The sequence below is a fragment of the Mytilus galloprovincialis genome, chromosome 1 (genome assembly GCF_965363235.1).
Source record: "Mytilus galloprovincialis chromosome 1, xbMytGall1.hap1.1, whole genome shotgun sequence".
Classification (NCBI taxonomy): domain Eukaryota; kingdom Metazoa; phylum Mollusca; class Bivalvia; order Mytilida; family Mytilidae; genus Mytilus; species Mytilus galloprovincialis.
This window is the reverse complement of record NC_134838.1, coordinates 70,894,187-70,950,456: the sequence shown is the minus strand read 5'-3', so window position 1 is coordinate 70,950,456 and position 56,270 is coordinate 70,894,187. Positions and strand designations below refer to the sequence as shown.

At 32.9% G+C, this 56,270-nt stretch overlaps 2 protein-coding genes across 4 annotated transcripts; one reads left to right on the top strand and one right to left on the bottom strand.

The window, feature by feature from the left end:
• Positions 1-765: 765 nt before the first annotated feature.
• Positions 766-33,521, bottom strand: LOC143082895 (origin recognition complex subunit 5-like). 3 transcript variants are annotated; one of them, XM_076258909.1, is made up of 15 exons: positions 33,431-33,521; positions 32,184-32,342; positions 25,145-25,237; positions 21,959-22,153; positions 21,329-21,403; positions 20,016-20,127; positions 19,056-19,186; positions 15,720-15,768; positions 14,669-14,759; positions 14,050-14,108; positions 10,762-10,874; positions 7,138-7,188; positions 3,472-3,582; positions 3,118-3,230; positions 766-898 (listed from the first exon to the last, which is right to left on the bottom strand). In XM_076258909.1, exons 2-15 carry the CDS (start codon positions 32,274-32,276, stop codon positions 853-855), a joined length of 1,332 nt encoding a protein of 443 aa, XP_076115024.1. In that variant the 5' UTR covers positions 32,277-32,342; positions 33,431-33,521; the 3' UTR covers positions 766-852. The 3 variants fall into 3 exon arrangements, with proteins under 3 accessions (XP_076115024.1, XP_076115015.1, XP_076115007.1); XM_076258900.1 differs by having other exon boundaries at positions 32,184-32,293; XM_076258892.1 differs by lacking the exon at positions 33,431-33,521 and adding an exon at positions 33,220-33,237 and having other exon boundaries at positions 32,184-32,293.
• A 6,342-nt stretch (positions 33,522-39,863) lies between these two features.
• Positions 39,864-50,099, top strand: LOC143082891 (LHFPL tetraspan subfamily member 3 protein-like). Its single transcript, XM_076258879.1, has 3 exons — positions 39,864-40,417; positions 41,995-42,237; positions 49,826-50,099. Exons 1-3 carry the CDS (start codon positions 40,003-40,005, stop codon positions 49,981-49,983), a joined length of 816 nt encoding a protein of 271 aa, XP_076114994.1. The 5' UTR covers positions 39,864-40,002; the 3' UTR covers positions 49,984-50,099.
• Positions 50,100-56,270: the final 6,171 nt, after the last annotated feature.

Sequence of the window (56,270 nt, the reverse complement as noted above, 5' to 3'; positions counted from 1 at the left end):
AATTGACTATAAAGGGCAATAACTCCTAAAGGGGTCAACTGACCATTTCAGTCATGTTGACTTATTTGTAAATCTTACTTTGCTGAACATTATTGATGTTTACTGTTTATCTCTATCTATAATAATATTCAAGATAATAACCAAAAACAGCAAAATTTCCTTAAAATTACTAATTCAGGGGCAGCAACCCAACAACGGGTTATCCGTTTCATCTGAAAATTTCAGGGCAGATAGATCTTCACCTGTTTAACAATTCTACCCCTGTCAGATTTGCTCTAAATGCTTTGGTTTTTGAGTTATAAGCCAAAAACTGCATTTTACCCCTATGTTCTATTTTTAGCCATGGCGGCCATCTTGGATGGTTGGCCAGGTCACCGGACACATTTTTTAAACTAGATACCCCAATGATGATTGTGGCCAAGTTTGGTTTAATTTGGCCCAGTAGTTTCAGAGGAGAAGATTTTTGTAAAAGTTAACGACGACGACAGACGACGGACGACGACGGACGCCGGACACCAAGTGATGAGAAAAGCTCACTTGGCCTTTTAGGCCAGGTGAGCTAACAATACAGTATTGCATGACCAAAATTTTTTTTACTCATTAAAACTTTAAAATTAATAATGCATAAATTTTTAATTTATTTCACAGATTCACAATATGTCTCCATGCATATTCAATATGCAACTGTAATGTTCACTAGTAAAAAAAAAGCTTTTCTTCAAACTCTGCTTTCTCAGAAAACCATCAATTAAATACTGTTTAAATCCTCATAACTGGCAATATCAAGTAATTGATTTGAGTGCATAATAATTCTGCAGATTTGTTCTCACAGTTTCTACTTAACAGACATCTTCATACGAAGTCAAACAAGTACCTCATTACCTCAAAGTTCACTGTCCTGTAAAAGAAATATTTGAAACTACTCAATTTGATAATTTTAATTACTGGCATTTTGATGATAAATCTACATGTAAATATGATATAACAATTTTGTGTGAAAAGCTATATTAAGTATAAATATGTTAGACAAAATTAAAACATAGACATTTAGATATTTTTACATTCCCTTTTCATGAAAAAATATTTTCCTAACTACGAATATTTTTTTATTGAGCTGATCAAATATTCTGTCTAGTAGACACTCTCATAATAATTTAAAGAGAACTGAAAGAAAGAAAAAATGTGCCATCCAAAAGGACAAGAATTAAATATGATAATTTTAAAAATAACACTTCTGAAAAAAATGGTTCCCCATAACAGATTTCTTTTTTAATATTCTTACTTATCCAAGGTTCAGATGAGAGGAAACAATTAATTCAAAACCAACCTTCAAAAATTTGGAAGGGGCTAGCACGGCGTTAACAAATTGATGCAAAAGGACTGGCAAACCGATACACTTCCATTGAATTTGTTAGATGCTGGAATTTTTTTATGTTAACATTGGATATTTTCAAAAGTTTATCTTGGTTTTGTTATCTGAATTCAATGTAACAATTGATTTGCCCATCATAAAACTACTGAATTTTTGTTGTTGCCATATTACTCCTATTAACCTGTCTTGACAAATGTCAGATTCAAATCAGGTTATGACATTGTACATGGTACTGAAGAGGGGGAAATTAATTCCCTAGACTGCAACTTAATTAGGGTAATTAAAGAAACTCATATTTCCTCTTCTAATTGTGTCAAGTATATACTTAATATCTGATGTAATTGGCAATCCTTTTAAGTGTTTAATAAAGTTAAATCATCACGATACACTTCAAACTCAAGAGATATTTCATTAGCTAATCTTAAGACATCAACAAATATTGCAGCCATGTGATGTTTCAAAATGATTTTCAAAGTGGATTATTATTTATTGTGCAAATTGAGTTTTTTTAAATATTCTATAACACATGAAATTAATCAAAGATGGGACGCAAATTATAGAATTCAAATCTACTGTACACATTTTTTTAATCAATCTTTTCCTTATCTATATAATTTCATAATATCATTGAGGTAACTAATATTGAACAATAGAAATTTTATTTAGTGGGACACTAAGGGAACAAAGTAAGCACACTGAACTAATATTTACATGTGAAAAGGGGAAATTATTTTGCAATTCAAAGGTGTTTTTAAGATAATATTTGGTTATTGCTTTCATTACGAAAATAATATTCAAGTATTTCTAAATTTATCATGTTCAACTTTATTAAACAATCTCAATAAAATACAAATCTTTTGTCTAGGTTTAGCAGACAAGAATCTAATAACAGTCAATTCTACTTTCTGTGCTGATAATTATTTAGTCAACCAATTAAATACTGTCTACAAATTTATTTACCAATACCAGGTGTGAATCATGACAACAAAAATCAAGGGTCCCAGAAAAGAAAGGTTTTCCTATTAATAGAAAGAGAAACGTAAATTGTCCGATCTTTGTAAGCAGAACATAGACACATTATCTGTATTTTAATCCGATTGGATTGATAAACATGTCATTTTCATCCAGTTTTAATGATTTCAGGGAGTTCGCTTTTCATTTTCAAAATAATTAACTTTTCAAAACACTAGTTTATATTGATAGGGGATTAATAAAGAAATCAGGAGAGAAAAAAAATGTATAGGTCAATCTGCTTGTTTTCGAGATATTAACCAATGAAATTTTGGCGGGAAAATATTCTCTCTTGACTCTTCATAGCTTTATCATTGACAAGTTAAAGTTCTCATAAACTATTAAAAAAAAAAATTTTATAAGGCTTTTACAGATGGCTTATCATTATAAATATAAAAGATTTATAAAAAGAAAATTGGGGGTCAATAGGCAAATATTTTTAAGGCATTCAAAACCAGAGGATTCCGAAAAATCTGACAAAAAATCCAAAATATGACAAGTGAGCATCCTTAAACAAGGGTTGAAGAACAAATAATTTTTAACAAATAAGAGGTCTGTCGGAAATTAACTGATTACCCCCTTTGACTTATAGTTTTTTTTCTATATATCATGCTTATTATAAATGCAGCAAAAACAACATTATGCAATGATCATAGATGTTTTTCCAAGTCTATATCATGATAAATTTGGAAGAATTTGAAATAAAAGAACACAAAATTAACAAATGAACTTACCTTGAAACAGATTTTATAAAGTCTAAGGAGACAAGACATTTATATTTAGGTGAATCAATCTGGTCGTCACTGGCAACATGTCCTAATAAATTCAAACTTACTAAAGATGATATCTGTAAAAGAAGATCATTTATTCATAATACCATTCAAAATCATACAGCTCATCCTTTATCTAAATGAGAAATATTAATTAAAGAACTTTAAATAAGCAAGATGACATACCCATTAACTATGACCTTGAATTTTGACCTTGTGACATTAAAATCAATAGGGACCATCATCTTATTATATGTGACTAAATATTTAAGTTAGGTTGAAATGGCATATGCAGGAAATAATTAAATTTGTACAAACCTGCATAAATATATTAGCTGTAGGAGCTACTCTGCCTTCTACAACAGCATAAAATATAGCCATCATTCTGTCTAGGGCAAATGGTTTGGGTCCAAGCATATGATTACTGGCCTGAAAAAAATAATATTTAAATTCATTTTGTACAAGAAATGAGCTAATAAATGAACAACAAACCAAGTTATCTAAATTCTTTATAGTAACCATTGTTGAACCTAAGAGGGCAGCTGGTACAAACAAAACTGATGTACTCTTATGTATGGTGCTTTCAGACTTGTTTGACTTGGTCCATTTTAAAAGTGCCAGTTCAGACATAAATTGCCATTCTCAAATCTATCCAGGATAATAACTTCTGACCGACAAAAGTGAAATCAACAGCTAAATGAAATAAAATCTTGTTCTTTTTTTTAATAAAAAATGATTAAAAAAAATTAAATAGGAGCTGTATATTTTTTTTTTTAAATTCTTCAATAAGAAATCTAAATATTTTATTACATTGTGTATTATTTTTTTGAAAATTGAAGACAATTGAAAAAGATGAAAAAAAAAAATAAGTTAAATTTGCCAATGAAAAACATCATATAGTCTGTGTCTTTCTAGCTATTGCTGCTGTCAGAGTAAAAGTGTAAAAAAAAAATTTACATGTAAATTGTTTCATAATTTTGAATAAGCTATTTACTTGTTAATCTTAAAATAAGCTTACGTCAAATTCCATACAATTGTATGAAGTTACTAAAAAGTTGTTTATGTCAAAATATAACTTGAACCCAAGACTGTATCTAAATGTTAACTACAAAATAAATAAGACCTTAACATGTTTAATCAGTTAAATACAGAAAAATTATGAAAATATTGTTTTTTTCTTTTCCTATTTATGTCTTTAGGACATAAAAAATAAGAATGTGTCCATAGTACACGGATGTCCCATCCGCACTATCATTTTCCATGTTCAGTGGACCTTAAAAATGGAGGAAATCTCTAATTTGGCAATAAAATTAGAAAGATCATATCATAAGGAACATGTGTATTAAGTTTCAAGTTGATTGGACTTCAAAGTCATCAAAAACTACCTTGACCAAAAACTTTAACCTGAAGCGGGACAGACGGATGAACAAATGAATGGACCAACGAATGAATGGACGTGCAGTCCAGAAAACATATTGCCCATAAAAGGGACATAAAAACTTCTGTCTAGTTTTTGTTAAATTACATGAAGGCTTGGCAAAGTTATCGATGTCAGGAACTTAAACCTTTCAATGCTTATTAATGTAAAAATTGTAAAATAACCAATCAGTAAAATATGGACATTTTAAAATATTTTCTTAATTTTTCTATGGATAGTGTTTGATCATAAACAATCTTATGTCCAAGATTGATACAATTTCATAAAGGTTTGACAAAGCAATTAATGTTTAAAATAAACTTTAATGATGATGCCACTGACACCAATGCAATTAAGAATCAATATGTCTTCTATGACAAAATATTGCAGGCTCCACAAAAAAACTGACAATGTTTTAGGTCTAAACTGTAAATTTTTGACACTGGTTGTTGATAAGGGAACAAAGACAATTGACATATTCTAATTGCAATTTATCAATTTTACTTTACACTTTTTATCACCTGCTGAAAGTAGTCAGAAAACAATTCACACCTGTAATTAACACCTGAAGTAGTATATTGGTATAAAAAGAGATCAGAAATTGTATCTTCATAAATCATCCAGTTTCCACTGAATTGTAAGTACTAAGTAAAATTTATAGTTGAATTTTAAGGCAAAAAATTCAAGACAAATATCTGGATTTTTTTGTTCCTACAAATTTACCTTTTTCTAAATCAACATTAAGATTCAAAACAAAATAAAAATTCCATATTTTTTGTGTTTTCTTAATGTTCCCCTTTATTCTTAAATCTATTGCATTGGCTGTTTTTTTTTTTTTAATTTGGTTAATTTAAAAAAGAAAAAAATAGTGAATCAACTTTAGGATTCCAAAACATATTATTGGTATATATGTGTTAGTTTAAATAACAGCAATTTCAATATAAGAAAAACTTTTCATATTTTATAAATAGAATTTGTTACTAGAGAAATCTAATATTTCCAATTTTAAATTTGCTTTTAGTTTTACAGTTTGATATTTTTTTTTTTACCTCAAGTATTGATGTGTTTCAATGATATTTTTTTCTACTATTTTACGACTATTATATTTGCTACTAACTTCCAATTTTATCTATATTGTTTTCACACCTTTAAAGATGAAACATTTACTTGACCTTTAAAATAAGTCATTGATTTTCACAAATTTTGGAAACAAAATGTTACATTATCATTGTTTTTGTCAAATTTCTCAGTTTTCTTTTCTTACTTTTAAAAGGTTTTCTAGATAATGATCAAGATAAATTAAGATATTTCTAACAGTTTCTTGAACAAAAGCAAAATACACAGTGACAAAATATCTTGCTTTTCAAAGAAAATATTGACTTGACATTTGGAGATTAATATTCTTTGACACTATCAAGCTCGGAAATTTTTCATTACATTTTTTTTGTTGAAAGCATATGATTATCTCCCTTGTTTAACAACTTTAACCTTTCAATTTTACAGATATTGTCTACCAAGTCAACACAATCTTCATGATGCTGAGGTTTTGTAAGATGGTCATTGTTGTAAGAATTTCAATGACCATTTAACAGTACCCACTATCATGCTTGTAAATCACCAATAACCAGTGTCCAGTCTAAACATCTGAGTACCGTGAAATGAACTGAAAGAAACTGTGAATACCAACAACTGTGCATTTTGTCTGTCACTCCCAATAAAACTGGTTGGTGATGTTTAATTATGCATCTTTTCATTAACTCATGCTTCTAAAACTAATTTTGTAATTATAATAGGAAAATCTTCATTAAAGGGCAATAACTTTAACAAAGGGTCCACTTATAATTTTTGTAATTGAACTTATTTGTACATGTTGTAGATCTTGTGTTGCTAATATTTTTTTTCTGTTGAATGATTCTATCTATCTATTATAGTTTTTAAAATATCAAAAATAGAAATTGGTAAAAATCGTCATAAAAAAAGGTCAATAAGTCTAATAAGGAGCCATCTGATGATTTTGGTCATCTTGACTTATTTGCAGGTCATGTGTTGCAGATCATTTTTGCTTTTAAAGTTTCTTATCCATCTACAAATTTTCGAGATAAAAGGCATAATTTATTTTATGTTATAATTTATCAATTAAGGGCTGTAACTTCTATAAGAAGTTGTCTGATTCAAATGAACAATAGGTAGAGCTCAACATTTTGAAAAATGTTGCCCCCGTTAGATTTTTTTCTATGTAAGTTTTCAAAATAATAGGCAAAACTTGCATTTTACCTTTCAACTATCTTTAGCCATGTCAGCCACTTTGCTGGCAGGCAGGGTCATCTGACACGTTTTTTAAAACTTAATATACCAATGATGATTGAGGCCATGATTGGTTTAATTTGGTCCAGTAGTTCAAGATGACAATAATTTTGTAAAAGTTAACAGACAACATAGGATACGGATGACAAGTGACGAGAAAAGCTCACTTGGACCTTTGGGCCAGGTGAGCTAAAAATTAGGTTCAAATTATTTAACAAGAGATCAGCTGTCAAATGGTTTATTACAAAATTAAGTTTACTTACCCTTTCATGTTTCTTTAGAAGTTTTGACTGCCTACTCGTTTTTCCTCCATGCTGAAATTACAAATATGTAAAACTTAATAATGCTACTACCAATGTTCAGTTTATCTAGGTTAAAGATTTTTTTACATTGGTTCCAAAGCACTTAAAAAGCTAATATGTACTGTTGTGTGTGGAGAGTTGTCTCGTTGTCAATCATACCACATCTTACCAAAGCCTACAGAACAATAGACATTCAGACAGGATTTGAGCTTTGTATTTATTTATTTCCATGCAAAGATTAAGTGTAGATAAGAATCTCATATTAATGTCTTATTCAGGGCTCACACTACCTCAGAATTATAGGGAGAAGTGACTTCTCTTTTTGAAACTGATAGGGAGAAGTGGTGAGATTTGAAAGAGAAGTGCTCATTCGCGCGGTGCGCTGCAATGTTTGGATTTTACAATAGTATAAAGGGCAATATGTAAATAATGTTCTTTTTATATTGTTCAATTCATATCTAAGTAAAAAAAATACAATTAAAGTTACATTTGAAATTAAAAGTTGTTTAAGTTTTACTTAAGTTCTTGTGAAAAACTACCAACTAAATATCTAGCACTAAAAAAAAAAAAAAAAATTTTAAAAATGTAAAGAAATTATTATATATCAATTACAATTTAATTTAAAATTATCTTGTGTATGAAATTCAGTGTTTCTAATAAAAAAATATAAAACAGGGTTCTCACTAGGAATTTTTCATGGTGAGTCCTGGGACTCATCACTTTTAGAAATGGTGAGTCCCAGCAGATTTTGATGAGTCCAGGATGCATGTAATTTTTTGTGTCTCAATATGAAGAAATATGAAGAAATAAAACTAGAACGATGCGTGTTAGATTGATAATTTTTATTATATCTGATAATAAATCATGTTATTGTATCTTGATATTGTTCACTACAACATGTATTACAGGCATTTAAAAGGCACTACAGTACATACACAATAAAGCATTTATTATAAAAGCACTATAGATCATTAATAAAACACAAAGCAGATATATAAAAGCACTACATTTTAGACTAAAGAAGCACTACATAGATAAAACATACAACAGTTAATATGTACATATATTTCACAATAACAGTTACACAATACAATAATTGAAACACTTTTGTTCATTTTGAAAGTCTATCACAATATCTTTATTTTCTTCTGTTTCTTTGGTCAAGGAACTTTGTCAGTGAGGATGATGGGTTGAAGTCATCTAGTGCTGGTCCATCTTGTTGAACTCTCATCAGTTTGGATACTGTCTCTGGTTGGAGTCTTGATCTTAGTTTTGTCTTTATTCTGTTCTGGCAGGAGAAACCTCTTTCACATGCTACACTGGTTACAGGAGAAACAAGTAAAAGTTCATATAGTAAAGCAAAGTCTGGATATTCATCTGAGTAGTTGTTAAGAATTTGAGTGGCCATCTGTTGAAGGGTGAGCGATTTCTGTTGGCGAAGTAGTAGTTTCAGATCTAGGTAGTTGGATGTTGCTCTATCAACATCTATTGGTAGACTGTCCTTGAAGTGGTTTAACATTCGATTTCTTTTTATCTCTGCACCATTCACAGTAGCCTTGGTCACCCTCTGGTAGTGTGAGTTTGCGTAACCATTGGAATTCTGTCTCCCAGATAGACTGCCATTTCCTCTCTTTCTTTGGCTTAGTTGGTGTAGTGACTGACGTAGTTGTTTCTGCAGATCTTTCTATGTCTATCAATTCTTGGTGTAGTGGGTCAGTGACTCTTGGTCTTTTACTTGGTACTGATGATTCAATGTCATCAGGTTTTCTTTTAAAGAAGGACTTTAACTTTGACTGGCTCATTTTGATACTGATATGATTTTGTTGGTCAAGCCAGTATTTATAAGAAATTTCGATTGTATGAACATAGTTCATATTAATTATTATTAATTAATTTTAATTAATATAATCACTGAGTTAATAATCTCTTTGATGTTTGAATCACGATAATTATCATTATATTTAATAAAAGCAAGCAACTATAAAGTGAACTCTGTTCAACATAATGAGCTTGGGTAAATAGTGATTATATTTTAATTATGTTTTATTCGGATTTTCCAAACAATTTTTACCTTTGTTTACGATCGTGATGTTCAACATGCACAATACGAGAAAATTGTTACATCATTCGAAGACAAGTAGAATTATTCTCATCAGTATTTTTTTTTAATCTACACTGTTTTATGACATATTTTATACACCAAGAATCATTAACGAAATATTTTATTATTTGCTTTCAAGTTCACATAAATATTTTACTTTCTATGTTTCAATCGATAAGTACGTGATGTTCAACACGTGGAAGTAGTCAAGCATTTCAAATACTCGTAAAATTACAAAATCGATAAAGTTATAGGTAACTTTATCATATTTATTGATCATTTTGAATAGAATTATGAAATTTTAGTATGAAATACGTTTAATTTTTAAAAAATCGTATCAGTCAACAAAAATATTGTTCCGCGCATATCATAAAAATGTCAACTTCCGGTATAGTTTCCTGTCAAAACAAAGTCGGAATCAAGAATCTTCTATGGAAAACGATGTGTCTGGGACTCGGGGGATAAAACGAGGACGCGTCCCAGGGACTCACGTGTTTCAAAAATGACGCGTCCAGCTTGATTTCCATGCGTCCAGGACGCGTATACGCGTCTTAGCGAGAACCCTGATAAAAGTTATTAAGCTGGGCCATAATATATTGATATTAGTATGATAGTCTCAGAGTTAATCAACTTTAATCAATAGTGTAGTTTGAAACAATCCATAAAAAATATAGGGAATTATATACACCAATCAATTAGATCATGAAGATGTAACCAAAAGTCTCTTTATGCATGTGGAATGCGTAATTTTTCCCTTTGGGATCAATATTCTCCTGTCAGCTGTTCCATCCGTGCGTCTGTAGTAATTATTGTAAAAGTACGGATTTCGGTCATAGCTGCTCCGGTTCAGATCCGTAGTTTAGAAATCGGTCAATGGCGGACGAATGCAAGAAAATTTACAAAAATAAACGATGTTTGACAAGTTATTTGGAAAGGAACATGACGTTTTTAATGCAATAAATGGATTAAAAATTTACTGGAGGCAACTTTTATCACGTTTAAATGAAGTAATAAACTTATTTTGCCGCCGAAATTTAGGTTGATGTACGTTTTCGAGTAACAAGCGCCGGAACTTGCAGAAATGCACGAAGTGATAAAAAGTTGTATTTTTATCAAATAACCTGCTACACACTGCGAAGACAATGCTTCAACCTCTTTTCTAAAGATAATGAATCGTTTATGTCTGAATTTCTTTAATCATCAATAAAAAACTGATGTTTCATCAACTTGGTAAAAATTGAAAATGTCCGATGACGGAAGCAACTGAAAGCGAGTATCGTCATGGACAGGGCGACTTGTTTTCGCTTTTGGGGGTCGTGGAAAGCGAAGTGATGGTCAGGAAGGCGACTTCTTCGCCCAAGTCGCCTGGTAGCGTGAGCCCTGGTCTTATTATCTAATTACCCATGCAAAAATTCTCATATCAATGTTTTATAGACAGATTACTTTGGAAAAGAACTTTTACTTATGTCTTATATACTGATTACCTTTGCAAAGAATCTCTTGTCAGTTTTAGCTGGGTTGTATGATGCTAGATATGCTGCTATCAGTAGAAACTTGGAATAGTATGGTAACTCTACATGGGATCTTGATGACAGACCTGAAGAAAGCAGAAAATATGAAAAAGACTTAAAATGAATTAAACAGGTGACATTAAACCAAAATCTAAATTGTAAATTATGAAACTAGTGTAGAACATTCTATGTAATATATCTATACAGAATATTTATGGGTGTATGCTATATGCATAAGAATCAAATGAAATCAAGACTTGTGATAAGACAAGTCTTTGGATTTCCTTTAATTAGTACAGGAACATTTTATCAATGAAAGTATTGTTTGGTAAAATTTTGATCCATTTTCTGTTGAACAAGAGTGCACACGCTGAAATGTCTCGCCTTCTATACTAATCATTGATATTATGTTGATAGTCCTAAGTATAAAGCTAAGCTTTATTACAACTGTCACATAAACTTAACATTAACCAAGATAACTAAACAAAGACCAATGAACCTTGAAAAAGAGGTCCAGGTCAGATGAACCATGCCAGGCAGACAGGTACAGCTAACAATGCTTCTATACAACATATATAGTTGACACATTACTTATAGTTTAAGAAAAATAGACCAAAACACAAAAACTTAACACTGTGCAATGAACCGTGAAAATGAGGTCATGGTTAAATAAAACCTGCTCGACTGACATAAAGATCATAAAATATTTCCATACACCAAATATAGTTGACCTATGGCATATATAGCATTAGATAAAAAGACCAAAACTCAAAAACTTAACTTTGACCACTGAACCATGAAAATGAGGTCAAGGTCACATGACATCTGCCCGCTAGACATGTACACTTAACAATCATTCCATACAACAAATATAGTAGACCTATTGCATATGGTAAGAGAAAAACAGACCAAAACACAAAAATTTAACTATAACCACTGAACCATGAAAATGAGGTCAAGGTCAGATGACACCTGCCAGTTGGACATGTACACCTTACAGTCCTTCCATACACCGAATATACTAGCCCTATTGCTTATAGTATCTGAGATATGGACTTGACCACCAAAACTTAACCTTGTTCACTGATCCATGAAATGAGGTCGAGGTCAAGTGAAAATTGTCTGACAGACACGAGGACCTTGCAAGGTACGCACATATCAAATATAGTTATCGTATTACTTATAATAAGAGAGAATTCAACATTACAAAAAATTTGAACTTTTTTTTTCAAGTGGTCACTGAACCATGAAAATGAGGTCAAGGACATTGGACATGTGACTGACGGAAACTTCGTAACATGAAGCATCTATATACAAAGTATGAAGCATCCAGGTCTTCCACCTTTTAAAATATAAAGCTTTTAAGAAGTGAGCTAACGCCGCCGCCGTAGCCGCCGCCGCCGCCGGATCACTATCCCTATGTCGAGCTTTCTGCAACAAAAGTTGCAGGCTCGACAAAAATTGTCTTTTATAAAAAAAATTGAGAATGGAAATGGGGAATGTGCCAAAGAGACAGCAACCCGACCATAGAGCAGACAACAGCAGAAGGTCACCAACAGGTCTTCAATGCAACAAGAAACTCTCGCACCCGGAGGCGTCCTTCAGCTGGCCCCTAAACAAATATATACTGGTTCAGTGATAATGAACACCATACTAAACTCCAAATTGTACACAAGAAACTAAAAGTTAAAATAATACAAGACTCACAAAGGCCAGAGGCTCCTGACTTGGGACAGGCGCAAAAATGTGGCGGGGTTAAACATGTTTGTGAGATCTCAACCCTCCCCCTATACCTCTAGCCAATGCAGAAAAGTAAACACATAACAATACATAAATTAAAATTCAGTTCAAGAGAAGTCCGAGTCTGATGTCAGAAGATGTAACCAAAGAAAATAAACAAAATGACAATAATACATATATAACATCAGACTACTTGCAGTTAACTGACATGCCAGCTCCAGACCTCAATTAAACTGATTGAAAAATTATGTCTTCTTCATACGAATATCAGGCACAATCCTCCCCGTGAGGGGTTTAGTATCATACCATCATAACATATATGAGAAGAACATAACCCGTGTCATGCCAACAACTGGTTTATTAATAATAAATGTGTTTAGTTCCGATGCAAAGACCCTATAAGTGAATCAATATTAACGCCAAAATATGCAATCTTTAATGACCTGACAACAGTATCGTAACTATATCCCTTCTTAATAAGTCTATTTAAAGGTTTTGTTAGCTTCTGAGGTGAATACTGACATTTTTGTGCTTTAAAAGAATATTTCCATAAAATATTGGATGGGAAATACCTGAACGTATAAGAAGTCTGCATGTTGAGCTATATTTACGAATGATGTCCTTATACCGATGATAAAATTTAGTAAATGTTTTGACTAGTTTGTGATATTGAAAAACCCTGGTGTAATAATTTTTCAGTAATACATAAATTTCTCTCGTTAAAATCTAAAACATTGTTACATACACGAGCAAATTGTACAAGTTGAGATATGTAAACACCGTAAGATGGTGACAAGGGAACGTCACCATCTAAAAATGGATAATTAACGATAGGAAATGAGAAATCATCTCTTTTATCATAAATTTTAGTATTAAGCTTTCTGTTAATGATATATATATCAAGATCGAGGAAAGGGCAGTGGTCATTGTTAGTATTAGCTTTATTTAAAGTAAGTTCAACAGGATAAATTTCTTTAGTATACATACTGAAGTCATCATTATTGAGAGCTAAAATATCATCCAAATATCTAAAAGTATTATTAAATTTGTGTATCAGATGTTGTTTCGATGGGTCTTTGCTGATTTTTGTCATAAATTGTAACTCATAGCAATACAAAACAGGTCCGCAATAAGTGGTGCACAGTTAGTCCCCATTGGAACTCCGATAACCTGACGATATACAGAATCACCAAAGCGAACAAAAATGTTATCTAGTAAAAATTCAAGTGCTGATATAGTATCAAAGCATGTCCAATTGACATAGTTTTTTTGTTTATTGCTACTAAAAAATGACCTAAAAGAGTTTGAAACCCATTTAAATCTTCTTTTTTTGTAAATTTGAACCCAGAATTGGAAGGAGCTTTTCTGAAAAGGTATAAATATAAATCTTCTATGGCCAACCTTTTACAACACACTGGGCTATAGGAATATTGTTAATAAGAAAATTTTGTTGAGCAATTACTTTCATGCATGCTATGAGAAAATTTCCTTTGTTCCAGACATCTTATCCCTAAGCATTACCTTGTAATGCAGGTGGTTGTCCAGCTTCTATTGACTGCTGCATTTTCTCCCATTGTGAACTATAAAACATACAAGATGTTAGTCAAATACATAACTAGCACTCAAATTAGTACAGACATTTTGGAAAAGATTAGGAATAAATGGACGAATATAGTAGTTAGTGACCCAAAAACTGGATGTCTTTCGGGAGCATGTATTGCTCACCTACAATATTTGCAACAACTATAAATAATCTCATTACAAATGTATCTTCATTCTAAAAAATGTCTTCACAAGAATATCTGCATTTTGACATGCAATTTTTAAAGTAAACACTAACCCAAAGATTAAGATTAAATTGATCAAGTTATTTTAGTTGAAAAGACTTTAAATGACTGCTGTCATCAAATACTTCCTTAACCAACACAGAACTATCCTTCTTAGCAAACTGATAAAAAATAATCTTCTAATTTATTTTTATAGTCAAGAAAACAAAATATTTTTATAATCATGAAAACAATTTTGACCTTAATTTATATGCAGTTCCATGCATTTGAAGTAATTAAATCTTACCAAATTTAAAGACTGACCTATAAAAATTTGTCCTGAGAAGGAAAATGTTCAAAACAATATCACCTACCTTGATACTTCTCTAAGGTAAACAGTCTGCAATGCCTTTTTAAGATGAGGTTCAATATTCTTCCACAATTTTCTTGTATCTTCAGCAGTTGCTGTAAAAAATAAATACTCAATAATCAACTTTCCCTCTACCACAGTTGATTACACACTAAAGAATCTCTTTCCAAATAATTCTAGTCTGAAAACAGGTTCTTCTTTTCTGAACAAAATGAGAAAAAAAAATATAGCAAGATACGTAAAGCTTCCCTTTCCTGTTTCCATGAAATTACCAAAAATAACATAACTGATTATTATCCCTATTTTACCATCCAATTATCTCCCCTAAACTGACAGATTTCGCAAAAATGGTCGGTCCTGTCGGTCCTATCGGTCAAAATGAAGCTCGGACCAGTATATTGAAAGCTAGTGCCGGTCCCAATGACCGATGTAAAAACGGCTGTTGCAGTGCCTTTTTTATCGGTAATTAGTTGTACCGCAACTAATTCCAATATGTGTTTACATCGGTCTTCAGATGTACCTGCTGCTTATTTCCAGTACTGGTTTCCTGTTCTAAACAAACTGAAACCTATGGATACCAAAGTCCCGATCTACACGTGGCCTGCTAAATTTGTTCATGGCAAACAATCGGCAATTGAAATCTTAGATGGAGATAACAAATACTGAGAAAATGATTCAGATAATGAAATGGATAGAGAAAATGACTTTAATTAAGAACAATCAGAAGATCAGAACTGGTCCTTCATTTTTAATTTGTCCGTGGCTGTGAAAAATAAAACTAATAATAATAAAGTTACTTTTGGATAAAATATGTTATTATTCTTATTTTAGGATCAAATTGACAGATTTTTTTAGGACTGGCTAAAATTTTGTAGGACTGACAAATAATCTTGCTTTGTCGGTCCCATGACCGACGGGTCAAACAAAGTTTTCGCGAACTCTGAACTGACTGGTGTATTATATATTATCTCCCTTGTCAAAATCAATATATCTATAGTTCTGTATTAACAAAATCTTTCATTGTTTGTCGAACTATAAACTAAAATAGTACAAACCTTCACCTGTCTTCACTGGCTCTGCATACCTTTGAAAGTTCAACTTTGCCTGAAAAAATTAATATGTGGCAGATTCAAAACAAGAACTTGTCCCCAGTACACGGATGCCCCATCCACACTATCATTTTTTGTGTTCAGTGGACCGTGAAAATGGGATAAAATCTCTAATTTGGCACTAAGTTTGAAGTTGATCTGACTTCAACTTCATCAAAAACTACCTCGACCAAAAACTTTAACGAAAACTTTAACCTGAAACGGGACAGACAGAAGAACAAACAGATGAAAGAACGAACAGATGCCCAAATGGTCTAACGAACAAATGGACACACAGACCAGAAAACATAATGCCCATAAATGGGGCATAATAAATGGGGCATAAAAAAGTTCTCAGATGAAAACTTGACAGAATGATATGCCACTGACCTTTAAACATTTTTTAATATCATTATTAGAATTATTTTGATGAGATATTTGGAATTTTCGTAATGTTAAGGAAACATACATCTTTTATACAAATCATGTCAGCAATGGATGTGATAAGGCCAACATTAAAAATATCTTTGTTTCCCCTTCCCTGACTGAGGTTTTCAGTATATGGGTAGGTAGGTAGGCAAATTATTTTATCTTATTTCTTGATATGATTTTCTAATAAAGTAAGAAACTTCCAGCTATTTTAACTGGCTCTTCAAAATTGAGAAAAAAATTACCCCTTGAAATTGCAGTAATATCTTTACACTTTAAAAACAACTACATGCATTATCAACATTTATCACTGTCAGATAAAGAAAATTTATACTGTCACATTGTATTGGATTCTGACATTAAAATTTGTCAAAAAGTAATTTTGAGTTTCTGTATAAAATATTTTCTGCTTTTTCTATCTTTTCCATATATCTTTTGGTTTTCAATTCTAGTGTTTATATTTCATAACCATAGATGTATTTTGTCACCTGCCTGGATTTTTTTTTTATATATGTAGTTGATCGCCAAAACCCGAAATTACCCTGATCTGCTTCCAAAATCCAAAATCGGACCCAGTATTGTAATTATCTTCACGGCATCCATTGTTTTTCAATGTTGTCAGTCAGATACGATTTTACTCAAATTTACACATTACTTGTTGGCGATTTTCTGTATAAAGCTAATGGTTGAACAAAATGAACATTGAAAAATAAAGATGAAAATAAGTTTTGAGATAAGTTTATTTGGAGACTTTGATAACAAGGTTTGCAAAGTTATTTTTTATTTCTTTAGGTCCGTCAGGGGTAGCTAGTAACCAAGTCGAAAGTCCGATTGCAAAACTGGAAGGACCTCGGACCACTGCTAATTTGAACCCCTGCTAGCTGATACACAAATAGTGTGACCAGTCATGTTTATTTTTCTTGTTTACCTATCATTAAGGCACTTCAATGCAAAAATGCCCTGAATTAAAACGCTGGTGGACTACAGCATCGGAAAGGTATCACCAAAACCCAAAATGAAAAAAAAAATATTAAACATGAACGGCCAATAAAATTTTTTTGGGTCACGGCGATTTTACCTGGTCAGTCGGGGGAGGGGAAACAAACAATATTTTATTCTTGGCCTAACACATCACATAGATGAATGTTCACATAAAACTTTGTACTTAATTTCTGGGATCGAATTTGTAGTTCCTCGGAAAAATGCTATTAAGTTGTATGCATGTCACTAGAGCATTGAGTGTAACAAGAGTGCACACGCTGAAATGTCTCGCCTTCTATACTAATCATTGATATTATGTTGATAGTCCTAAGTAAAAAGCTAAGCTTTAATACAACTGTCACATAAACTTAACATTAACCAAGATAACTAAACAAAGACCAATGAACCTTGAAAATGAGGTCAAGGTCAGATGAACCATGCCAGGCAGACATGTACAGCTAACAATGCTTCTATACAACATATATAGTTGACCTATTACTTATAGTTTAAGAAAAATAGACCAAAACACAAAAACTTAACACTGTGCAATGAACAGTGAAAATGAGGTCACAGTCAAATAAAACCTGCGCGACTGACATAAAGATCATAAAATATTTCCATACACCAAATATAGATGACCTATGGCATATAGTATTAGATAAAAAAAACAAAACTCAAAAACTTAACTTTGACCACTGAACCATGAAAATGAGGTCAAGGTCACATGACATCGGCCCGCTAGACAGGTACACCTTACAATCATTCCATACAACAAATATAGTAGACCTATTGCATATAGTATGAGAAAAACAGACCAAAACACAAAAATTTAACTATAACCACTGAACCATGAAAATGAGGTCAAGGTCAGATGACACCTGCCAGTTGGACATGTACACCTTACAGTCCTTCCATACACCGAATATACTAGCCCTATTGCTTATAGTATCTGAGATATGGACTTGACCACCAAAACTTAACCTTGTTCACTGATCCATGAAATGAGGTCGAGGTCAAGTGAAAACTGTCTGACAGACATGAGGACCTTGCAAGGTACGCACATATCAAATATAGTTATCCTATTACTTATAATAAGAGAGAATTCAACATTACAAAAAATCTGAACTTTTTTTTCAAGTGGTCACTGAACCATGAAAATGGGGTCAAGGACATTGGACATGTGACTGACGGAAACTTCGAAACATGAGGCATCTATATACAAAGTATGAAGCATCCAGGTCTTCCACCTTCTAAAATATAAAGCTTTTAAGAAGTTAGCTAACGCCGCCGCCGGATCACTATCCCTATGTCGCGCTTTCTGCAACAAAAGTTGCAGGCTCGACAAAAACCGAAGTGGACAGAAATTGATAAGTGTTGTATGTCAAAAGGCATCTCATGGTAAATAATATTTACATAAAGCCTTCTATCAAATTTGAGGGGGCTCAGATAAAAAGTTCCTGAAGGAATGATGTGACAAAAATTCAAACAGTCATAATATGTAAGAATATCTGGGTATAAGTATTTAGAAAACCGGAAAATAATGATCAATGTATGTAAAAACGCATCACATGCTCACATGATCTTTGCATCAAATTTCAGGAAGCTGTCTTGTAGTGTTTAAGAAGAATGCAACAACAATCTTTTTTCTTGTTAAAATTTTAAATATGAGTTATCTCCACTTGTATGGCTGTTGAAATTTTTTAATTATTAAAATAAATTCTGTATTTGTAAAAAAAAACACATAGATACCTGTCAGCAATATAACACACATAATGCTTCCGATTTTTTTTAAAACCATGACTTTCAACAGTTTAAAAATGTCAAGCATTGGGAAATACAGAACTTAAGGGAGATAACTCACAAAATGCTGTTTAAGAATGAGTGATTACATACCAAATGATGTAGTTCTTTCAAATTTCTGCAGACCATCTGAAACACACTGAGAACTAGATTTAGATACATTCTGTAGAAATTCTCATCATATTCTGTTGGATGGTCAAGCATCATTATTTCTATCAGCTGATCTATTGAAAAAAAACATCTTTTACATAATATGTGAAAACTCATTCGAAACTTAATATTACTGCTTTCCTAGAAAAAAAAATAACTAATAAAATTACCAGGATTCTTTGTCAAAAATACAAGGTTTACTCCAACATCTATAATTACTTTTTCACTCAAGAAAATAAAGTGACCATGTAGAATTGTTACTGTATGTCTGAAAATATTGCATGCATTTATAACTGATGTTCATTAACAGAAAACAAACATGAGCTTATTTAATGTCATTTCATGTGATGTTTCACACAAATTATACAATTAGAATTTAAAAAGAAGTTTTAAGTAATATGAAATTGGTCTTGTCACATTAACAAAATAAGTGTAGAATGTGTCCTTGGGACACATATGTTACCCCTGCATGCATATAACATTATAAAGGGACATAACTCAAGAACGGTAAAAAGTGATGCAAACCAAATTCAAACTAGATCTGTGTTTTCTGGTAATAAGCATGGATATATAAATTTCATTACATTTGGTTGAGGCAAGGGCATGAAAAGTACTAATTTATAATATGCATCTTTTACACAATAAATCGTGCGAAATATTTCAGGTATACAAAGGACTAATACATTTTATGTAATAATTAATGTATGTCTTCACTTGCAAAATTATAGTTTTTAGAGTGATCTGCAGTTGTTTTCATCCTTCTCCAGTGGTCATCTGGGAAAAGCTGTATCATTCAAAATCCTACCCTATCTTTTTTATATATAAATTTTTAATTAAACCACAAAAAATACAACAGGATATCTAAAAAAAAAGTCACTAAATAATCAATACAATTATACTTGCCATTTGTGTAGTCAGAAAAATGAAGAACAAAAGGTTCACAGTAGCCTGATCCTGTTCTGAATTTCTCCCACACTATCTCTGACAACAAAATAACACAAACATTTTGCTGAGTCTACAAAATACAAATTACTGAAATCAATATAAATCAATTCTTTGTAATATTCAAATGTAATACCAGGTAACTATTTGGATGACCTAACTTATTTTATTTTTTGGTTCAGATTATCTGCTGTTACTACCAGCCTCAATTCCTTACATCTAAATATCAAAATCAAACTATGGTTGGCACTTGTTTATTCTTAAAAGATTTATATCTACCTCTAAATGGTCATCGTTCATGTGACATATTAAAGGGGAACTAAAATTCATAAAAAATCAAAAACTTTTGGATTTCAAATAATATGAAAATCTGTTTAAACAAGTGAAAGTTGAAAATTTTGGTCAAACAATGAAAGTTATCCTGTTCCTTAGCTTTTTGTGTGTTTTATTTTTTTGCTGTGCTTGTACTGATTTTGTGTAATGGATGGCTAATCCATATCCTTTGGGTGTTTTTCTTTATAAGGTTTATATTATGTGAAATACTGTGAATTTATTTATTTTCGTGGATTGAGAAAAATTAGCATTTTGTGGATATTTAATTTTGTGTCTTTGGCAAAATCTGCATACATTCCTTCAGAAAATGTGTTATTTGTTGAATATTTAAATTTGTGGTTCCACAGTACCCACAGGTTCCACAGTACCCACAGGTTCCACAGTACCCACAAAGTCCAGGAAAATCGGTATCCAATGAATATTAATGAATCCACAATAGTACTTTTTGAAGATTAAAAGAAAATATTATACAATTACTGTCTTTTGATGAGGTAAATATGCGGTTTTATTGACTTTTGAAAAAGTGATATTCACTGAGGCCGACGGCCGAAGTGAATATCAGTTTTTCAAAAGTCAATTAAACCCCATATTTACCGAAACAAAAGACAGTAATTGTTTTATTTCATATTCCGAGAGAAAAAAAATGTATCTAATGACAAACATATACCAAAACAGATTTTACATGAAACATTTTACTATAACGTTGCATGTAAAAGCGCGTGACGTTTAGCGCGGTGAATAACACTTTCTCAGGTGAATATGCTTTTTTATTCAAATTTCAATTCATATAGAGAAACCTACTAAAATAATACCAATATGGAATAATTGCATATATTTTATAAGACGAGATACTTGATATATTTGTGTTATACTCTTTAGTCTCTGTAACATTTACTCCAAACCTTCTTGTAATAGCATACATGTAAAATACAGCATCTTACCAGTTCTTGTAACCTGAGAAATGCAGGCAGGATATTCATTTCCATTTCTCTGAGTCTTTCTGCTTTGTCTAATACCTGAAAGAAAACAATGTCTTACAATATAGATAATTTACCATTTTGTTGTGATACTTTTCTATGTAAAAGTTCACTCTTCACTTATGTAAGAGCAATCTTACAAAGATACAGTGAAATGCGTGTGCATCTGTAATTTTTCAGCTGAATTCACCTTCTGCCTTTTATTAATCACTTGCCATATCTCCTTTCCACAGAACTTGATAACATCTATCATTCAGAAAAAGACTCCAACAGTCACAGTAACTGAGCTTGATATTCAAAATTATTTTTAATTGTAAATCTGAATAATCTTTTTTAAATTAACATATAGTAAAGTTTTTCTAGCAACAATTATGTTTCATTGAATGTTTCATTTATCTGAGTTGCTGATCTAGCTTTTTGTTTCTATCTAATGGATAGTATAAAATGCTGCAATTTGTTATGTTAAGTTGCAATTGTCAATGGTAATAAGGCACTTGAGAATATAACCAAGGAAATTTTATCCAATGACAAAGAAAGTTCTTTCGATGTTTTGCCTCCATAACCACTTAAAACAACTTGTTTAAGTTTACTTACAATGTAGATAGTTTCTTGGTTAATCCCCTTTTCTTGTGAGACTTGTTTAAACATTCTAACAAAATCATTCATATTATCACACTTCACTAAATCAGATGACTCTGTCACACTGTTTCCATGAAGACTGTTAAGTATCATCTCATACAGAAATCTGGAACTGTAACACTCCACACAGTTAACCAAAACATGAGGCAGCTAACAAAATAAAATTACAGTAGTGATCTAAGGTTGTGTAAATGCATATACTGCAATGAACATATATATCATAAAAAAAGTTGAATCAGTTCCACATAGATTTCCTTTTGAAATAAATAACCATTGCATGAAAAATATTAAGAGCTAAGAAAGTGTGACAAAGAATGAATAAAAATTAATCATATTGCACATTCTAAATTCATTACTTTATGTATCTTTTTTTCACAAGAAAAAGAAAAAGAAACCCTAAAGGACATAATTATGTGGTAAGGGCTTTGTTCATTGTTTAAGTCTGTACAATGACCTATAGTTATTAATTTCTGTGTCCATTGGTTTCTTGTGGAGAGTTGTGTCATTGGCAATCATGCTATATCCCATTTTTAAATAAAGGAGTAGGTCCCGTTAGGGACGATTTTGGCCTCAAATTTCAGGTTCATCTGACAAGATTTTGGACACTTTTCAAACACTTAAGTGTTTATTTTTAGTTGATTCAATTAGTTAATATGAAAGATTTTAACTGATTTACTCATTAAAAACGCTTCAATTTAAGTTTGAATGTGAAAAATCTTTCAAATATGCCCAAAAACGTCACTTTGAGATGTGTTTGTAGAAAATAAAAGTGGCTGCATCCATGTTCATCCTCAACCTTTATATAATTATGTATTATCATCAAATACAACTTACATTTCAATATAAAGAATGAACACAAATGCGGCCACTTTCATTTATAATGGAAACCGTCTAAAATTTAACTAAAATGTTAAAATTGTGAAGATTTCATTAATTTAGCACGCTAGTACCCGCTATATGTGCATTGTATTGTAAAATCAAAGAGCTGAATAGCTCTGAGGGGAAAGACTGCCCTTGTTTCTATTCAATTTCTTTCTTTCTTTTTTTTTTTTTGGGGGGGGGGGATCTTTTGATAGTCTTCATATAAAGAATGAAAAAAAGAACAGCTAGAACATGAAGAAAGGTTGACAATATTGAAATCAATTGTTGTTTAATGTAATTTCCTTTCCTTAGTTTAGGATTCAATTTAGACCAATGGAAGAGATCTGCATCTTCTAAATCTAAACATTTGATTAAAGTTGATAGTTAATTATCTAAAATTCAACTGAATTCTGTCATTTAACAACAACTACAATATTTTTGGAAATTTTAATTGTGTACCACTGAACTGCAGGCTAGAGCCGTTTTCCATTTTTTGTGACAGTACTCTAAGATTTTAAAGTTTTTTCTTAAGAAAGTTTGGACTGAAAAATCTATTCAGTTTTAGATTTCCATTGATAAAGTTCCCAGTTACAACTCTCATCACAGGGATACAGGTACTAATAAAAAAAACAATATGATTGATGTAAACTGTGTGAAGCTTGTTTCCAAATCCTACATTTTGAAATATTTCTAAATTTCATGAATAAGTAGGTACACTCAACAAAATGCAACATTTTTAATTTAATTCAATTTATTTTTACCATTACAATGATTATGTTGGTACACAAAGATTTAGTTTAAATGGAAGACTACTAATCATATATCAAATGAAATTTCACATTTTAAGTGTTCAGTTACATTAACTTTTATTTAACTGGATAATTACTAATCAATTGAGGTGCTCCTGAATTGGAGGAAGATTCTCAAAACAGAATTTTACAGAATAAAATGAAAAAAATTGTTTCTCTCCCCTATCTCATGTATCCCCACGATCTTTGTTTACTTTGAAAGTTGTTAACCTACAAATTAAAGTATTGCATGTTGATGTTTGAATCATCTACAGCAAACATTACTATGTTTAAATTTAACAAATACCAATTTTTAATTAGTGCACGATCTCTGAGAATGATTTAAATAACCAGTGAAGGATATCCCTGCTTTTGCGTAGTGTGGCATTCCAACAATGACGTCACTTTAAGGGCATACGATACAGTTACAGGGGAGGTAATGACGTTGCTAACGTAAAATGTTATTTTGGCGACGTCAAACTTTGACATATCGGGAAAAGATGCATTTTTCGACTGATTTTTATCATTCAAACTGATTTAATTTGAAAACGAGTGCATGGACCCCTATTTTTTAAAACGGCAATTTGTTTCATTTTGCAAGGAGATTATGTGACCCAAATTTTATAAAACTGTAAATAGAGGATTTTTTTTAATTTTGATAAACATGCAGCAAAAAATGACGTTTGTTCCTCTATTCATGAACATTTGATAAATATGAGTTATTTCTGAATAAAAGTTGCATAACTTTTAATGATACTTATTAAATACAGAAATTACCGATTATTAAACAAAAAACCATTTGTGTTTATCTTTTAAAACAAAAAAGTTATGTCTTTCTTTCGAAAAAGAAAATACGGACACAAATCTGAATTTTGAGCAAATATACAAAATTTCGACCTCATTTTACTCAAAAAGTAGCACATGAAGGTATATTTTTTATTACATATTTGATTTAATCAGGTAAAAAATAGCCTATATGCAAATTTTCATCAACTTGTAAATACAGGTTCAAAACTGTATCGTATGCCCTTAAAATACAATGTAGGTTGGATATATTTAGAAATCTCGTCATACTGATTTTTTCCGGATTGTAAAAGAAACGTATATAGTGTAAAGGAGAGCTCAAGATACGACGATTTTACGAGAAACAGAAGGGAAATGTGTAAAAAAGTGTTTAAAGTCAAACTATTCATTTGTGTGTCTCCCCCTCATCAATTTCAGTAAGATTTGTTGGGGGGTTTTCCACACTATAAAAACAAAATGAATGATGTGAGGGAATGTCACTCTGGTCAACCCCATAGGGGATTGACGGCTTGAAGCCGTCTTTCCCCAAAAAACCAGCGCATATTTATGTAGCAGAAGCATTCTACTTTCCAATAAATAACTAAAAAATTACATTTTAACAATTTTGTAAATCTGCTATATTTTGGGGCCAAAAAGGAGTCTTACTGGACCTACTCCTTTAGAACATCCATTGTTTTGAGTTTCTCACCTTAAAATGATTTAGAATGTTAGTAGTGACTGCTGTCTTCCCTGTACCAGTATGTCCATAGATAAACAAACTGGAATATGTGTACTGATGTCTCTGTAAAAAATACAAACTACCTTCATATACATAAGTACAATCATAGATAAACAATCTGGAATATGTGTACTGATGTCTCTGTTCAAAATACAAAATACCTTCATATATAATCATAGATAAACAAAGTGGCATATGTATACTGGTGTCTCTGTTCAATATACAAAATACCTTCATATATAATCATAGATAAACAAAGTGGCATATGTATACTGGTGTCTCTGTTCAATATACAAAATACCTTCATATATAATCATACATAAACAAAGTGGCATATGTATACTGGTGTCTCTGTTCAATATACAAAATACCTTCATATACAATCATAGATAAACAAAGTGGGATATGTATACTGGTGTCTCTGTTCAAAATACAAAATACCTTTATATACAGATTATATTAAGATCATATTTCATGAAGCTGGTATTGTTTATTCCAAAAGCAGCAAACAAGAAAGAACAACTTCTAATTTCACTAAAATAGTATTAAATAGTTATAAATGATAGTATTTATCTAATTAACATAATTATCACGTTGAGAAAGGATTTCCTGCGACGCGTCAAAAAAAAATAAATAATAGCCTTTCAAGACGTTTGAACTAGAAATACCATAACCCTCCAGCCTTTTGTCAAAGTATTGAAGTGCAATAATCATTCAATACATAAACATTTTCCATCTGAATTCATTATTTTATTTTAGACAAAAACTATATCATATGTAGGACATTCGTCCTGAACATGTATGAAATATTTGCCACTGGATGTTAGGCAACCAACAATCAATCAATGTATAGGACATAGTCTGGGTATAAAGCTTGCATTCAAGGTAGCGCCTTACTCATATTTAACGACTTGATACCATAGGCTTCAAAACTATATAAATAGATATCTAAAGTAGATATCATTTAAAAGAGTTTAAATTGACCATAGAATATTATTTTTTAAAATAGACATGGAAAAAGCAGAACAACTTGAAGACCAAAATGCAGGACCCTTTTTATGTAATCTTCATTTTATGTACTCTGCATCTGTATAAACTAGTAAAAAACACATTTTCACTTACCTTGTCGAGGATTGCGGGAACGTTATGCGTTCGTATGTGTGCCGTCGCCACTGACGATGTGACGTCGCGTTACTATGTATATTGTATCTTATGAATCTATGCTTTTGAATGAATGTTGAACCACACGATTGTATTTATTGTTAGTCAAACCCTAAACGAACACAACGCGAAGTACAAACACACTCAAAACCCAACATTGGTGCCGTGACCAACGGAGAGAGAGAATGGACATAAGCAGATTAAAATCGTTGAGAGCGGGGAACAGAGCAGCGGTGACGAAAGTTTTTAACAAACTGGAGGACGCCATCATTGATACACCTTTAGACCCGGAGGAAATATGTACATTATTGGAAGCAGTTGAAAAGAAAAAGAAAACTTTAGCCAATATTGACGAACAGATTTTAAATACAGTGGACTCGGAGGGAATTACTGATGAAATTATAGAAACAGATGAGTACTATTTAGAGTTAGAAAGTAAAATTAGAAAATACAAAAAGTTCTTGAAACCCGTCGCCACCGCCACTTCTTCAATTCTAGATAGCAATGCCCAAGAGTTTATACCACATTCAAACCCATTTACGCATTCCAGTCGGGAGCCGTCACAAACAAGTTCAACCTCAAGCCAAAATCATCGCCTACCCAAGTTAACGCTACCAAATTTTAGCGGAGATATATTAGAATGGCAATATTTCTGGGATTCATTTGAATCGACAATTCATCATAACAGTACACTATCCGACATTCAGAAATTTTCATATTTGAAGTCCTTATTGCAATCAGATGCCGCAAACGTAGTTTCAGGCCTCACCATGACCAACCCAAATTACTACAAGGCTATTGAACTTTTAAAGAATCGTTATGGCCAAACCCACAAGATAATCAATGCATACATGAGATCACTTTTGGATATGCCGGTGCCTGATGAGCGTTTAGAGAGTTTAAGAGCATTTTACGATAAGTCCGAGGCATACATCAGAGGTCTAGAGTCATTAGGCCAATGCCAAGAAATGTTTGGTTCATTACTGATTCCAGTTATTCTAGGGAAATTGCCGCCAGATTTCAGGAAAAATATTACACGGGAAAACGGAAGTGATGATTGGAATATACAGAAACTACGAGACGCTATTTGCAGAGAACTTTCAATTCAAGAATCAGGACATAATGAATACATGTATCAACCGCCGACAGCTAATCACACCGCAAATTTTGTAGCAAGCGTTAAGAAGGATTTTAGCAAAAATCGCCCACAAGGAAAAACATCGAAGTATCAAGGTATGAAAAAACCAATTAATTCCGCACAGAGAAAAGCATGCACATTCTGTGAGGGGGACCACTTTTCCAATGACTGCACGGATGTCGCCGAACATGAAAAAAGAATAGCCATTATTAAAGAGAAGAAATTGTGTTTTAATTGTTTTGGTACGCACAGAGTATCAGATTGTCGCTCTAAATACGACTGTAGAATTTGCCATCGTAAACATCATACATCAATTTGCAAGAAAAATACAACACATCAATCAGAAGATAAGGACAACACAGAAACGTCAATGTTGTACACATCGGCAAGTCAAGAAACTTCAACCGTTTTGCTTAAAACAGCAGTAGCTCAGGTAATGTCGGTGAATAATACAGCAGAGGCAAACATACTTTTCGACGAGGGTGCACAACGGTCTTTTATTACTGCAGACTTAGCTACTAAATTAAATGTACAAAAAGAGGGATCCGAAAATCTGAATATTGTTTCTTTCGGGAATAAAACTAGCGGTATTAGAAATTTAGACAAAACCACGGTACAGTTGAAAGCCAATAATGGAGAGATTATACCTATAAAAGTACTAATAGTACCCAGCATAGCATCACCGCTTCAGAGCCAGAGTAGAAAAATCACACAGGGACTACACTATCTACATGGATTATCTCTAGCCCACCCCGTTACAGACGCAGAGTCTTTTGAGCTTACTCTTCTAATTGGAGCAGACTTTTATTGGAATATAGTGCAAGATAAAATAATACGTGGAAATGGTCCGACTGCTGTAAGCTCTAAACTTGGATATTTGTTGTCAGGTCCAGTTCCAGTCAAGAACAATAACCAGTCAACTTCAATGATGAATGTTTTGATATCTCATAAACAGGAAACTTGCGATTTAGAGAAATTTTGGAAACTGGAGTCTTTAGGAATTGATGAAAAGGAAGTTGATACGCAATTGATAGATGTCATGGAAACCTTTGCCGAATCGTCCATTACAAAACAAAATGGGAAATATGTGTCCAAACTACCATGGAAAGAAAACTGCCCGGAATTACCAACAAACAAAGAGATCGTCAAAAGAAGAACAGAAAATGTAATACGTCGTATTTCAAAAGACAAAGAAATGTTCCGAATGTATGGAGATATTATATCTGACCAAGAACGGAGAGGTTTCATAGAAGAGGTAAGCGATGAGACTCTTACTGAAAATCTTATTCATTATATACCACATCACGCTGTCAAGAAGGATTCCACAACCACGCCTATACGAATAGTTTATAACTGTAGCTGTAAAGCAAATTCTTACAGCGCTAGTCTCAACGATTGTTTAGCAGAATACCCGCCTATGATGAACGACCTTACTACAATTTTGACACGCTTTAGAATGGAGAAATATGCAGTGACAGCTGATATAGAGAAAGCATTTCTACACATAGAATTAGACGAAAATGACAGAGATGTTACGAGATTCTTTTGGTTACAGAACCCCAACAATCCGAACAGTCCATTAATAACTTACAGGTTCAAAGTAGTATTGTTTGGTGCAACCTGTTCACCCTTCATTTTGAGTGCTACATTGATGAAACACTTTAAGGAAAACCCATCTAACACATCCTCAGAACTGCAAAGGAACATATATGTAGATAACATTCTAACGAGCTTTCCTGACGAACACAACGCGAAGTACAAACACACTCAAAACCCAACATTGGTGCCGTGACCAGGATTCTACTCAAGTTTTATACAGAATCTCGCACATTATTACACGATGCCGGTTTTAACTTGAGATCATGGAATTCAAACAATGAAAACTTACGAAATAGAGCAATACAGGAAAAGGCAGGAGACGAGAACCAGACAGTTAAAATACTTGGAATGCGTTGGAACACAAAGTCTGATAACATTTTGTATAATCAACTTACTTTGACAGAAAATGATGATATACCATTAACAAAACGAGAAGTGTTGCGCCAGTCGTCAAGAATATTTGATCCGCTTGGATTAATATCACCAGTTACTGTGACATCAAAACTCTTTATGCAAAGATTATGGAAAGAGAAGTTAAATTGGGACAAACTATTACCGAGTACTTTAAAAGAAGAATGGAAATCGATCGCTATGGAAATAGAAGAGGCAACAAAAACAGAAATTTCCCGCCAAATAACACCTGAATCTGATGCGCAAGAGGAGACTGAACTTCATATATTTACAGACGCCAGTCAACAAGCATATGGCGCGTGTGCCTATTTAGTCAAAGGGAACACGTCTAGTCTAATCATTACAAAAAACAGAGTCGCTCCGGTAAAAACTATAACTTTGCCACGTTTGGAATTAATGGGTGCGCTGATTGGCGCCAGATTAGCAAACTATTTAGTAGGATTTATTGACATAAACAAGAAATATTTTTGGAGTGACAGTCAAATAGTGTTGAGTTGGATATCCTCAACAAAAACGTTACCTACATTTGTGTCTAATCGTCTCAAAGAAATTCGAAAATTGGCCGCAAACAGTGATTGGAGATATTGCCCAACAGACCAAAACCCAGCAGATTATCTTACCCGCGGAATTACGGCAAAACAGCTCATGAATAGTGCACTTTGGATAAAGGGACCAAAATGGATTGCCAACAAGACAGAATGGCCAAGCTGGACAAGAAATGTGGAAAACTGTAACACATTTTCAACAATTACAGAGGAATATATGGACGCTGAGATACATGTACCAAAGACAAGTTGTATTCAAATTGAAAAATATAGCTCGTTAAGTAAATTGTTTAGAATAACAGCATATGTGTTAAGATTTATTCGTAATCTGAAGACCCGTAAAAGCGAGCGAACGATTGGAATACTCAGCATTCAAGAAATCGGAGAAGCCGAAATTACACTTATTCGTAATGTTCAGCGGACGACATTTGAACTCGAGATTGATTGTTTGAACCCATCATCGAAACATAAAGTTGCTATAGTTAGACAACTTAGACTTTATTTGGACGACAACGGATTATTACGCTGCGGAGGAAGACTAAACAACGCACCATTAGAATATAATACGAAGTATCCAATTTTGTTACCAACGAAACACCATTTTACGTCATTGATAATTAGAGACATGCATCACAAAAATCTACACTCTGGACTAAACAGCACAATTGCGCATATTCAGCAGAAGTTTTGGATTCCGAGAATTCGTCAATGTGTGAAATACCATCTTAGAAAATGCTCACAGTGCAATAAAGTAACAGGAAAACCTTACCGCGCACCTGAGCCACCGCCGCTTCCGAAAGATAGACTTAACGATGAATATCCCTTTTTTGTTACAGGTGTTGACTTTACAGGCGCTTTGTGTACAAAAGGACAAAATAACATTGACTGCAAAACTTATATTTGCCTGTTTACATGTGCAGCAACACGAGCAGTACATCTAGAAATTGTACCGGATATGAAAGAAGAGTCATTCATGTTAGCTTTTAGGAGATTTGTGGCACGTCGTTCACTTCCAAGAATAATGATGTCAGATAATGCTAATACATTTAAAGCTGCAGCCCAATCAATTCAACAAAAAGTGGTGGAGCGTGGAACCGAATGGAAATTTATCCCAAACAGAGCCCCATGGTTTGGTGGATGGTGGGAAAGACTTATAGGACTAACCAAAAATGCTATTAAAAAAGTATTAGGTCGATCATTTGTTACTATTGACATGCTTCGAACCATAGTGACTGAAATTGAAAGCATGCTGAATAATCGTCCGATTACGTATATATCAACAGACATAACCGACCCACAACCACTTACGCCATCACACTTACTAAACGGAAGGAGATTGGATTCGCTACCACATCAAATGGATGATATTGAAAACTTTCACAATTCTAACCATTCGTCTTGTAACAAAAAACTTCAGAGACAACATCAACTGATTGAACATTTTCGTACACGTTGGAGGAATGAATATTTAACATCTTTAAGAGAATTCCACCGTACAACTGGTAATAACGTTCAAACTATTGAAGTAGGAGACATCGTTCAAGTTCACAACGATTCAAATAGACTTATGTGGAGGTTAGCCGTCGTGAAGGAGTTGATTCGTGGAAAAGATGGATTTATCCGCACTGCTATCATCAAAACAGATACTGGTATTACAAACCGACCAATTGTTAAATTATATCCGTTGGAATTACAAGGACCAACTAGTGAAAATTGTAAAACGCACTATTTACTTCGTTCCCGCCAAAAGTAAACCAAAAAGGACTTTTACATATCAATTACATTCAATGACGGAGGGGCAAAATGAAAGACAATTGTGAATTAGTTAAAGTAAATTTCAGGAGTAATTTAAGTATAGTAAATTACAGAGACAGTAAAAGTAAATTCTTTTTGTATTCTTTTGTGATTGTAAATTTTATAATTTTTCTTTAGTAATCTCATTTCGGTGGCCCCCAGGATGTCGAGGATTGCGGGAACGTTATGCGTTCGTATGTGTGCCGTCGCCACTGACGATGTGACGTCGCGTTACTATGTATATTGTATCTTATGAATCTATGCTTTTGAATGAATGTTGAACCACACGATTGTATTTATTGTTAGTCAAACCCTAAACGAACACAACGCGAAGTACAAACACACTCAAAACCCAACATACCTGTCCAAACAATGACAGCAACAAATTAATCTGTGATTGTCTGCATGGAAATGTTTTGTTGAGATCTTCTTTAAAATTGTCTACTTCTGCCATATTTTCTGATGCAGCTTCTACATTAGAAGAGAACAATTCAAATGAACAGTATTTGACAGGTGTCAACTGAACATAAGGAATGTATTAATAGCTAGATCAAATAATTCAAATATCTTTATAAAACATCTATTATATATATCATAATGGTATAAAAATATCTTGTTATTTAAACATGTTAAATATAAGGCAGTGTCTGCGCGTACCCGCATGTGGGTACGAATAGTCAAATTGCCGTTCTAGGCTGCACGTACCCACATCCGGTTTTCTATTAAAATGCCATTGATCGGGAACGAAACGTGAAATATATACGGAAATTATCGATAATATGGGGATTTCGTGTAGAAAGAGTGAAGAGTATGAAAAATAATATTTTCAAATTGTATTTATTAAATAATGATACATAATAAACATTGCAAAATTAAATGCACAATGATGTAAAATGAAACTGTACAGTCCCTGTCTTACTATACAAATCCTTGGGATTACTCATGAACAGGTTCAAGTGACGCCACAGTTCGAACTTGAACTTGATCTGTAAATTATGGAAGAAAGCATTCTGTATAAGTTTTGTAACATTTGGTTGAGGCAGACTCGTTTATAGAGAACAGAAACCAATTTTGGAGTGGGACCAACAGGAAAAACGGGACTGACAAGGGTAACACTTAATGCCCCTACACTTGGGGAATAAAAATACATAAGACACAGAATTATATCTTTCATAGCAGAATCTGCCAAAGTTTTGTGGATTTTTGTTCATCAATAATCATGAGACTGAGTAGTTTAATTTTTTACATGTTATGATGTTGAAAGTTTGGGTTGAATTGACTAGGAATAAAAAAACTTAGAACAGAAGGACTTGAGGACGGATCAACTAGGGGACGGGTAGACATGAAAACAGGGCTTAGAGTTAAGTGTTAATGTTAGATGCTATGTAAAATGTTACTCATGTGTAGTATGTGACAGTGTCTAGTCCAAATAATTATGACGTCGTAGAAAGGCTTCCCAGCAAAAATTTTCGTTACCAGTACAACACCGGCACACCGTCATGACCGTTGGCCGGTGTGGTACTGGTTACGAAAAAGTTATCAATTTTGTCATCTAAAGATTTTTTTCTTCATATGTAATTTATAAATAAATAATTGAAGTAAAAGTACCTTGTATGTCGGTCACCTAATTCTAAACAGGTAATGTTGTCAAAATTCATTAAATTTCCCCGCCAAATTTCGGATCTTTTTATGATTTCCGATGACTATCGAAAGATTATCCTTATAAAACACTGAGTCAATAGCGGACGAGATGACTGTTCCGTCTTATATGTCTATCGGCTTGAGCTAAACTAATATTACAGAAAATCTTTACTTAAAGATTTAATTTCAGTTGCGAATCATCCCATGAAGCAAACTGTCTATATAAAAAAGAAGATGTGGTATTATTGCCAATGAGACAACTATCCACAAAAGACCGTACGGCCTTCAACAATGAGCAATGCCCATACCGCATAATCAGCTATAAAAGGCCCCGATATAAAGACAATGTAAAACAATTCAAACGAGAAAACTAACTATGTTTTTTAAGGAACGAATTGTTATGTACCACTTTTAGGCGGTCCTACTAAAAAGCGCCCGGAGAAGGAAAATTAGCGCCCGGAGAAGAAAATAAGCGTCCGGGAGAAGAAAATAATAATATTGTTAACAATATTTTTTGTCCTTAAAAAATATCTAATCATTGCTTGTTTTGTCCTTAATGTAAATGGGGATATGCATGTACGATCCTACATCTAAAGTGTGGTTGCTCTTTTACATTTTAGATTTCAAAATTGTATGTAAGTAAGTAAATGGTGAACACTTTTTTATACAGATGCTGAGATAGATTTATTATATCTCTTTATAAAACTAAAACTGTTTCAATTGCTATGGTTATTAGGGTTTTAATGCTTAGGTTTAAATTTAAACCAAACACCTGCTTTTTACCCCCTTGTTTTAACTACGGTACATGTATAGTACTGCTTTTTTTGCTGATTTATTATGTGTACCTAATCTAATTAAAATTTATCTGTGAAATTTGAGTTGTCTTATACATTTTTCATATATGTTTTGATATCGTTTTTGAAAAACATGTCTTTTGATGTCTTACATGTTATAAATCTTCCGCATAAACTGATCCATTATTATCAGTCTTTCGAAATAGTATTCATATATTGTTAAAATTGAAATATTCATACTTGTTTTTGTGCTTCATTACAAATGTCTATTTTCTTAATTTGCAAATTACTTGTCTAAAATTTAAAAAAAAATCATTGTCCATAACTTAACAAAGTTGTCTCATGTCAATAAAATATCTATATATTTTCCCCGGGCGCCTTTTCTGTTCCCTGGGCGCTATATGATGGTGATACATGGCTGTGTACATAATGTATATACAACTCGTCTAAACATCAACCCAACAATGTTAGATCTGTAAATTTGCTTTCGCAAAGTTTTGGTTCTTCCCTCGCCGGGATTCGAACCCATGCTACTGTGATATCGTGACACCTAATCGCCTGCACTGCACATTGTTGGGTTGATGTTTAGACGAGTTGTATATACATTATGTACACAGCCATGTATCACCATCATTGATGGCGATCCGATGGATACATCTATTGTAGAGTTGTCACTGACTCAGACGTACTTATATATATATGAGGAAATATGGAGACGTGAGGAAGTTATATAACTTCCTCACGTTTCTAAAAGTAAAATCACAATAAAACTGAACTCAAACACACCAAAACGAATGGATAACAGCTGTCATATTCCTGACTTGGTACAGACATTTTCTAATGTAAAAAGTGGTTGATTAAATCTGTTTTTATAGCTAGCTAAACCTCTCAATTAAGGGGGCTCCTGGGTATAACTCATTTTTTTTTAATATAGGATTTCGCTATATTTTTTCATAAATGAACCTTATCATATACTTAAAAGAAAAATGAAATAAAAAAATGGGGCCACCGTTCATTTAAGCTCACAATCTGCCTCCGGAGAAAGCATACATTTTTGTTAATGTCCTTTTTTTTCTGTTGAGCTAATAGGGGAAATAGACGGGTAATATTGAAATAAAAAAATAACCTAATTACAGAAATCGCTTAAATTTTACAATTATTTAGTTTATGTGCAGCTTATTTGAAAACAATAATAAAAAATATAGGTCAACGATGAGTAAAAAAAGATATTTCACATTTAATGCCAGAAAATAGCATTTTTACAACAGAGGAAGATAATTTTGAGCTTTTTAATGATATAAACATTTTAAAAGTCATCAAAACCGAATCGTGTTTTTTTTTTTTGGGGGGGGGGGTTGATTTTTGTACCATATCATAAAGTTATAACTAATAGTGTAATTAAAAAAATTTGTAATGAAAAAATAAAGGTTTAATTTTTTGCTGAAATTTTTGTCCCCGCGAGCAACCTTAAGATATACTCTGTAAATCATCGGCCGCCTGAAAATGTGAACTTTTAAAACTTGGTAAATTCTCGACCTGGTTGCTCATAAGTACAAATGCTTCGCCAGCAAAATTAGTTAAATTTCTTCCTTTTATAAGTTTAATGCTTTGTTTTCAGCATATGGCATTTTTTGTTTTGTTAATTTCTACGGTTGTGCTTCTCAGACCTTTGATTTTTTGCTTCATAGCTATTCAACTATTCTCTGTGTGCTTTTTTTTTCAATATGTTGTAAACCTTTTTACATTCGATCTTGTGTTTTATTCCGTAATTATTATGCTTCAATAAATGTGTTTAAGACTTTGTGTTTTACGTATGAACTTCTACTTTTTGTATTTATATTGTATCATGGTGCGCATGACTTGCTATGTATGTAATTTTTTTATGCGATTTTGTAATGTCGGTTAAAAAGCTCTTTCAAAGGTCTGGCAGTGTTGCTGATGAAGTAGGAATTGTATCTGTCTTCTTTATTTTTCGGTGGTTATCCCTAATTCTCCATTCTGAACGGATATATATTTGAGCATCCCATTTTCCCCTATTTTTGTATTTTTTTGCCAGATGTTTCTCCGTTCTTTATTTGTGACCAGTATATTATTCTCTAGTCTGTAAATCTCATACAACGGCCCCCAGATCCCAAATAAGATAAATCCATAAAAAAGTTTCGGACGCATGAAATATGTAAAGTGTTTCCGTTTCAGTACTCGCACTGGATCCCCGGATCTCTGCTGGTAGTCTAACTGTCAGTATGATCCGATCGGTTTATCAACAGCGCAGTAGTCGGAGCTGATATGCATCATAACATACTATTTTAAATACGGTTCTTACTCCCTGTGGATTTTTCGTCAACAAGAAGTTGTCACGAACACTGTGTATTTTTAATCAGGAAACGTTTGTTTTGGCTGTGCGGGATGAAGACAGCCACATCCAGTCAAAAATGGAAACATTAAATTCGAAACACCTCGTCGATACTACGCTCGCTAACGTTACATACTTTAAAAACACTTTAAATAACTCTGACAGGGGTCCCTATGGTTCCTGTTGCATGACTCCCTTCACAGGTGATTATCTTTTCAAGTTGCAGCTATAGTAGAAATTCGTGCACGATCCTCTATTGGATATTGTTAGTTTGTTGTTCCCTAAATATACATGCCGCTTATGCATTACTTTTTAGTGGACGTTAGGCAAGCAACAATCAATCAAACAAATGTGTACATACGTAGTAACAGTTTTTCATTTGTAAATGCTGAAAACTGCTTTACGAATCCAGTTGGTTACTATAAACTGTCAGCTCCCATTGTTATTTTAGTCGCAATATAGATTTTTTTTCTAATATATGTCCCTTGTTGAAGCAACAGATATTTTTGTTTAACTATAAGTGAGTCCCATGTTGGATCAATAGACAAATAGACAAGTGTATCTTTGTATAAGTCCCATGTTGCCGCAATTTATATACCTGTATTCATGTATGTGTCCCATGTTGCAACAATAGATGTGTGTATGTATTAGTCCTATGATGTTGCAGCAAAAGATTGATTGTGAACTTCGGGCCATTTTAATGAAGCTGCATTCCAGAAGCGCCTGCATACGGAGTATATATCTCCCAGTTGCTACGATACTCAAGGGGTCTTATATACTATCATGCATGCTTTACTTGATAAGGGGTTGCTGCCCATAAGGAAGCTTATCAAACCAGCTAAAGCTATTAAAAATTGGAGTCATCCCTTCGTAAATTATACGGACGCCATCACAAGTTGGTTGACCGTTATGGAATATCTGCTTCACTGATGAAGACGGATATGTTTCAATTGTCGTAATCACAATCCAATCCCCTTTTCGTCGAATGTGACCTACAAAATAAGACTTTCACCCGGTTTGTTCTTACATTAGCAACACGATGGGTGCCTGAAATGTGGAGCAGGATTTGTTTATCCTTTCAAAGCATCTGAGATCATCCCAGATTTTTTGGGTGGTTGGTGTTGCTAAGTCTGTAGTTTTCAAGTAGTATACATAATTTTTAAGTGGCCAGCTGAAGGACGCCTCCGGGTGCGGGAGTTTCTCGCTACATTGAAGACCCATTGGTGGCCTTTGGTTGTTGTCTGCTCTATGGTTTGGTTGTTGTCGCTTTGACACATTCCTTATTTCCTTTCTCAATTTTATTCTATATTGTTTTGCGTGCAATGTAGTTTGACTTTTGGCCTTTTCCTTTCTTTTTTTTGCAGTGATGCTGGAGTTTTGTTTTTTATTTTCAACTTATGAGGTCATGTTTTATACTTTGCATCTCTTTAAATGACTCCTGGTATCCTACTTCTGTAGTGAGCATACGATTATGTCCAAATTACAGTTTACATTAAAGTTCAATATTGGGTCCTCATTGCGGTCCCGTTAGATTAAGTCTTTTAATACTTTGTTATTCGAGTGTCACCTACGAGGTTTTTTTAGACGAAACTTGCGTCTGGCTTTAAGTGGAAACTTATAATTTTATAACCAATCCAATGAGGGTCTCCGAAATAGAAGCATCTCCTTTTATACATATTTTTTTCTAATCTTTTAAAACAAATTAACGTATTGTTATGCGTTTACTTTACTACATTGGTTTGAGGTATAGGAGGAGGGTTGAAATCTCACAAACATGTTTAATCCCGCCGCATTTTTGCGCCTGTCCCAAGTCAGGAGCCTCTGGCCTTTGTTAGTCTTGTATTATTTTAATTTTAGTTTCTTGTGTACAATTGGGAAATTAGTATGGCGTTCATTATCACTGGACTAGTATATATTTGTTTAGGGGCCAGCTGAAGGACGACTCCGGGTGCGGGAATTTCTCGCTACATTGAAGACCTGTTGATTACCCTCTGCTGTTGTTTTTTATTTGGGCGGGTTGTTGTCTCTTTGACACATTCCCCATTTCCATTCTCAATTTTATAAGAAATTAAAATAAAATGCTTGTTGTTTTAAAAAAAAAAAAGAGAGAAAAAAAAGCAAATTTACCAAATGCCAGCATCGTCAACTTTGCACGAAAAAGCAACTAAATGTTGTAAAACTTTCTAATATTATTAACAACCTATAATTTGTTTCATTTAGATTTATTCAGATTGGTGTTTTTTTTTCATCTTTAGTGAAAGTATAAATAAGAGTAATTGTGAAAATGTAATATATTTTTTTGTTCATGATAGTAGCCAATAAATTGATAAAAAAAATGGGATATTCATTAAAAATAGGATACAGTTTTGAAAAGATATGGTTTAGTTGGAACCTGAAATTAAAGTCTGTTTGTCTTTTTATTCATAGCCATGGTGTTGTCAGTTTATTTTTCGATCTATGAGTTTGACTGTCCCTCTAGTATCTTTCGTCCCTCTTTTGTATTCCTGGTATCAATGGTGAGTTGATTCGTGTCTATCTTTTCTCTCTTTTTCTTTACGCTCGTCAAAAACGTATTATATTTTCCTACCGTGTCACTGTAAGGATATTGTATATCTATATGTCTTACATATATTATAAAATTGAGAATGGATATGGGCGATTTCAAAGAGACAACAACCCTACCAAAGGGCAAAAAAACACTCAAAGACTATTGTAAATATAGTCGTAGAACAGTCCAGTTAATAATATAGTTGATATTTTGCAGGATACTTATACCGAACGTGCAAGGGCTGTATAGCCAGTCAATGTCGTTAAAAACTTCCATTTGTTGGATACTTATCTTACAATAAATATTGTGTACATATAAACAAAGAAACCAATAAATATGTATGATAATTTTATATACTGTATTTTATACCTCTTATAGCTTTTATTGGTAGTTAATATTCAGTCAATCAAATGTACTTAAGATATTTGTTTAAATTCTCTATTAATTTGAGAGACATGACACGATTTTCAATTTTAGTGAACGCTATATATTACAGTATCTAATATAGTAAACTACTACACCACCTTTGACCCATGCATGATTGATTAGCCATGTGCTACCGTATGACCTTTAAGAAAAGGTAAACAAAATGTACAGGTAATTATTACCTGGTGTTGATTGGATAAGTTGGCTTCACACCGTGTATTGATAAACTTGCTCGACCAGTTTTGAAAAGATATGGTTCAGTTGGAAATCTAAATTTAGTATTATACATAGGCATTGATCGGAAACTCCTTCGCGATAGAATTTTCGATCTAATTTGCCTCACCCCTGCAAATAGGAAAAACGTGGTTCCAGAATCAAAACAAAAACAAGGAACCACTGGAGGCAAGTTGGTTCCAACATGGAGAAGCCAATGTATAATCCGGAGACTGCAAGGATTTATTATTTTCGGTATATGCGAGAGTACAGAGCAGTGTGTGTTCTTTGGGCTTTATTGACAATTATTTGGTGCATTCTAAATGTTGTGGCATTCATTCAACCTCACTGGATCGGAGACACAGACGATGATAGAACTGGCTATGGACATATTGGGGTGTTTCAATATTGTAAACCGGACTCTGCATACCAAAGATATGTGTGTGATGGATCGTTTACAAGTTTTAATTCCATTTTGAACGACGCCTTCAGAGCCACTACTTTTTTCTGTGGAGTATCAGCTTTACTTATGCTAATTGTTGTCGCAGCATTGCTATTGTTCTTTTGTTTTAAGAAAACCATCGTTTTCTACCTCTGTGGTATTCTAGAATTAATATCAGGTATTACATTTTAAGTCAGATTTGTAGTTTAAAAATGTATATCTTTTGGCGGTTATTTAAAAACGGGATTCACAAAATGGTCAATTTACACTTCAGGGCGGTGCAAGACAATTTAGTTTTTTTTATTATAAGGAGAAACCCATAATTTATACATAAATTTTATTTATATTATTGATGAAAATGAAAACACTAAGTAGATCTACGTATTTCTTATTCTATATTATCAGTTAATTTTAAATACTGTGCTATTATAAAATTTGTAAATATTGTACATGATTCTGTCACGAAATAGAAGTTCCTTCAGAAAATAAGTTCCAAATGGAAAAAATATTCTAGAATATTATTTCTCACAGGAATAAATATTACGGTAGATGTTCCTTACGGAATAAATAGTATAGAATATTTGTTCCATCAGGTACAGGTATAATGACATTGTTTATAACAAAGTTTCCACTGGATTAACTTCTGTAAGGTGGAACAAATATACGTTGACAATGATTCAACTATATTATAAGAATATATAATTTTGAATTTTGAATTATGTTGACAAAGTGAACAACATTGTTTGCATGTTTAATACAATTTCCTTATGTAATGTGTTCCTTTCTTTTTCTTCAAAAATCAGTCTCGAGAAATGTAAACTTAGAATTAATCCTTTTTTATTCTCCCAACTTTCAGCCCTTTACTCTTAAATAAAATTTAGTTATATGTGACCTATTGAATTATAGTTTCTTGGATTTGCTTCACGTTTGTATTTTTGTTTATCAAGAAGTTATCTATATCGAATTTTGGAAAATATCACTGGGCACTATACATTTTGTTCAATTATCAAGTGTTGCTAGTTCAAAAAATATCGACCCAAATCTGCAATGACCATTTTTATCTTATGACTGAATAAATTCTTCTAACAAGGTAACAATAATTCACCAAATATCTGAAACATGACAACATGAACTACTTACAATGAAAGTGATTATCGTATAGTGTGTGACAATAAACTTAAACGTTCCAATGTGTCAATACAAACATCGACCTTACAAAAATGTTATCCGATACATCTTATTGTTCATTGTCAGAAATAAAATATTTAATCAGCATTTTTTTGTAATTCTGTTGAAGATTTTAAGTAAACCTTTATAAAGATCAACTGTAGTGACTTTAGTATTTATTACTTATAGTATGCATGCGTTTGCACAGCAAAATAAAATATATCTCCTGTGTTGTTTATACACGTTGGAATCTGATGTACTCAGACAGCAAATATTTGGTTTAAAAATTTTCATCATGTGTAATATACAACTTCTTAGAGATTGATTTGCTTAATTTTGAATTAAAACAGCACATCCTTTCTAATGCATCATAATTCCTGCAAAAAAAATATAACAGTATTATCTTAAAACCAAAGAATTTATCTCTGGATAAACTTGACACAACTTGTCTCTTGATTCTTCGTGGTTTCATCATATGCGTGATAAGCAGTTGCTTTTACATGCTCTAGTCACTCAGACTGGGTTCGAATTTTAGTTAAAATCAAAATGAATCAATCAAAAGCATTTCATTTCTAAATTTAATTTCAGCTGTTTTTATGTTCCTTGCATGTGTGATATTTCCCAGTGGTTGGGACCACCAAGAAGTACGGAATTTGTGCGGTAGCACAGCGGACCAGTATAAACTGGGATACTGTGGTGTACGGTGGGGATACATCTTGGCCATATTGGGTATATTTGATGCTGCTCTCTTAGCAATACTAGCATTTGTGCTGGCTTCTAAACGAGAAGAGTTTCCCAAAGATAGTTATGTAACTGGAACTGTAAATAAATGTGAGTATTTAAGCCTCAAAATGGAATTGATGTCGTACGTTAATTTTTCACACGATAATTGACAAACCCGTTTTAACACTATGACATGGAGAATATCATTGAATACAATATATGGTCGAAGTAATCTTCCCTTTGTCGATACTCTTAGCTGATAGTCGCATGTACCGAAATTGAACTTAACTGAAGACTTCTGAAAAACACATAAGAACAAAAAAGCTAATTCACTATAACAGAATGACCAGTCCACCACTAAACAAGAAGGGATCGAAAATCTTAAACATAAATAAAAGAAATATGTAAACATGAAAAATATAACAATCCATTGGACTTCGTACAGGCCGTGATTTTCCTACTCGCGATCGGTAGACCGTGCGCCATAATGCTTTACATCGCAAATTCACCCACTGACATGGCTGTCAAATTTAGTTCTGAAGCAATATACATGTATTAAACTCTTCAGAGACTTCTTAAAATACAACAATCCATACAGATTATATCTTAATTACCTGTATTACTATGAATTCGTCTTGAAAATGCATGTAACATTTGCCACTGGACCTTAAGCAAACAACAATCACCACTCTTTATATATAAATATTTCACATTAGGGCCCTTTTTACTAAAATAAAATTGTTTAGTCCTTCAAACTTTTATAGCGATCACAGCTTCATTTGTATACATGCTAATTGCAATAACATAAAATTGTGTTTCTAGACTTGAAATCTCGAAGCGCCTAAAGATGACCATCCTTGCAATAGCCCAGGGTCCAATCTGATGAAAAATAGCCCAAACCGTCACTTTGAAAGTTTTCGACCAATTTCGATTATGTTTTTTTTCCATCAAGAGATGGACAAGCTATTTATTGTCTTTCACATACACATCAATTTATTTTGGTTTATAAATTCGTCCTTCTACGCATATATTTATTTAAAACATGTAAAATATATGCAACAACATTATTCTTATTTCAATGATTTATACAAAATCGTCTTCATCAGAAGTGCATAGCCCTTTACTTTTTTTTTTTGTTTTAGAGACAAATGACAAATTGTTGCAAAACCTTATAAGTAAATTATTTCGACCCCTTAATTATTTTAATTCCGCTGGGTTCACTGGGATTTTGGCTTGAACAGAACTGAAATTAGATATTTGAAACTTTTAAGTGGCAATATCTAACACCATAACTGTAAGAAAATTAAAGATTATAGTGTGTGCATTATTTTTGTCATTCTCATTCTTCAAGTAATTCCGTCCCTCCGTATATTCCATGTTGCCCCTTGTAGAGCAGTTTATTTAGAGTAAAGTCTTCTTCTAAATTAAAGTACGTACATTATACGATACAAATATCAAATATACATGCATATATGAAATTTTATAAAAACCAGTAAATTAAAGAATAACATGAAATTGGAGATGAAAACATGTTTTACTCTATGTCCGTTATATACAGACCCAGCCTTCGAAATATATTGGGGGGGGGGGGGGGTAGCTTCGGTGACCGAGTAGTCTAAGAATCACTAGACTTTAAACTAGTCACAATCCCGCACGTGGTAGGCTCGACTTCAATAATAACTGGCAAGGATAATACGTTTTTCGCAGCCTAAATCAGGACAGCTGTGCTCTTCGGAAATTACGGCTTCCTCCACCAATAAAACTGACAACCACGAAATAACATAATAGTGCTGAAAATGGCCGTAAATGTCAATCTATCAATCGAAATATATTGTATAACTTAAGAAAGCAGTAAAACATTTTTATGACTTGTTTAATGACGAAAACTTTGTATCTTTATTCAGAAATTGAGAACTTTATCAGGTAGTGGCTAAACCTGCTTTAATATTTTATGTAGAAGAATACGTTTTTTTATGTATATGTAGCTGATGATGTTATACTTTAAAATTTAAATCTTTTAAAAAGATATCTATATTGTTTTGAAATTGTATTGAATATTGTATATTATGATTATATTAATAGTTTCTCATAATTCTTAATAGAATGACACTTGTTTATGCTAATGAAAGTGTACTGCTAGTTTTAATATAGGCAGTGGCTATTCGTCCGGCTAGCCGGACAAATAGTCAAAAATGTCTATTCATCCGGCAAGCCGGACAAATAGCATTTTTACGGGTTTTCGCTATTTGTCCGGCCAAATATATAATGATGAAGATATAACATCGTGTTTTGAAGGTTTTGAATGAAACGGGTTGTTTTATAATGTATTGTCTAACCTCGGATTATGAAGAAAACCAACTCATTCTTTAAAAAAAAACAAAAAAACTATACATTTGATTCAGATTTTTTTTATTCTAATATTCTAAAGGAACTTGGGTATTGGGTGGGGCAGAGACATATAAATACATGTCTCTGGGTGGGGGGAGGGGGGCAAAAATGATTCTCTCTTTTGTTGTTCTGCCTATGAATTTCCTGTAAGGTAAATAGTCGGGCCAATCATTATTGGCTTCATCTATAATTTCAAAAGATCCTGAATTTATAGTTTCTGTGAAGTTTGGTTAAAGTAAGGTCCCCATATGATTATGCACGATTCTTCATTTAAATTGTTCGGTGATTTTTAATTCATATGAAATTTGAGAAGGGCAGGCACGTGTTACCTGTACCCAAAAGAAGGATTGTGTTTTCGATAAGATTTTTTTAGAAAAAAATGTATATCAGATACAACAGAAAAAGGGGGGATACCAAAACCCTGGTGTCTTATTCCCAGTCCAGGCATATCAGTATGTTTATAGATCTGCGTTGTAGTATAACTAAAAAATAATGCATCCAAGCAAGTTTGATATAGTATTTTTTTCCGAATGCGTTTTACCTCCATAAGGTAAATGGGGGTAAATCATCAATTTCACTTTAATTTCAGGCTTATTCCTCACAGTTAACATATATCACTTCTATAGACATTTGTTTAAAGCAATCACATTCTCTCTGGTTTTCTCTGTGACATCTTTAAATATGAATCACGATCTCCAATTCTCAACACGTCCATTGCATACGCGCTTGTGTTATCCGACACCGCGTGTGTTATCCGACACCTCATCCGGGACACTTTCCACGTCACATGACACTTTTATTGATATTGAATATTTGCGCATCCGCAGACGGATGGCCGGACGAATAGAGATTTTTAACTATTCGTCCGGCTAGCCGGACGAATAGACACTCCGTTTAATATATGCTATGATTTACATATGTGTAAGAATGTTTAGTTATATAATAGTTGTAGGACTATAAAATATTTAATCTGAATCTGCATTACAAATTAATTTTTAAAATGCAACATTAATAGGATCTGCCCTATGACGTTTTGAATTATTTTTTTATCAAAGAGTTTTGATGTTCTTACTCTGGATAGAACCTCCGTCCTTGTTTTAAATTATTAGGCATAGGTATGGATTTTACTCATTGTTGGAGACCGTTTGCCATCGGTGACCTCTGTTAGACAGTTGTCTTATTGACAATTATAGTACATCTTATTTTTATAGTTGTATTTTTTTTTATGAATTTCTTTAGTTTTAATTTAAGTATATGTAAATGATGATTATCTTGAAGTTCAAACAAAAATCGTACATGTAGGTACAAAAGTCGGGGCTGCATTTGATATAAGAAGATATTTGGATCCCTTAAAGGGGCACTAGCTGTCAAATTTATGGTCACCGATTTGGCTCAAATTCTCATATTTGATTTATAAATATATAAAACATTTATCCAAACTATCAAAAGTCTAAATTAAACAATTTACAGAGCATGGGGTAGATAATATATAGTTTCGTTTCGTGTGATTTTAGTCCAGACGCCATCTATAGTGTGTGATAACATTGTGTGAGGGAATTCGACGTTTGCTGTACCACTGTTCACTCCAGCGCAATTTATGACAATACCACTGTATCAATCAGAATGAATTTTTTGGCAGTGTTTTAAGAAATGATTTTACTTTGTTGTCGCGTATTATTCGTGATACATTCAATGTTTTAAAAAGGCGAATTTTCTGTATAAAGTCAATGATTATGTTGACTTTTGAAGGCCAAACTTTTTACAGCCTTAAATACGCAAATAAAAGATCCAAAAAGTATACCAATACAGAATGACATGTTAATGAAATTATAGCTAATCTATTGGTTAACAAATTTTTATTCGTTGTTGCAAAATTATGAACTTAAAATATCTGACATTTTCTCCCTACCCAGTTTACCCCTATACATTTTTATGATGTGGACTGGTCATTGTTATTGAATCGTAGGCAATTTGATTGGATTAAGTTGTTATTAGTTTACCTACAAACTTGTTTATGCTTTTCATACATGACTATTGATTAATTAGAACGTGCATGAATGTGTACGGTAACTAAAATGACCTTCAAACTGGACACTAGACGAGTCAATATTATGTTTTATCAATGAAAGTTAAGGTATGAAAGGTAAGAATTGCCACTTCTTCTATTTTCACAAAATTTTCTGAATACACAGTTGAAAGATTATTTTTTAAAAGCCTATTGTGGAGATAAAAGAGAAAGTTTACAAATAAGACGTGTTGTTCCATTAAAGAGGCCCCTCATGGGGGGGTCCTAGTAATCACATAATCACCATTTTTTTGCCAATATAATCACATATTAATCATTAAATATTTGCTTATCTTTAGTAATCAAATAATCATAAACTAAAAAATACAGTCCTAGGTAATCAAATAATCATGAAATATTTGGCTTAATAATCAAATAATCATTAAAAAAACGGCCAAGTAATCACATAATCAAAAACCCCATGAGGGCCCTCATTAAACAAGTCATTTTTTAAGAGAAATGCCGAAATATATTTTACGCACGACTACGGCAGGTAAAATTATTATTTATCATAACAAAAAAAAGCATTTTTCAGTCTCATTGGAATATGTTAATTACAATTAATCACAAACTTAAGAAGTAAGTAAATAAAGTCAAAATATGTCCGATCTGCCTATTTCTGGACATCAAAAGTCAATACGATCGTTTTAAAGTCAATTTCGTCTACCTCACAAAATCTTGTTAGGCACTATAATTAACTATCGATTTGACCTCAGATGACCATATAAGCGATGTAAACATAAATAAAGATATGAATAGATTAAACCAACACGTGCAATTGGATTTTTAAAGGGTCTGTTTGATTTGATTTTATAGATTAAAAATAGATGTTTCTCATTGTTTTTAACCGTATAAGAATGATTTTATGTGAATCGAATTAGTAATCAAATGATTTACCGTAGTTTCACTTTCATTGTTGACATTCTTTTTCTTTAAATAACCAGTGCACGTACAATGCATGCGTTGTCAATCTTTAGCTAGGGGTTAAATTGAAGTTCACACGAATACGGATTTAAAGAGGTCGACTCATTCACTTGCAAGTGAATTACTAATAATTAATGTTTCTTAGCGTAATTTGACAAATTGAACCTTTTTGGCTGCAAAAAGCGAATTGTTATTTCACTATTTCACTTTCATTATTGATTGAACAGAACAAAATCAAACTTTAGATTTTTTATATATCTCGTAGCTAGTGCCCCTTTAAATAGTCCGTTGGAGTATATACATTGCTAGTTCTGGTTATCGTATACTGGGTCAAACGAGTCAAAAGTTTATATAAGCGTAACGACTTGATAAAATTGAGAAAGGAAATGGTGAATATGTCAAAGCGACAACCACCCGACCATAGAGCAAACAACAGCCGAAGGCAACCAATGGGTCTTCAATGTAGCGAAAATTCCCGCACCCGTAGGTGTCCTTCAGCTGGCCCCTAAAATATGCATAATAGTACAGTGATAACGGACGTCATACTAAACTCCGAATTATACACAAGAAACTAAAAATTAAAATCATACAAGACTAACAAAGGCCAGAGGCTCCTGACTTGGGACAGGCGCAAAATTGCGGCGGGGTTAAACATGTTTATGAGATCTCAACCCTCCCCCTATACCTCTAGCCAATGTAGAAAAGTAAAAGAATAACAATACGCACATTAAAATTCAGTTCAAGAGAAGTCCGAGTCTGATGTCAAAAGATGTAACAAAAGAAAATAAATAAAATGACAATAATACATAAATAACAACAGACTACTAGCAGTTAACTGACATGCCAGCTCCAGACCTCAATTAAACTGATTGAAAGATTATGTCTTCATCATATGAATATCAGGTACAATCCCTCCCGTTAGGGGTTTAGTATCATACTATCATAAAATATATGAGAAGAACATAACCCGTGTCATGCCAACAACTGTTTTTTTAGAAATAAATGTGTTTAGTTCCGATGCAAAGACCCTATCAGTGAATCAATGTTAAAACCAAAATATGCAATCTTTAATGACCTGACAACAGTATCGTAACTATATCCCCTTTTAATAAGTCTATTTAAAGGTTTTGTTAGTTTCTGAGGAGAATACTGACATTTTTGTGCTTTATAAAGAATATTTCCATAAAATTTTGGATGTGAAATACCTGAACGTATAAGATGTCTGCATGTTGAGTTATATTTACGAATTATTTCCTTATACCGGTGATAAAATTTAGTAAATGTTTTGACCAGTTTGTGATATCGAAAACCCTGGTGTAATAATTTTTCAGTAATACATAAATTTCTCTCGCTAAAATCTAATACATTGTTACATACACGAGCGAATCGTACAAGTTGAGATATATAAACACCATAAGATGGTGACAAGGGAACGTCACCATCTAAAAATGGATAATTAACAATAGGAAATGAAAAATCATCTCTTTTATCATAAATTTTTGTATTAAGCTTCCCGTTTATGATATAGATATCAAGATCGAGGAAAGGGCAGTGGTCATTGTTATCATTAGCTTTATTTAAAGTAAGTTCTACAGGATAAATTTCTTTAGTATACATACTGAAGTCGTCATTATTTAGAGCCAATATATCATCCAAATATCTAAAAGTATTGTTAAATTTTTGTATCAAATGTTGTTTTGATGGGTCTTTGCTAATTTTAGTCATAAATTGTAACTCATAACAATACAAAAACAGGTCCGCAATAAGTGGTGCACAGTTAGTCCCCATTGGAATTACAATGATGCATGGCGTTGTGTGCAACGAAGTCTCATTGTTCGAAACTTCTAAATAGCCTGTACAGTTAAACGATTCATACAACAAATGTAAAGTTGAAAATAGGTGAGCCAGTGTATTTTTTTCGGGACGATATTAAGTTGGATTTGTAAAAAAAAAAATCGTAATTCAGATGCAGCTTCACTTGCTTGCTATATATATTTGCAGTTGAAATTCAACAATGGCTGATAAAACAAATCTCTGTTTTGTTTGTGGGATCCACAAAACTATATTTTATTTCGAAATTGATCTATCTTTCATTGTTAATTATGTTATTAATGTATTGCGTTTCTCGTTACATTGCAATTTACCTCCAAACCTTTGTGGTACAAATGTGCATCATCGTGAAATAAATTAAAATAACTTAAACATGCGGTTAAATTAAACAAATAAAAGGGATTTGTTGTATTATTCTAATCATCGGCTATTTACAGAGATTGTTTGAATGTAAGAGAATTAATTTGTTTTTGTCTTCTTATATTTTAGCTGAGTTAGAAGGTTATAACGTAGACACTATGTCCAAGAGATCCATACCCATACAACCTGTCGTGACGGTACCCGGGGGAGATGATCGCCATGAAAGGTTTTCAGAGTATTCACAATCACAGTTTTCACGGAGACCAGGACATAATTTCCAATTGTGAGAAAAAACAGTGTCTATAATTACAAAATCAAATATATGATCATCAAAATTACCGCTTACTATTCAAAACTTGCTTTCTATAGAAAAGAAGCAATAGCATTAAAGGTGATCATACAAGTACATCTATTCAAGCATTATAGTAGTTTCATTTATACATACCCGAATGTACAACGATGATTACATGTAGATAATAGTGCGGTAAACATAAAATTCAAAGGATTATATTGGAAAACTTCATAGAATTTGTGGTGTTTGTCAAAGTTGTTCATATAACATTTTGTAATTTATTTTACAGCAAAGAGTGCTACTTTTTGGGATAAGGTTGTCGCAATATTGTCAATTGTGTCAGTGCTGTCCACTGACATTAAACATTTTTTTCTATTCAGGATTTTTGGACTTTTATGTACTTTGATAATTTTCCCTCTTTACTGACGGCAATTGGAATCAACTTTGACCTAAGGCTTTATTATAAAATGTCTCATTTATTATACCATATACATGGACTATAATCAGTTTTTGTAGGGTTGAGAAAATGTCTTTCGTTGTCTTAGCTTGAAATGTATGGCAGGTGTGAATGTATTATACATATGATATTAATTATACGTTTATATAAGTAAAACTATAGTTTTCAAAAAGTTAATTGTATATTGAAAACTTGTCTCAGAAGAAATGCAGGAATTTGTTTACCTACATTTTCTTCAAATTTCCATTTCGAAAAACTGACCAAAAATCCATTATGACATGTGATATCTTGCCAATAGGATTCAGCTAATTGTTGGGCGAATCGTCTTCAAATTATTTTCAGGTAAAGTGAATCTCGTTCACACTTATTTGGTTAAACCCCAGTAAGTTCAACACTTACTTGGTCGTTAAAGTTTAAGTAGGGTGTGCTCGATTCATCCAATTATTATATATGACTGTGATTTATTAAACAAAGACATACCCTGATTCAACTGCAACTGGGTACGAATCTCTGCCATTATACGTTTTGTTACTATATATATATACTGTATATTATGTGATGATGTGATGAAGAACTATATTTTATAAAATTTATAGAATTTTACAACTGTTGTTTATTTGAAGTCTCTCCCCTGTTAAGTCGTACATGTTCAAGGCTTGGTTAGTGAGCCTCTTGTTGCCTATTGATATCTTTCCCCTTCTCAATTCGGCGATCAGATAAGCTTAATTTCTGTGAACTATTATATTCCTTAAATTTATCATTTTGATTATAATTGCGTCTCCGTTTCATAATTACGAGCACGCATCAGATTCGAAATTTGATTCCCTGGTGTTATTGTATATTCCGAAGGCATACTGAATGTTTTACTGAGGGGACCAACCTATATGCAGGTCGACATAGTTTCTCCGAATGATATTTTAAATTCGTTTGGCTACTCTACCTCGTCAGCTGGTCGAAATGAGGACGTTTAGTATAAAGCTTTGTGCTTTTTACTGTTTAGAGATTCCTTCTTTCTGAGTGGTCTAAAGGTTTTTTTTATCCAACTAATCATTTTCAGGTAAGTCACGCTTTCCCGTTGTTAACTCGGTTGGCCTATCTTTAGATTTATTGTTCGTTTCTTTTCATCCTGAACATGTCCAACTTGAAATGTTTGCCACTGAACGCTTAAGCAAAACAATAATCGGATAACAATCTTTTATTATTTCGTCACGAAATCATATCTAAAAATCATATGAGTAAATAGTACACAACTTATTTAATTATATAGAGACCAAATTTCATGTTGCAAGAATGTTATCCATCCTTATTTTCCAACATAAAAATAAATTGATGAAGTTTGAATGCCAATTAGACAACTATCCATGCACCAGAGTTCATATGAAGTAAATTTAAACAATTAATTCAAACTGACGGACTTCAACAACGAGAAAACCCCGACATGCAACAAATCAAACGAGCAAAATAAAGGGACGAATATTTTCCGAAAAACACGTTCGACAGGCATGAACCAACAACTACTAAACTATATACAGGATCCTAGCTGACTTCGGACAGGCTCATAACGAATATGGGGTGGTTACACATTTTTTTAATGGTCAACCAGTTACTAAGGCTTTTCTACCTCAGGCATAGATTACCTTAGCTGTAATTGACAAAACTTTTAGGAATTTTGGTCTTCAATGCTCTTCAACTTCGTACTTTATTTGGCCTTTTTAACTTTTTTTGGATTCGAGCGTCACTGATGAGTCTTTTGTAGAAGAAACGCGCGTCTGGCGTATATACTAAATTCAGTCCTGGTATCTATGATGAGTTTATTTACCTACTCCTAACTAAACCAATTGTTGTATTTTAGCATCCACTTTCCTGCATTCTTGCATCTTTATGGTATAAACATTCAACATGCAGAATGGATCTGTATGATTTCTTTTACTTTTGAAGGGTAAGACAATTTTTTCTACAGATATTAGAATGAATAAATTGAATATTGTCTTTATCGTTCCAAGCATAAGCTAGGATTTAATATTAAATGCCTGTAATAATATAATGACAGCTACTAGTATGTGCTCAACAATCGATAACATAATCATTGAGTTTTTATATACATATATGAAGATGTGGTATGAGTGCCAATGAAACAACACTCCATCCAAGTAACAATCTATAAAAGTAAACTATAGTATAGGTCAAAGTACGACCTTCACACGGAGCCTTGGCTCATACCGAACAGAAAGCTATAAAGGGCCCCAAAAATATCAGTGTAAAACCACTCAAACGAGAAAACTAACGGTGATCTATATGAAAACAAGAAACGAGAAACACGCATGAACTACATAAACAGACGACAACTACTGTATATCTGATTCCTGACTTAGGACAGGTGCAAATGTCTAAATTTGAATCAGTTCGGTTAATGATACTGTTATTCCATAAAATGTTCTGTTGGCTGAAAAAGGACATCAGACAAAACGACAACAGAAATATAACACAAATTCTAATATGACGTGCTTCTTTCACTTTGTAAACAACACCGTGATAAAATTCTCCATATATCTATACTTAGCGCAGACTCAGAGATATGTATACATAATAATGGCTGTTACAATATACTTCCCACGTAAATCCACATCTATTGGAACCTATTTGTAAACCATTTGCCGATTTTATTTTATTTTTTAAATTGCAGTTAAAAAAGACAAAATAAATTATTCTAATTCGGATGCATAATAAGAAGAAGTAATGCACAAGAGCTCGGAGAAATCAACAAAATAAAAATAATATAAAATTCCGCGAAAGTCTTTACGAGAAAAACATGTAAATTAAAAATGGCAATTGTTGGGTTTGTGAAGTTAAAGAATTAAACAGATTTTTTTTTCTAGCGGTTATTCACTAAACAATTCATGAAAGCTACAGATTTTATGAATATTTGAGCTTTATCGAACCGGGAGTAAAAAAAGAACAGCCACACACACACACAGCATACCTACCATCGCTTCAGTTTTTTAATGACCGTATTTGTCCTATTAGAATCGAAATAATTCCTGAATCAGTAAGTGTTTGTCACGTTTTGGTTTATATATCAACAATTAACTGCATTTGAAATAATACAGACTATTTAGTATATATATCTCGTTAGCTTGTAATGTTCTGAATATGCATGTGATATCTGCAATTGGACTACGCAATCAAGGATCTTTGGAGTACAGGAGTTGCAGGAAAATGGAATCCCTTTTTGTTTGTGTTATAGAAGGGATGATCATCGCGTTATGAAGCACAGGGTTATAAAACTTGGGTCTCTTGTTTTGTGTAACAGCCGCTGATCGTCGCGTATTTTAAAGTTAATGTCATATGATAAGGCTATCATGTCGGGGGAAATGAAGTAAATCTTCTGTGTAACAATGGCTTGCTATCGCATTCTCAAATTATATGAGCACACGAGCTTTTGGAAATAGATTCTCTCTTTTCTGTGCTACAATAGTTTGTTATACTAGTATATTTTTTCTCAAGTTAAGGGACTATGGGAAGAGTCTTTTCTGTGTTACAACGGCTCGCGATCTAAAGGTTAAAGCAGAAGGGCAATGAGGAATTGTCACCCTTTTTGTATATTTTCAATGGATTTTGTTTTACTACAGAAACTTTATTAGATTTTACTCGTGCAATATCAATACATTGTGAGCAGGTGTATGCGCACCGTATCTCTTATTATTTCTCAAGCTGAAACATATATATACAGGATTCCTCTCAAATTGTAAGACCTTGTCCGTAAGAGCAAAATCACATGTTAGCAAGATCCCCCCCCCTAAACTGGGACAGTGGTGTAATAATACAACATAAGAACGGACTGTAAATAGAGGCTCTTAAGAGCCTGTGTCGCTCACCTTGGTCTATGTGCATATTAGAAACAAAGAACACAGATGGATTCATGACAAAATTGTGTTTTGTGATGGTGATGTGTTTGTAGATCTTACTTTACTGAACATTCTTGCTACTTACAATTTTCTCTATCTATAATAAACTTGGCCCTTAAGTTATAGAGGAAAATATTTTGTAAAAATTTACCAAAATTTACCAAATTAATGAAAATTGTTAAAAATTTACTATAAAGGGCAATAACTCCTTAAGGGGTCAACTGACCATTTTTGTCATGCTGACTTATTTGTAGACCTTACTTTGCTGAACATTATTGCTGTTTACAGTTTATCTCTATCTATAAAATTAGGACAAGAAAATAACCAAAAACGGCAAAATTTCCTTAAAAAATACCAATTGGGGGCAGCAACCCAACAACCTGTTGTCCAATTCATCTGAAAATTTCACGGCAATTAGATATTGACTTGATAAACAATTTAAGCCCTTGACATATTTGCTCTAAATGCTTTATTTCAGAGTTGTAAGCCAAAATCTACATGTTCTATTTTTAGCCATGGCGGCCATCTTGGTTGGTTGGCTGGGTCACCACACGCATTTTTAAACTAGATATCCTAATAATGATTGTGGCTAAGTTTGGTTGAAGGCCCAGTAGTTTCATAGGAGAAGATTTTTGTAAAAGATTACAATAATTTACGAAAAATTGGTAAAAAAATAACTATAAAGGGCAATAACTCCTTAAAAGGGTCAACTGACCATTTTGGTAATGTTGACATATTTGTAGATCTTACTTTGCTGAACTTTTCTGTTGTTTACAGTTTGTCTCTATCTATAATATTATTCAAGATAATAACCAAAACCGTCAAATTTCCTTAAAATGAACAATTCAGGAGCAGCAACCCAACAACCAGTTGTCCGATTTATCTGATCATTTCAGGGCAGATAGATCTTGACTTGATAAACAATTTCACCATGTCAGATTCGCTTTCAATACTTTGGTTTCAGAGTTATAAGCCAACATCTACATTTTACCCCTCTGTTCTATTCTTAGCCATGGCGGTCATCTTGGTTGATAAGGATTGTGGCCAAGTTCGGTTAAATTTGGCCCTGTAGTTTCAGAGGAGAACATTTTTGTAAAAGTTAACGACGACGGACGACGACGACGGAGTCGACGGACGATGGACGCCAAACGATGAGAAAAGATCACTTGGTCCTCGGGGCCCGGTGAGCTAAAAAATAGTTGAAAAAGACCGTACTTTGAGCTATAATGAATTACTTTATAAATTGTGACTTGGACGGAGAGTTGTCTCATTGGTACTCATAGTACCACATCTTCCTATATATATAAACTCATCAGATGGATACAAATAAAAATACATCTAACAAAAACACAGAGTGGATGTGGCCGGGTACTTGTATATCCCAACAACAAAAAGATACTAAGAACTGATCTGAGAGAACTCGCAGTTACTGTCAGCTAAACAGTTCTTTTACAGTTCCAATACTTTAAGGCGTATCAAAGACCCCAAAGCCCAATTAGACTATATCTTTTTATTTCACAAACTTTTAAAAACTTTGTTCAAAATAAATCCCGATATCTTTTATTATATGCCATGATGATTGGACCAATCTGACTCAGAACAATGTGTGAGGGCCGGATTCGTAGAAAATGTGCCGTGAACATATTGTAGTTTAATTTACTACTGAACAGACTGAAGTTCTTAAGTTTTGCATTGGAGGACAGTCAGAAATAATTTTTTTAGCACTGTAATTATTTTTCATCTGGTGCTTCAGGTTTTTTAGTTGGACGCCTGAATATTAAAGGTTTATTTTCCTTTTTTGTACACTATTGAATCAGTGTTGGAGTATTTTGTGTTGCTGACACTGTGTTATTATTCATTTTTATCCTGTATTTGAACGGATTTCTTGGTTTCAGCAGAGACAGAGAATACATTATAGAT

Coding starts and splice junctions, on each gene's coding strand:
- LOC143082895 (XM_076258892.1), bottom strand. Junction 25,238..32,183: donor TGCTGTCATTGTTTGGACAG/GTATGTTGGGTT, acceptor TATTTTTTACAG/AGACATCAGTACACATATTC. Junction 10,875..14,049: donor ACAACCACCTGCATTACAAG/GTAATGCTTAGG, acceptor TGCTTTCTTCAG/GTCTGTCATCAAGATCCCAT.
- LOC143082891 (XM_076258879.1), top strand. CDS start 40,003: ATGGAGAAGCCAATGTATAATCCGGAGACTGCAAGGATTTATTATTTT. Junction 40,418..41,994: donor TATTCTAGAATTAATATCAG/GTATTACATTTT, acceptor ATTTAATTTCAG/CTGTTTTTATGTTCCTTGCA. Junction 42,238..49,825: donor AACTGGAACTGTAAATAAAT/GTGAGTATTTAA, acceptor CTTATATTTTAG/CTGAGTTAGAAGGTTATAAC.